Below are 60,207 nucleotides of genomic sequence, written 5' to 3'. Positions count from 1 at the left end.
ATATTTTGAAAACATATATATAATATATAGTTTTTGAAAATATATATAATATATAGTTTTTGAAAACATTTTGAAAAAATTTATATAATATATAGTTTTTTAAAAACATTTTGAAAACATATATATAATATATAGTTTTTGAAAACATTTTGAAAACATATATATAATATATAGTTTTTGAAAACATTTTGAAAATATATATAAGATATAGTTTTTGAAAACATTTTAAAATATATATAATATATAGTTTTTAAAAACATTTTGAAAACATATATAATATATAGTTTTTTGAAAACATTTTGAAAAGTATATATTTTATAGTTTTTTTACATATATTATATTGTAGTATTATATATATTATTTACTATATATTTATTTATTACTTATTTTTCTTTTTATTTATTTTCTTTTGTGATTAGGTCCAACAAGTCTAAAGTTAAAGTCTAGCAGGAAGCCCAATCGGGTAAGCCTAATTAGGTGGGCCTGACCCATCCCATAATCTTAAATTATGGTTTCACACTAAGCCAATGCCGTCGTAAGGGAGCACGCGTGGAGCCACGCGCCCGAAGGCATATCAATCACCGGTCGATTTTCTCGGCCCTTGAACAAGAAATCAGAATAGTAATTGGCCAAGAATAGGGACTAGACCATCCCTAAAACCCTAACCAACAAACTAACGTAAGGAAACTGAAACTGAAACCTCGAATAAATCGAGAAATAGGGTAAATGACCCCCGAAGCAAACGGTATTAACCCCGGAAAATCATTCCGAGCATGGCTATAAAAGCCCCTGTAAAACACGAAAGAAACACACGACACCAAGAAATCGAAGGAAACACTAAAAGCCGAAGGCCTTGTATCGTGAAAGCTCGTCGGAAAACAAAGTCACCACCGAACCAAGGTAAAAAACCGAACGATTTTCTTTAGATATACGTCGTTTGAGGTCTTAGTTGGGAAATCGAGGCTTGGGGTTAGCTTTAGGATAATGAGGGGACTGTTTTGGGTACCTTTAGGGTTTTCAGCCACCGTGCGGGGTAGAGCTACGGTGGTGAGGGACTGATTGTTCGGCCGGGGAAGAGAGATATCGAGAGGTTTTTAAGAGATGAGAGGGAAGAGTTTTGGTGGAAATGATGGAAATGTTTTTTTGTGTTTTGGGGGTATTTATAGGGGGACTAGGTTGTAATTAGGAGATAGTTAAATTATTTCTGCAATCCCTGGACTTTTGAAGTGTAATTTATTTCGATCACATGTTTCAATTTTGCATCCTAATATTCAGCTATTTCAATTTAATCCTTCATTATATTTATTTTATTTCACGATTTAATCCCCTGACTATTTTTGTTTTTCTTTGGAAGATCATTTTATAATTTGAACCATAAATATATTTGATTCAATTTGGTCCTTTTTTCATTTGTTTATTTTTCTTCATTTTTTAGCATTCTTTTTTCAAACATTTTACTCTTTTTAAATATTTCTTTTTTAAAAAAATTTAAATTTTTTATTTTTCCTAATTTTATTTAGTTTTATTCTATTTTATTTTTACTTTTAATAATGTTGTATTTAGCTCTTGTATTTATTTTAATCTTGTTGTGTTTTTCAATTATTTCACATGATTTGAAACAGAAGTTTATGTGGTTAGGACTTGATCAAAATCAACATGCATGATAAAGATCATGCCCGCATAGGAATAATAAACTTGTGGGATAGATATCATGTGGGATAGGACTTTTTATTTTCATTTTTTATTATCCTTATCTCACTAACTTTTTCCTTTCATTTTTGTTTTCTTTTATTTTATTTTTTATCATTTACATCATTCAAAAGAGGTGTTGATCCACAAAAACGTGTTCGTTAAACATAAATAGTTTGCATTAATAGACAAAGTGGTTGTAATGCAAGAGGTGAAAATCACAGAGGTCCGACTATTGTAAGAAAAGACCCAAAAAGGAAAAGAAAGATAGTTTGCAAGGCAACTATGTGTCAGATTGGGTTAGCTATGCTTTTATCAGCCTTAACCAAAACAATGTTCAAGAACTGCGGAGCATTTGGGACAGCTGGAAAAGCGACCAGAAATGGAAATCCTTCCAACGGTATGGCGATATCGCACTTCTACTCTACGTCAAGATAGATGAGTCCCTAATTTGAACCTTAATGCAATTCTAAAATCCAGGGTATGGTTGTTTCATATTTAATCAAGAAGACATGGTACCCACAATCGAAGAGCATACCACTTTTATGCATTATGAAGGAATCAGAATGGATTGGGTTTACACCAAGCACATCAAAAGTCAACTTTTCAAAAAGTGGTTGGCAAAGGTTACAAGGGTAGATGAGAAAAAGGTTACGAACCTGGAGAGGTACCTTCAAAGACAACAAGAACAGGATGGCAAAACCATAGCGAGTTAAAGGTCACTGTGAACGATTTTAAGCAAGTGAGCTTCAGATAGTTCCCTTCGATAGAGGTTTTCAATTGTGTTTTCGTTGGGAGCAGGCTCAGCAGAGAGTGAAAGCCAGAGATGTTGTTATTCGAGACTTCTTGGAACAAGTGCAAAAAGCAGCTCGTCACTTGCACGGTGTAGCAAGAGAAACTGGAGTGGTCTGATAGGATATTCAACCGGTGACATATGAAGGAAGAAGATTGGTTAATCTGTTAGAAGTTGTTCGAGGTCTAGAGGACTTAGTCAGAATGTACCTTTAAGATGTTATTGTCTCTTAAGACATAACACTTTGTCCCAATAAAGATTATTTATAATAATAGACGTGTTTTTGGATCAATGCCTTGAACATTTCATGCATCATACATTTATACATATTTTGTATTTGTTTTTTTTCTTCATTTCTTTATATTCACATTATATAACAGAAAATGTCATATCAAAAAAGGAACAAACACTGGACGTATCACCCCAAGCATTGAAACACCTCATCCACATAACACTTGTTCAAAAAAGAAGAAGATAAAACCAAAGATAGCCCAGCTCGAGGAGAAAATATTAAGGTTGCAAAAGGAGTTGGAAGAGAAAATAAGTTTGAATAATCAAAGCACTTTGGAATCAATCACTAATAGCCAATAATATTTGGTCGATCAAATCATTGTAAAGTTGTCTTGCCTAAAAATGAATATTCCTGGGGTAGGGGCATATGAGGGGATGGTTGTACCACTTACTCCACAGTTGGTTATTTCACTTGGAATCTTACCAGGATGTTAAGGGGATTCATCTACCGTGAAAGCACAAGTCGTTGTAATCAACCCTCAAAATAATCCAGAGTTTGATGAGGAAGTTAAAACAAAAATGGTAGAAATGACCATTTTGCAAGGAAAGACAAAAAGGGATGTACCGTCAGGTGCTTCTGGACAAGATTCGAGCGAATCAAGGAGATAAAAGGGAAAAGAGCATTTCGACCCCATTCTCATTACATATAAGGAGCTTTATCAATAGCTTTTTGACACACATGTGGTGTCACCATATCCATAGAAATCTCTAAATCCCTCATAACCCAAGTTGTATGACGAAAATACACACTGTGAATATCATGGCAGTGTTTCGAGGCATATTATTGAAAATTGCCCCGCCTTTAATAGAATTGTCCAAAGAATGCACAATAGGAATTTGATTTATTTCAACAATTCAGAGTCACCCAACGTTGCAGAGAACCCTCTGTCTAATCACCAAAAGAATATGGGAAATGCAATCAACAAGGAGAAGGGTAAGAAGGTCAAAAATAAAGTCTTCGAAGTGAAGTCACCTCTGGCTTGGGTATGGAGGCAAATGATAAATGCGGGTTTCTTGTGCCGCATCCTAACACATCAGATTGCAGAGGTGGCGGTCATTGCTGCTATCACAATGAGGATGGACATGATGTACAAGAATATGTCGAATTTAGAGTCTTGATCCAGTTAATGATGGACAGAAAAGAGCTAGAATTTTACGATGAAAGTGAGGACACTCCCGAAGCGGATGTTTGTGTAACTAGAAATGGGTCTAAAAAGTGAATGCCGTAATCAAGGAATGAGGTATCTTGGGATGAGACAAGAGGAGATCATTACTATTTCCACAGAGTTGTGTTACCTATGAAATGATGTCTTGTTTGAATTTATCTTGAACTTTTTTTAATGATGACATTTTTTTGAGTAATGGAGAATTATTTGAAATTCAATGAATATCAGGTATAATGAAATGCACATTTTGGGAATGAGTTTATAGCCTTTTGGCATATGCTGAGATCAAACCTGTTTTTTAAAAAACAAGATCCATATTTGTTACCCAAAAAAGAAAAATGCTATTTCATTCATACAAGTATGCAAGTAGACAAGATGGGGCATCTCCGATGCATGACATTGCAAGACCAGTTTAGTTTGCATGTCTGTTAAGGATGTTCCATGACGATATACAATTTTCACAAATGGAATGGTGGAATAAACAAATTTGGCTTAGATCATTTGAGCTCTAAAGGTGAAATTTTCTGATTTTCACTAACACTCAGACTATAACAGATTCTTCCTGACAAACTTAAGAAATCTAAATCGAAGAAGTTATGTGATATTAATGAATGATAATTTTAACAATGTTGGGGGTACTCCGCTGAAAGTAATAGGCTGTTAATCTTTGGAGGTAATGTCTAAAGCAGCTATGGTGGTAACATCTGAGCTTTATAAAGTGAGTTTCGGTTGAGTTTGTCAAGTCGAAGACTTTCTGACACTTGAATCCTTTAATTAAGGGTATTCCACTAAAGTAAGAGGCAATGTTAATTTCCCTAACTTTATGAATATGAGTACATTCATATCATTACACTAGTCTTTATGTGTCGAGATGAATCTCCCAGCAAAATCTAAAGCGAGGGCATCAAGGTCCTCAAGTTTAACAAAGTATAATTTCAAGAAAAATGATAAGGCCTGAAATAAATGTGGATTTGAAATTAAATTTTGATGAAAGATGGACTAAGAGAGTCAAGAAACATCTGTTATAGTTTACTACACAAAAGCACTCATGGGATTTGTTTTTAGATCAATATTTCAACTCTATCTCTGCTTAAGGAGTCTGTAAAACTTGAACAAATGGAAGATTCCTGAGAACTAAAATAGAAATGCTCTCTAAAGGGCCTTACAGTGGAATGCATCAGTTGCGCTATTTTGTTTACATCCTATTTGAGAATCATGAAAATAAAAACCAAATTGCATTGCCTTCTCATATCACCCATGGATCTTGACACTTGTCAAAGGGCTATAACTTTTAAAAACAACTTGTGTGATTCGTTTATTTGATATTCAGTGAACTAATACTTTGCTTCAATTTCTCTGACATTATTTTTGTACCAAACCTTTTAAAAAAAGGGATATATCTCAGACAAGACATAGTTTCTCGAAAATTAGTTGAATGACCTGAAATGATGCGAGGCATCTCCAGGTTTCCAATATATTCTTTTTCTACCACCTGTGCCTCTTAAGGTGGTTCCTATCAAAAAAGAGCTTGACATTTGGTTGCTTTATCCAACACAATCTCTCTTTACTACGAAAATGGTCGTTAAGTAAGGTGCAAGAGACATACAACAATGAGTTGGCCGGAAAGAGTTTAGCTCGTGATAAATTCATCCACTATCTCATATCTTCTGAAGCACAAGTTTACTATTGTATTTGAGGATGTCATATAAAAGAGAAACAATAGGAATGCAAGCCCTGATGATAATAACAACCCAAATGAGCGAGAGAGAAAGAAAATGAGATGCTTATAACTCAACGAAGTTTAGAATAAAGACAAGATTTGTTGCCAAGTTTCTTGTGCAAGAAATTAAAAGTACTCTGCAAGTACAAGAAGCATAGAACTCATAAGAAGAAATGAGGTTACTTGATCTAATTTCAAGGTAGCATACCTTCTTATTTTCCAGTCTTTTTCCATGAAAATCAGAATAATTTTACGGACACTGAAAGAGGTAGCCTTGGCTGAAGCAGTGGCCATTTGAGCTTCCACGCCACGTAAAGAAGCCTGTCACTGAATATTGATGTGTCAACTGCAAAGATGATTCAACAATTGCAGTAGTTGATCATCAACCAAAATGCAAAAGAGTCTTACTCCATTGGTAAACAAAGGCTAAAAGCAAATGTCAAAAATTTTCAATGAAGCCGTCAATTCTGAGGCATAATCGATTCCAAGGATAAGAACAACAGACAAAGAATGAGATTCTGTCCAAGAAATAAAACAATAACTAATTCATTTTGCATACATCTTAGACATACTTAAGAGCATCACATTTATAATTTTTCGAATACATAGTTTTTGCAGCTTTAGAGTCAAGTTTCAACTTCGTGACGAAAGATACTCAATTCAAAATCATCTTAAAAAAATCGATGGTGGTTGGTTAACTCAGTGGCAAGGAGCTACACCTCAACCAACTTGACCTATAGAAAGATCAGCAGATCTTAGAATCAACTTCAAATCGGGTCTTATAGCCAATTCAGACGTGTTCGAGAGTCAATTCAAAACGGATTCAATACAACTTAACTCAATGGCAAGTGGCTAGTTTCTAATTAAAGTTTTCAAGACAGATTTCAACTCCAAGATGGATGATATCCGGATCACAGACTACCTCACTTGGCTTTCCCGCAAAGAGGAGTCATCTAAGGAACTATGATTGGCTAAGACTCACGAAGGGGAGCCATCCTTCATTTAGAGAAACCATTTACAACATAGCTCAAGACGAGAAGGGCTATCTGTGAAAGAAAACTTTCGAGTTTGATTACATTCAGCTCGATCGTATATCAGTCGCATGGTGGCAATGAGGAACTACTTTTCGGTTGAAGTTTAAACTGAGGTCTTTAAGTCAAGAATAAGACCTGCGTTGGTTACGATTTAACAACAAAGAACTATATCCTAGTCAAATTTAGAGCATAACTCAAGGCAAGAAGGGTTATCTATCAACAAAAACTCTCGAGTTTGATTACATTCAGCTCGAAGGCATATCAACCGCTTAGTAGCAGCGAGGTACTACTTTCCGGTTGAATTTTCAAACCGAAGTCTTTAAGTCGAGAATAAGACCAAGGTTGACTACGATTTGGCAACAAGAAGTTGCTTTCCAACTCATATTTCGAATTATGATTTCAACTTCAAAATGAAGGATATCATGTTCAAAGACAGCTCCGGAGTCACCCACAGTACGACTTAATAACAGGGAGTCATCCTCTTCTATTTTTCGAATCTCAACTTCATAGCCGAGGGTAGTTGATAAGAATTCAAAGGCAACCTTAAGTTGGATTTCAAGCTCAGAAGTCAAAGGCACCAAATGAAAATTTGTGCCTTCTTGTCTTTTCCCTATTTTCGTTACATGATAATGGGCAAAGAGGAATAGTTGTAGTCACTCATTTTCACCATGGGTTTTATTTAATAATATACATAAATTTTTTCTTTTTTTGAAAAATATATAATATATAATTTTTAAAAACATTTTGAAAACATATATATAGTGCATAGTTCTTGAAAACATTTTGAAAGCATATATATAGTTTTTGAAAACATTTTGAAAGCATGTATATAGTTTTTGAAAACATTTTGAAAACATATATTTAGTATATAGTTTTAGAAAACATTTTGAAAACATATATATAATATATAGTTTTCGAAAACATTTTGAAAACATATATATAAATATATAGTTTTTGAAAACATTTTGAAAATATATATAATATATTGTTTTTGAAAACATTTTGAAAATATATATATGTTGAGTTAATCGATCGACGAATATGGCCAAGAGGGGGGTGAATTGGCAAGTAAAAATTTCAGTGGAAGCTATTGCAGAAAATTGAAAGTTATTGCGTAGCAATTTAGAGTGGTTCAACTTTCTCAACCAAAGTCTACCTCCACTACCTTAGTTATCCACACTAAGGATTTTCCACAAATTCACTAATTTGTCTTTCCTTTGAGGACAAAGAGTAACCTTACAAATCCCTCAAGAATTATACCCCAAATTCTTGAGAACACTCTCTCCCAAAGAGAACAATACAAATTTTGCAAACTTACAAGAAAATCCTCACAAGGCAAGATGTTTGTACAATTCTAGAACAAATAAAGAACACTCAAGAATAATACAATTGAGCACAATAAGTGTTCTTGAAAGAAAAAAAGGAATATTGAATGAAATAGGCTTGAAAATGCTCAAACTTGAGGTTTGATGTTTTCTCTTTGATTCTTGTTGATTGTTGTTTCTTGTTATTGATCAATGGCTTCTAAGCTTGTTTAAATACTCCTTCAATTGAGTCATAACGTTGGGGATAATTAGTGGAGTTAATAGAGTCGTTTAAGTGTGAAAACAATTAATAAAACAGTTGGGAGTGTCTGGTGCATCGATGCATAAGGCTAGTGCATCGATACACTATGTGTAAAATTCAAATATTTTTGATCGTTGGACCCTTGGTGCATCGGTAGACTGATAGTGCATCGATGCATAAATATGCTTCGATGTTTTTGGAAAAGCCTGGGTGCATCGATGCATGGTTTGTGCATCGGTGCATAAAATCAATTCAATGTTTTAATATACATGGAGTGCATCGGTACACAAAAGCCATTCGATGTTCAATTAAAACAAGGGTGCGTCGGTGCATTGATTCATGCATCGGTACACTTACTTGGAAAATTGATTTTAGGCTCGTTTTTGGTTCCAAATTCTTTGTGAAAATTGTTTCAAAAATATTTAAAGTATAAAACACAATTTTACACATTAGTAAGGATTGAAATTGAACTTTGAAAGACTTGGAGTAATATTTTGATATTCGAATAATTATACCGAATATACTTTAGAAAATCTTTTGTAAAATCTTAAAATTCATTTAACTTAATTTGTTATATCGAAACATCAAAATGTTTTCAACAATCTCCCCCTTTTTGATATAACAAACATTTTAGTAATTTTAAGATTTTCTAATTCAAAATAGATTTTGAAATCAAGTTTGAAAAATTACTCCCCCTTACTTTAACACTTCTCCCCCTTTTTGTTAAATCAAAAAGACTCTAAAAACGTTTTAAAAAAAAACAAGGTTTTGAAAAACATAGCCAATTGATTATAAATAAATATAGCTAATGCAACTAAGATCAAAGATCAAGAGAAAGGTTAGCCATTAGTTTCATAATTCAATATTCATAATCAAATGTGAAATGGCATAATTAGTCATAATGCAACTAATAAGATTAATAAACATTAAGATCAAAAAGAAAGTTAAAACCAAACCGAATGTATATATAATAAGGTAAAACATCCAATCATCCAAATCATATATCCAAACAAATTCAAACATTCAATAACCAAAGTAAAACAATCTAAAAACATCAAAATGTTTATCAATCCAAGTTTTAAAACCAAGAAAGCATGGAAAAATAAAGATCTACTCCACAAGAGGGTCGGGAGGAGGAGGATAATGAGCTCATACTTCAAGAGTGAGAGCATCCATACGTTCAAGCATCTCTCGTTGAAATTCAGTTATTTGAGACTCCATGGAAGCAAACCTCAGTTCAAATGACTCCATAAATGTTCGAAAATATGGAGGCATTTGTTCCACATGCCGTACTGGTTCCGGTGCCTGGAGGAACATCGTCGGGAACTTCCTCATTAATATCTTGCATGAGCTGCTGAAGTTCTGGATCATCGTCTGCAGTCCGTGCCGGAGGAGGAGGAGGAGCTCGAGAAGAGCTAGAAGCAGCTCGTGAAGAACTGGCTCCCGGAGTTTGCTTATTGGGTCGAAAGAGCCATAGACCAGTTTCCACGTCCTGTTTCTAATCAGCTTTCTTCAAAGAGGTGTGATTGATTTGGTTTCGCAGAGGGATGGGATTGTCTAGAGAGACTCTAAGGCCAAGTTTGATAAAAATATTACTAAGTAGACACCCATAAACTAAAGTTTCGACATGTTTAGAAGGGACAACATTTATAGTATCTACTAGTTCACTAAAAATAATATGTGGCAAATTTATCTTTCTATTATGCTGGATGCAATGCATCCACCATAAATCCCTGACACGATGAGTGGAGTACCTACCTCCGGATGGTTGAAACCACCAAGAGATCATTAAATGTAGAAAACAATCGTGATGTGTACGTAAGGTACTAACACTAGCATTAGGAATAAAGGGATATGCCACAGTCTCTTTCTCATTATATAAACCATTATCATCTAGCCCAAACTGCTTAGCTATAGTCTCGGGGTCAATATGAATATATTGTCCTAAAATATAGGATCTAATTCCTATAGTCCCACATTGACTTGCGTTTTGAATACATACCGCATTATAGTAGAAAATGCAGACCAACTGATGATAGACAATAGGTTTAAGGTGAAACAGTTTATCAAACTTCCAGGACTTGAGAGTTGGTAGGTATTGAAAGTTAATATCTACCATGGCTTGAACAGAGGGAATACATTCTTCTCGGATTTTGTAAGACTGGAAGGAATCCATGTACCTATGGTAGAGTTATTCTCTACGACGCTCAGGCATATTAAAACATGAGTTTAGAATTGTCATATTGGGATTGTTTGGATTTGGAGCTTGAGGAGGAATAGGATTATGAGCTCGATTAGAATGACTAGAAGAGGTCCTAGGGCGTTTAGGGTTTGACATGGTTTAGGAAATTGGAATTAGGAATGTAACCTGTAATTGAAACACATGTATGCAAAATAATCAATCCCAAAACTCAATTAAGTCTGCAATAATTCAAGGTTCTCTAAACCCAATCCTAATGGGCATGATTTTGAAAACTATTTGAAAACAACATTGGAATTATCATAATACATATAGTTTTCATGAAAATAATACAATTAAATCAAAAACATCAATAATTTTCGGAAATAACAATTTTTTTTTATTTCGAAAATTCATAGACAATGTTGAAATATTGTTTGTTTTTGACGAAATTGATTGTAAAATCTAGTTTAGAATCGTAATATAATCGATGCTCGATATAATGTTCATCTTATAACTAATCAAAACTAGTTCTAAGTTCAAAAATCAATAAAATAGAGGTTTTGAAATATTACCTTGAAAATTTCGGATTGAGAGGAATGAGATGTTGTTTTGCACGATTTAATGATATAAGTAAGATTTGGAGTTGAAGAACAATTGAAATCTGTCAAAAATACGTTGATTTGAAGCGAAAGGAGAGATTAAAGAGATAGAGAGAGGAACGAACGACACAATGGAGTTTTTTAAAGTGTTTTTAGAAATGAAGAAAATCAGGGTTTTTATCCAAAAACCCGATGGATGCATCAATGCATGGCCTTGTGCATCGATGCATATTCAAGGAGTGCATCAGTGCATCTTCATGATGTATCGATGCACATTCAAAAGGATGCATCGATGTACTATTCAGTGTATCGATGCATTAAGCACAAAAATGTCAAAAATCCGTTTTAAACACTCAAAATGCTAAATTAATTAGCTCTAGTGGTATTGGCAACTCATATATTGAAAATTAATCATGTTCAATCAATCAATTTAATCCTTAAACAATATATAAAATTAATTTTCATCAAAGAACATAAACTCCCCCTAACTAATAGCAAAGAATACAATAAAAAATTATTATTATAAGCATTTTTTTTATTGTATTCTTTGCTATTATTATAAGCTAATGCAAAGTAGAAAACACAATTTTACACATTAGTAAGGATTGAAATTGAACTTTGAAAGAATTGGAGTAATATTTTGATATTCGAATAATTATATCGAATATACTTTAGAAAATCTTTTGTAAAATCTTAAAATTCATTTAACTTAATTTGTTATATCGAAACATCAAAATGTTTTCAACAATATAATATATAGTTTTTTTGAAACCATATATATAATATATAGTTTTTGAAAACATATATAATATATATAGTTTTTTGAAAACATTTTGAAAAGTTTGTATTAGGGGTGTAAACGAGCCGAGTCGAGTTCGAGTATTGTTGACTCGACTAAAAAACTTTGAAATGAAGCTCGACTCGAAAACTCGCGAGTTTAAAATTTTCAAGCTCGACTCGAACTCGAAATCCTAAACTGAAGCTCGTGAGCAGCTCGAAAAGGCTCGAAATGAAAAAAATTCTTAAATTTAACTCGATTGAAGCCTCAAACTCAAACTCGAACATGAACCTTAAATACAAGAAATCTTACTGTATTTTTTTATAAAAAAAATCAATAAATAAATATTAATATTATTAATAATTTATTTCTAAAAAAATAAAATTTTAATATATTATATTTTCGAGCTGCTCACGAGCTTTTCGAGTTGAATATCGAGTAGCTCGTTAAGAACTCGAGTCGAGCTCGAGCTCGAGTCGAATCCATTCGATCCGAGTATTTATCGAGCCTTGATCGAGTCAATCTCGAGTAGCTCGCAATCTGTCTCGTCTCATTTACAACCCTAGTTTATATTATATAGTTTTTTGTACATATATTATATTGTAGTATTATATATATTATTTACTATATATTTATTTATTATTCATTTTTCTTTTTATTTATTTATTTTCTTTTGTGTTTAGGTTTAAAAAGTGCAAAGTTAAAGTCTTGCATGAAGCCCAATCGGGTAAGCCTGATCCAATAGACCCAGATTAGGTGGGCCTGACATAGCCTAAAATCCCAAATTAGGGTTTCACACTAAGCCAACAGTGTCGCAAGGGAGCGCACGTGAAGCCACGTGCCCGAAGGCATATCGAGCACCAGCCAATTTTCTCGGTCATTGAACAGGGAATCAGAACATTAATCGACCAAGAATAGGGACTGAACTATCCTTAAAACCCCAGCCAACAAACCAACATGAGGAAACCGAAACCCTCAACCCCGAATTAATCAAGCTCGAAGCAAACAGGATTAACCCAAAAAATCATTCTGATGATGGCTATAAAAGCCCCTGCAAAGCACGAAAGAAAACACGGTAACCAATACACAACAAAAAACAAGAAAAACATCATCAATCACAACCATAAACACCAAAATACCAAGAAACCGAATGCAACACTTAAAGCCAAAGGCCTCGTATCGTGAAAGCTCGTCAGAAAACAAAGAGTCACCGTCGAACCAAGGTAAAAAATTGAACCGTTTTATTTATATCTATATCGTTTGAGGTATGAGTTGGTAAATTGGGGCTCAGGGTTAGCTTTAAGATAACGAGGGGACCGTTTTTGGTAGCTTTAGTGTTTTCGACCATCGTAGGACGATGTTCGGCGGGGTGGAGCTACAGTGGTGAGGGGCCGATTGTTCGGCCGGGGAAGAGAGACATCGAGAGGTTTTTAAGAGAGGAAAGGGAGGAGTTTTGGTGGAAATAAGGGAAATGTTTTTTTTGTGTTTTGGGGGTATAGGGGGACTAGGTTATAATTAGCAAATAGTTAAATTATTTCTGCAGTCCCTGGACTTTTGAAGTGTAATTCATTTCGGTCACCTGTTTCAATTTTGCCTCCGAATTTTTAGTTATTTCAATGTAATCCTTCATTATATTTATTTTATTTCACGATTTAATCCCTTGACTTTTTTTTTGTTTTATTTGGAAGATCATTTTTATAATTTGAACCATAAATATATTTGATTCAATTTATCCCTTTTCTTCATTCGTTTATTTTTCTTCATTTTTAGCATTCTTTTTTCAAACATTTTACTCTTTTTAAATATTTCTTTTTTAAAAAATTTTATTTTTATTTTTTCCTAATTTTATTTAGTTTTATTCTATTTTATTTTTACTTTTAATATTGTTGTATTTAGCTCTTGTATTTATTTTAACCATGTTGTGTTTTTCAATTATTTCACAATTTAACATGTTTTCTGACCTTTTAGGGGCACTTTTGACCAATCAAAGTTAAGTGATTCGAATAGAGTATTTAAATTTTAATTTTAATTTTAATTTCAATTTTCGCAATTAAGACAACTGCCAAATTAAATGGTACCGAAAGGACAGTTCAAGGGTGCTAATCCTTCCTTGACTGTAACCGACTCTCGAATTCGACATATTTCTGGTAAAACGCAGATCAAGTAAGATGGTGTCCGATCAACCTAAATATTTTTTTAAATGATCAGTGGCAGCTCTAACATGTTTTCTTTAAGTCGAAGCCCAATTTCGGGCCCGTCCGAAAGACGGTTCTGACACTATGAAATGCAACAGATAACATAAAATCTTAATTAATTGCTGCAACGACAACTCTGAGTTGAAAGATAGATCCAATATCAGATCATATGAAGAAGTTAGCTTGAAGAAAGTAAGAGATTAAAGCTTGTCCATGTTTATAAAATCTGACTATATGGTGTAATGAAATCTTGTCTACCAATGCTCCCTTTTATATGTTTTTAATGGGTTAATTACATACTTAGTTCTTTAAAAATTAGTTTTCCCCATAAATTCCCCTTATCTTAGGCCTAAATTCTTCCAAATAAGATTTAACATGTGTTGAAGGTTGAATTATGCTATTAAGTCGACTCAAAATTATCACAGATCAACTCTCATATGTTGAATCAAAAATGTGTATCATTACAAAATATGTATTCATCATTACCCAAGTGGGTATGAAGTAGGGGCAAGTCCCCACGAAACTCTCCTTACTAACATTCTTAATAAATTTATTGTTGAAATAACGAAACTTGCCTGAAGCTATCTTTTTTGGTTATCTTGAGTTTAGACAATCATCATATACAATGCTCTCAACCTCGAGTAAGGATATGACTTCTAGAATTTTATGTTAGCACCTTTTTCTTTGTCCATAAAATTTCTATAATTCTATTTTGTTACTATAATTTTAATTTAATGTACAACAACAACAATAACAACAAAACCCTATTCCCATATATAATGGGGTTAGGGGGAGGTAGGGTAGTAGGATGTCCCTGATGCCAGGTTGAGAGCAGCTTCCATGGAAGACCTCTTGCAGTCAGAAAAATTTAAAAATAAAGATAAAATACAATGCATGTATAAATAAAGAAAGAAATAAATAAATACATAGTTGAACAATCTTCATATGCAGTCTTCATATGCGCGTCTGTAATGGGAAGTTATCCCTGCGTACAAATCTCTGCATATAGACAAAAAATGTAAGTCCCGAATAAATTTAAAAGATGAAACATGAGAAGGATATACAGAAGTTAGTGGTTGCAAGCTACGATAAAGGAATAATGTCAAATGGGTTAAAACCTAAACTAATGCAACACTACTCCGCTATCCTAGTTCTAATCCTTCAAAAATTCCCATGACAGAAACGTATTAAAAGTAGAAGTCAAGGAAATTACTATAAAGGCATTAAAAAGAAGGCAGAGATGCTACACCCTATGGTTGTGACCCACACTACTCTGCTACCCTGGTCTTAAGTCTCCATACTTTCCTATCAGAGGTCATGTCCTCGGTAAGGGTAAATCCTTCAAATCAGATCTCAAGCAGTCTACCCACTTCCTCCTTGGTCGTCCTCTCCTTCTGGCACCGTCGACTATAATCGACTCTACCCTCCTGACCGCATCCGACTTTTGTCTCCTAAGGACATGCCCAAACCACCGTAGCCTTCCCTCCCTCAATTTTTTAGATACATGCATCACCCCCAAGGACATCCTAATTGCAGAGTTTGGAGTCATTTCCCACAGAGTCTTACCACATGTCCATCGAAGCATTCTCATTTCTGCGACCTCCATCCTCCTTACGTAATCCTTCTTGATTGCCCAACATTTTGATCCATATATCAGCGCTGGTCTTATTGTAACTCTATAAAATTTTCCCTTAAGTTTTAGAGGCACCTTCTTGTCACACAAAACTCCTGTAGCTTCCCTCCACTTTAGTCATCCCACCTTTATACAGTGCGTTACATCATCATCTACACCCCCATCTTTATGTATCATAGACCCTAGATACTTGAAACAATCCTTAGAGGGGAGAACGTGTCCTTCGATGCATACGTCTACATCTTCATCGTTTTGGTTCCCACTAAAGTTTGAACATAAATACTCTGTCTTTTCAATATTGATCCTTAGACCTTTTTCTACCAAAGCTTTCTTCCAGTTATCCAGTCTACTATTCAGTTCAGTTTTTGTTTCAGCAACTAGGATAATGTCGTCAGCGAAAAGCATACACCATGGAACACCGTCTGGTGTCGCACAATAGATGTCGTCCATAATCAAGGCGAAGATGTAAGGGCTAAGAGCCGACCCCTGATGGTGTTCGATTTCTACTGGGAAAGCCTCTGTGTCCCCATATGTAGTAGATCGACAATACATATCACGAATCGCCCGGATATAAGTAGTTGGGATCCGTCTCGTTTCCAAGGTCTTCCAGATCGTATGGAGGGAACGCTATCATACGCCTTCTCAAGGTCAATGAACGCCATGTGAAGATCTCTATTTTTTCCCTATATTTCTCCATAAGCCATCGAAGTAGATGAATCACCTCCGTAGTAGATCTACCTGGCATAAAGCCAAATTGGTTTTCCGAAACCGTAGTAACCTATCTCAACCTAGCCTCTATCACCCTTTCCCATATCTTCATGGTATGATTGAGTAGTTTAATACCTCTATAATTACCATAACATTGGGGATCTCCTTTATTCTTATAGATTGGTATCACCGTAGACTCTCTCCACTCCTCTAGCATCTTGGCAGTCTCTAAAATAATATTAAAGATATTGGTCAACAACTTTACTCCCTCTTCTCCTAGGGCCAGTCACACAGTGATAGGAATTTGATCTGGACCAACAGATTTGTCCCTCCCCATCTTTCTAAGATACATTTTGACTTCCTCACTCCCAACCGTACAAGTAGGGCAGTCATTGGCCGTAGTATGATGATCGACTGACCCATCAACGGTACTATCTCTACAGGGAGAGGCACCGTCATTAAATAAGCCATAGAAGTAACTACTCTAAACCCTCTTTATATCATGATCTTTCACTAAAATAACACCATTGTTGTCCTTAAAAAACCTAATGCTACCTAGATCCTTTTTCTTATTCTCCCTGGATTTTGCAAGCCTTAAGATATCGTTTTGTCCTTCCATGGTATATACTCTCTTGTACATTTCCTCGTATGTCTTATCTTTTGCTTTAGCCACTGTTTTCTTGGCTTCCCGCTTTGCCTCCTTGTATCTTTGTTTAGCTCTCGATCTTTCTTCGTCGCCATTGCATTGTAGAAACTCCTTGAAGAATTTTTGCTTTGTCTTCATCTTAGTTTGGACTTTGTCGTTCCACCACCACAATTCTTTATATTCCTTGGCCTTCCCTGTCGATAACCCAAGGGTGTTTTTACCCACCTCTCTGATGGCATATGCCATATTTTTCCATAACATATCTGCATTTTTCGAGTATGTAGTTCCAAAACCTATGTGAGACAAAACCTTACTCCTAAAGTCATCAGCTTTCGCTCCATGCAAGTTCTTCCAAAGGATCCTAGGTTTACCTAGTTTAGCCCTCCTATGAGTGCTCTGCCCGTGGCGTACGCAGAACACCAAAACCAACAATCTGTGTTGTGATGTACATGCCTCATCAGGGAACACCTTACAGTCAATGTAAGCCCATTGATCCCGATTTTGAACTAGGATGTAGTCGATTTGGGTACAATGTCCCCCGCTATGGAACGTAATCAAGTTCACATCTCTATTGTAAAAGAAGGAGTTAGTGACCACCATATCGTGAGCAGTAGCAAATTCAAGCAACGTACGCCCCTCCTCGTTCCTACTACCAAAACTGAAACCCTCATGAACACCGCCATACCCTATCGATTGCACTACCTATATTGCCATTGAAGTCTCCCCCTATGAAAACTCTTTGGTCCTCCGGAATGCTCCTAAGTACATCATCTAACGAATCCCAGAAGCAACGTTTCTCCCCCTCACATAGGCCAACGTGTGGGGCGTACACCGAAAAGACATTCACCATTTCCTCTTCTATAATGACCTTAATCATCATGATCCTATCCTGGTATCTGCAAACTTCAACAACATTATCCTTGAGTCTAGAGGAAACCAAGATAGCCACCCCATTTCTAGCGTTATATACGCCTGAGTACCATAACTTGTACCCGTTACACTCTCTGGCGCGAGCCCCTTTCCACCTAGTCTCTTGAATACATGCAAAATCTATTTTCCTATTACTTAGTACGTCGGTCAGCTCAAACAGCCTAGCATTTAATATGCCTACATTCAACGTACAAACTCTAAGTCTAGTCTCATTGGCATCACTCTGTCGAGCCCGCCCCCTATACGCCCTATGGGATCTAAAAGAAGGACATGACCTCAAGTAATCATCTATATCCGAAGCTATGAGGAACTATGAAAAAGGAATCCAAAGAAGACAGAAGCTGACACCAAATAAAACGCTATAGAAATGAGGGTACTAAGAAGCTAGTTGGTTACTTAATAGGATTTTAATTTATAAAATACTATTGTAAAAGTAATTTGGTTAATAAAGATAATAAGTAAGTTTATTAACAATTATAAGGTAAATTACAAAGAACACTATAATACCCCTAAAAAGATTTTTAATTTAATATCAAGTAATATAATTATGATTATAGCATAACACGTTTAAATACCTGGCCGACCACTATATGTACCTGGCCGGCAAGTAGGAAGTAATTGCTATTTTTCGGAGGAATTATTTTCCGGCGAAGGTTCCGCTCCGGTAGGACACTTCACGCTTAACACCGATGGGGATTGCAACAAAAATTTTATGGGCCACCGCAGTAGGAGGGCTTTGCAAAAATATTGTGAATGAATGCAAAGAGCTTAATCTCAGATCTCAAATCTCTTCCGTCATTTGTGTACTTGAAATAGCTCAGAATTTGTTGTGCGGAATATATTGATGCTTTGTGAATCTGGGATTTTCCCCCCGAGATAACTACCCGAAAAAATCAAATGTTAAATAGGGGAAAAGAAATATAATCTAGAGAAAAGAAAATCTCTAGGGATAACTAAATAAAGAAAATAAGGAAAAATGAATTCCTGCTAAAATAGTTAATGCAAAACAAAACAAAACAACAGGGAAATGAAAACTGAAATTTAAAGAATCATATGAGAAAGAGATATAAATTGGCAGATCTTTGAAAGAAGCTATGGTACAGCTAAGAGCTACACAAAATGAACAGATCTTAGAACTCTCTAAAAGATGTGTAAAAGAAAAGATGAACCACCAAGACGAGGAACGGCCGTGAGAGATCAACACTACAGAGATCTGGTGTGAGTGAAGATACGTGCCGTTATGAACAGAAGATGTTCTTAAAGTTGCAACTTGCAACTGCTAGAGAAAGAAGAAGCAATAATGATGTATAAAATGGTTGTCCATTGTTCCCATATGTAATGGGGTAAGGGGGAGGTAAGATAGTAGGCTTCCCCCAACACCAGGTTGAGAGCAGCTTCCGTAGAAGACCTTTGAATTATGAAATACCCTCTGTGGGACTCGATCCCACGACCGTGTGACTTTACACACAACACAAACATATAAAAACCATTAAAAGAATTTAATTAAGAAATTAATATTTCAATTTAATTTGGTTTTATAAAAAATAAAAATCAATATATGTAAAATATATTGATAAAATACATTATATTTTAAAAACATTTAAATATTATTGTGATAAATAGTCAAAGTATTGTAAATTCCTAACATAAACATAAAAAGGTATAAAAAATATTTTGAGTAAACTATATGTTTAATACCCAAACTATTATTTTAATTTCATTTTGATACAGAAAATTTATTTTATTTTAAAATCATACTTAATGTTTAGTTTAAATTTAAATTTGGTACCCTATTGTTAAAAAATTAATAAAACTGTTGAGGTGTTGTTTTTTTAATTTTTTCAATGATGACATGACATTACCTTATGATGACACGTCAATATCACCGTTAAGTTTTTAACAACAGAGTATCAAAATAAAACTAAACTAAACATTAGGTATGATTTAAAAAAATAAAGTTTAGGTATCAAAACATAACAAAAAATAATAATTTAAATACTAAACATGTAATTTACCTAAATTTTGTTTTTAAAAAATAAAATTGATTGTGATGGCAAGCATTTAGAGGAGAATTTCCCTCCACTATATTTAGGGAAATCCATTTTCCAAAACAAATTGTCCGCACAATTCTCCCTCTCTTTTTTTCCTCACAAAGCTCAAAGGACAAAAAAGAAAAGAATCGAAACATTTTTGTTTGGTTTTGGGTTTCAATGGGTCCTCACCGTCTCTTCTTCTTCAATGGGGTTTGCGTTGTCCCTCCATTTTAGGACCCTTCAAATCTCTTCTTTATTGTCTCCGCCGTAGCATCTTCTTCGACGATTTCATCAGCAAAGATTTATTGTTGGAAGCGATGAATTGCTTTTCTTGTTTCTCGTCCCCAAAAAGCAAGAAGGAATCCAGCTTCAGAGGGGATCGCAGTCACAGATCTCCCGGCGAGTCCATCAAATCAAAACCACCTGGTACGTCTTTTTTTGTTTCATGATACGAAATTGTCCAATGATTAAAGAGAAACAAGGATAGGTTTAGACTTTAGAGTTGATATAATTCTACATGTTACATGCATTGCCATTGCCATTGCCCATTGGGTCATTTTTGCATGATTTATCTTTAGGGTCAACTGCATTTTAATACCTCAACTATTATTTTTATTTCGTTTTAGTCATTCAATTATATATATATATATTTTAAAATCATATTTAACATTACATTTCGGTTTCATTTTTATTATTCATCGTTAAAATATTAAAAAACTGCTTTTTTTAAAAAAAATGAATGGTGATGTGTCATTATCTTACAATAACACATTAACATCATCGTCAATATTTTAATATTGAGTAACAAAATGAAACTAAAACGTAATATTATGTATAATTTAGATGACTACTAAATTTTAATTATATTACTAAATTTTAATTTTAACTTCAAATATACCATTTTAGTAAATAATTTAGATGACTACTATGTCAATTTAGTAACTTATTATTATTTTAACTAATATATATATATATATATTAAATAGAAGTTAAATTAATTTAATTTATTAAAAATAATATATTTATAATATCGATATAAAATTAAGTGCAGAAGTTTTATATTTGCAAAACAAAACATAATCTGTAGGGCTGGAAACTGACATTTACTTATAAAAAAACCATAGAATTATGATTGAGACAATGCATATTTCATTTTCCAACGCCTTCTTACGGTCTTTCTTTTTAATACTCTAACTTTCAACTTTTTGACTGTTAATATTCATATTCATAGCATTCTTAGTTCTCGAATCAAGACCTCAAAGTATAATAACAACTCATTTACTATTAAGATCACTGGGTTCATGCACGGTCTTGATGTTGAGAAACATGCTATTTTAAGGATGAACACATGATTTTATGTTAAAAAATGATCTTATAAAATTTTAGGAGATGACGAATATATAAAATTTTAAGGGATAAAAATAAATTATTAATAAGAAAAAAGAAAAAAAATATAAAATATAAAAGAATTTGAAAATTTTAAAGAGGACCGCCCCCATCCGCTCCCCTCGATCCATCCCTCAACATGTTGACCCCGTTTCAAACCGGCTTGTCGTTCTTCTATGCTATTTCTATTTAGTTTATTTTGTGATAGGGTTTTTTGTTTGTGTTTTTACGTAATAAGATATAAATATTGTTTATGAATAATTGATTTTATTGAGTAAGAAAGATTTTTAAGAATAAATGTGTTGGTTTTTTTTTTGTGGACTAAGAACAAAAGAAAGAAGTGTTGGAGTCAAACAAAGGTGAAAATGAAAATGTAGAGGCTCAAGCATTTACATTCCGTGAGCTAGCTGCCGCCACCAAGAATTTCCGTCAAGAATCTGTGTTGGGTGAAGGTGGTTTCGGTAAAGTTTACAAGGGCACCCTTCAGTCTACTGCCCAGGTTACATCCTTTCTTTCTAAAATTTTTATTTTCCCTACCTAATAATCCTTCTTTTTATATATGATTTATTATTAACTTTATTGCCTTGATTGGCAAAATGGTTGAGATAATAGTTTTGAAAAAAATTATATAAAGGGTTGGAAAAATTATTTTTTCAATTAAGATGGAATGAATAATGTAGGGGAAGACAACTAGATTATTTGGTATCTTTGGAAAGATGTCTGAAATAGACAGTGTCTTTTGAGTTGCTATTCTATTGAGGTTGTCGTTCAGATTGCATGCAGTATGAGGAAGACATCGTGACTTCCAAGTGTCTTCCAAAAAACGTCAGGTTCATTTCACCTTAGTTGATAAAATAATTATTCTAGCATGAGCCATTCTTTTTTTTGGCTTAATTATAAAATAAGTGTCCAAACTATATCGTTTTTCACTAATAGGTGCTTACAATATTTTTTGAATGATTCTGGTGCTTAACGTTACTACTTTAGGTACCCGGGTCGTAACTGCCGTTAGTTTTTCCGTTAAATGATATATGTCACATTTTGGTAATTTTGAATTTTTTTAAATTAAAATTATTATATTATATTTATAAAAAAAACCCTTAGTTTCTCTTAAATTATAAAAAAACCCTCTCAAATTCAAAAAAATCCCAAATCCTAATCCTAACCCGTCGCCGTACTTTTCAGTCACGACCACCACCATCGACTTAGTTACTGCCATCCTCCTAGTTATACGCCACCTTAGTTGTTGCCGATTGACCTGTAGAATCATGTGGGATCGCGATTTTTATCATAGGGTATGTGGGTACAAAATGTCGATCAATCGCGATTTCACAGGAGTATTGATCGACGACGGTAGGTGAGCTCGGGTGGAACTTTGTCGACAGCAAAGGGCGGTGGCCGAAGTATGTTTTGAAGTTGAAATAAAGGTTTTTAAAGTTTTGGGCTATTCCGAAATTTTTGTGTGTGTTTTTTCTAAAAATATATTATTTTAATTTTTTATTTTACATAAAAATTTTAAAATTATCATAATGTGACATGTGTTTACGACTCGGACACCTAAAGTGGTAAAATTTGTAACGTTAGGTACCGAGATTGTTCAAAAAATACTGTAGGCACCTATTCGTAAAAAACGCTATAGTTTGATCACTTATTTTATAATTAAGCCTTCTCATTTCATACCATATTATAAAGAAAATTTGCCATTATTGATTATTTCATTGGTGAAAAGAATAAAATTCGTTTAACAAAACTATGTAGTTTATTTCTATTCATCCTTTGTTGGAATTTGGAGATAGGTGGTTGCTGTGAAACAACTTGACAGGAATTCAGTGCTAGGAAACAAAGAATTTCTTGCCGAGGTTGCCAGACTCAGTCGCTTACAGCATCCCAATCTGGTGAATCTCATTGGATACTGTGCTGATGGAGATCAAAGGCTTCTGGTTTATGAATTCATGCCCCAGGGCTCTTTAGAAGATCATCTCCTTGGTATAAACATCTCTCCATTTTCCTTAAAATATTTCTGCAAATCATTTGGCCATTTCATAGAATTTTCTCCTGAGCATGGTCTTGTTGAAGAGAACTGTAATGTTGCAGGCAAAATGGCTCAAGGAAAGCCATTAGAGTGGTTAACCAGAATGAAAATAGCATGTGGAGCAGCTCAAGGTCTAGAGTATTTGCATGATAAGACCAATCCTCCCATTATATACCGTGATCTCAAGTCCTCAAACGTCTTGTTGGATGAACAATTAAACCCGAAACTATCCGATATCGGGCTCGACAAGCTTGACCCTTCGACAGACAAGATGCCTATGCAATCAAGGGCAATGGGAACTTATGGTTATAGTGCACCAGAGTATTCGAGATCAGGTAGACTCACACCTATTGCAGATGTATACAGTTTTGGAGTTGTTCTATTGGAACTCATCACTGGAAGAAGAGTCATGGACACTACTAAACCTGTCGAAGAACAAAATTTAGTTGCTTGGGTAAGTGTATTTGGTTAGTCATGTTTTCCGATCTTTCTGTACAAAATTTAGATGCTAGTTCTATATTTTTGAAACAGGCACAACCGATCTTCCGGGAACCGAAACGGTTCACGGAAATGGCTGATCCTTTGCTTAAGAAGCAATTCCCCGAAAGGGACTTGAATCAAGCCGTTGGGATTGCAGCCATGTGTTTGCAGAACGAAGCTGCTGCCCGGCCTTTGATGAGTGATGTTGTTACAGCCTTGAGTTTTCTTTCCATGGCCAAAAGTGACAACTCTGATCCTGCCAATCTTCCTCCCACCATCTCATCTAAGCTGCCACTCCAGGAGCGTAGCGATGACGAACCGGACCATGACGACTGCGACAACGATGACGATGACGATCACAATAGTGGTAGCCGTAGCAGTAGCTGTAAAAGTAGAAGTATGAATAGCAACGGAGAAAGTTCTTGCTCAAGAGAAGAACAAAGCAACTATGAAGGAAATGCTTCTTCAAGACAAATGAACCAAAAGAAGTCACAGTCGTCGTTAAACCAGAACTACAACGAAGAATCCGAGGGTTCGAGTGTCTGTTCGAGAGATGAAGATAGAAGAAAATTGAGAAATTCGTCGGTCCAGAAAAGCAACAGACAAAAAGGAGGCAATGGAAGTATCGCAGGATGAAAGCCAACTACTCAATTATTAACCTCCACAACTAAATGTATACACAGATACATATATGAAGCAAACTATGGACTATCAACTAGTCCACAATCATTTATCCTACACAATAACTATATACATATATACATTTTGACTTGATGCATATATATATTTTACACACCATCAGGTTAAAAGTTTTTAAATTAAATATATGTAATGTTTAATTGTGACAGCGTCAAATACAAATATTTAATAATAATGTTTGAGTTTGCATAACAACATGGTTTGTCTAAATACATTATGACTTACATAGGAGTTTGTAAAATTTTATGGTCTATTAGTTTGCTAGTTCAATATGATAATGGAGTACGTTGGTAGTTATTTTTATATGGATGCAATGATTAATGCTAACGGTTTCATCTCTGTTAATTTGAGTTAAAAATTGTTGAATTGAATTATCAATAGCGGATTAGAAAGCTGAAAGACTTTCCGATTAGGGAACAACTTCCCTTTGGTTGGAGGAGCCAACCCTCTCTTATACCTGTCACAACGACTTTTTCGATAGGTGCGTGATTTTAGGAGTCGAAATTTAAAGAATTCATAAAGGTTTGAAAAAATGAAAATGTTAAGAATCCTCATCGACCTTTGAGATTAAGTAGGTCGAAAACTAGAAAAACGCATTTTTAAAGAATTTTAATAAAAAAACTTTAAAAAGATAGGATTTGCCTGCATTTTTAGAAATTCTGGATCTGGGAGTCGGTTACGCTTGAGGAATGATTAGTATCTCATAGCGCCTGGGGTCCGTACCTTTAATTACAAATGTCTCTAATAGTGAAAATCTAAGAATTTGAACTTAAATTTAATTAATAATTATTTTATTCTCAAAAATATTTTAACCTAAATTAATAAGAGTATATTTTAGGAGAAATCAACATTATTATTTATTTCTAATTCCTTAATTTGCATTAAGACAATTATTTCTTATTTTTAATTGAAATAATGAAATATTGTCAGCAAAATTAGGGAAATAATATAGTCGGGAAGAATTATGTTGGGATCTAGGCCATTTGCTACAGTGCACATGAAACTCGTCACGTGGGCTTGACGAGTTCCATAAAATATATATTAAAAAAATAAAAATCATCACACGGGTGTGACAAGTTCCGTACAATTTTGTTCCATGTCATATGACAAGTTGTATTTTTAATATAATTTATGAAACTCGTAACGTGGATGTGATGAGTTACATGAACAATGTAGCAAATGACCTAGATCCCAAAATAATTTTGAATGTACCTTATCTTGTGTCGGAACCGTCTTTCGGGTGGGCCCGAAATTGGGCTTCGACTTAGGAAAATGGATTAGGAGTCGCCACCGATCATTTATTTTAAACAAAATGGGTTGACCGTATACCTTATTTCTTACCTTACCTGCGTCATACCAAAGATGTGTCGGATTCGGGAGTTGGTTACCGTCAATGAAGGGTTAACACCCTTGAATCGCCCTTTCGGTACTACGTACTTTCCAGTTGTCTTAGGTTAAGAAAATTGAAAGTTAAATTAAAATGTAACATATGATCCAAATTATTTACCTCTGACGGATTTAAATCGTGCCCTTAAAAATTAAAAAATGTTAGAGGAAAAGTAAGGAATAAATGAATAAAATAAATAAACCCAAGTAAAAAGGAAGAAATAATTGATAAATAAATGTCTTAAAAATAGGAAGTAAAAAAATAAAAACAAAAAAAAAGATAATAAACGAATAAAACAAAATTAAACAAATAAACAATAAATAAAATAAATAAATAAATTAGAAAAACCAAGCAAAAATAAAAAATACAAAAATGAAAATACAAATACAAAAATTAAATAGAATAAAAAATAGTAATATAATAATAAAATATGAAAAACTAAAAATGATAATATATATATAACTATTAGGTAATAATAATAATAAATAGGAAAAGAAATAAAAATAAAAACATCACCCCATCGAAAATAAAAAAAAGGTTAAGGTTTGGTGAGCTAAAAAAGAAGGGGTGGGGCCTAAAGGGATGATAATTAAAAATGTTAGGTTAATAATATATATATATATAATATAATATGTATATAATAGTAATAATAATAAGGATAAAAGAGTAAAAAAATAGAAAATAAAAATAATATAATATAATATAATAATAATAAATTAAAAAAACCAAAAATAATAAGAAATATATACAATAAATAGAAAATATATACATATATACGTATGAACAAAGCAAATAAAAATAAAATAAAATAATAATAATAATAAAACTATTAAAAGGAAAAAAATAAGAAAATAAAATAATATATATATATATATATATAATATAGATAAAACAAAATAATAAGAAATATAATAAGAATAAAATAAATAAATAAATAAAAATAATATAAAAAGGATTAAATTAAAAGGGGAACAAAGGTAGGGGCGAATTTGAAAGGAATTGAGGGAATTAAAATTGATTTGGGAGGTAAAATGAAATTCCAGAAGAGATAGAGGGACCAGAACGTAGTTTACCCTATTTTAAAACCAAAACGCACGGGTCAGAGAATTATCGGGTCGGGTTGACGGGCCGGTCGGGTTGAAGTATATATATAACCCAAATTTTTTAACAAAGGCTCATTTCTCTCTTAAGCTCAAAACTGAGCCCCCCATCTCTCTTTTCCTCTCCAACCTCCTTCATTAACGAAGAACAAGGGTTCTGTTTCCCAGAAAAACTGTGGCTTTTTAAAAGAAAAATGGCCTCGGGAGGGTGGATCTAGAGAGATCTCTTCGAAAATCCCCTCCTCGGGTCCTCGGCCTTTTCTTTTTTTGGTTTTAAATCAAGAACAAAGGCAACCAAGGCAACATGCATGTATCAAGAACAACCGAAAAGGTAAAAATAATACCTTTCCTTTTATTTCCTCTCGAACTTGTTACAAATGCTTCAGAATTACTCTTTCTCTACTCGTATTTTTTGGTATTTTTTTGTGCGTAATACTTGTGTGATATTGTGTGTGTTTGTGTTCTATTTTACATGTGATTTATAGCCTCAGATTTGGCTATTTTTAGAGTCGAATTTGGACTCAACTTCTTCGGTTTTTGAGTGCTTGAGTGACTCTTGACTGTTTGTTGTTCATTGCCGAGGACCTTGGTTACGTGGGGCGAGGGAATCGACGGAAGTTTCGGGCAGTGTGGAGAGTCCTTGTTGAATGAGAGAACGGCGCCGTGGAGTAAAGGTTGAAACCCTAAAGTGGGGTCTACTATAGACCGTTGGATCTAGATGAGATCCAACGGTCATCGCTACTAGAGGCTGGGATGAGAGAAGGGAAAGCTAGGGTTTCAAACCCTAGCATGGTGGGTTACTGTATTGGGCTTGGCGTGCTCCTGGGCTTGGTCCACTGTTGGGCCGTTTTTTTATTTGTGTGTAACGGGTCTGTAAATAATAAAAAGAAAGGAGGATATGTAAATATATATATATATATATATATATATATATATATATATATATATAACATATAAATTATGTAATATATAGTTATTTATGTAGGGACGGAATATAGTGTCTACAACTTCCCCTCTTTGCTCATTGTCAACGATAATAAAGTGAAGATTAAAAGACACAAATTTCGTCCATATCGAATGTCCTCTGTCGTATAGTTGAAATCCGATATTGAAACTAGTTTGTCAAATTGAACTGAATATGAAATGACTCCCTCGTCGTGAGGTCAAGCTGGATTAGAAGCTTCTGAGCACGATATCCTTCATCGCGAAGTTGAAATCGAACTCAAAGCTCTTGGCGAGTGGCCTCTGAATCATCTTCTGGCTCAAGATACTTCGTCGTGAAGGTGAAACTTGACCGGAAGAATTTGGTGTTGTTGTGTTACAGATGACTCCTTCTTCGTGAAGTTAAGTCAATCTATTTGTAAAGTTGGAATTGTATAGGGCCCCTTCGTCGTGAAGTTGAGCCTGGGTATTGTATGTCCTTCGTCGTGAAGATAAAATCCAATGTAAGTTGTGTTGTTCCGAGGCCAATATCCTTCACTGTGAAGTTTAAATTGACTCTGAAACTGGAAAGTTTGTTGACAAATACTCATTCTTTGAGTTGGATATCCTTCGTCGTGAAGTTGAAATCCAATCTAGAGATGGATGATGCTTGTGTGCATGATTCCCTTCGTCATGAAGTTGAAACCGCGGGTGGCCCCTTCGTCATGAAGTTGAGCATGAAATCGGATATCCTTCGTCGTGAAGTTGAAATCTAAGTAAGTTGTATTGTTTCGAGTCAAATATCATCCGTTGTGAAGTTGAAATTCGCTCTGAAACTGGGAAGCCCCTTCGTCGTGAAGTTGAGCTTCAAATGGCACGATATCCTCTGTCGTGGAATTGAAATCATGGATGTATGGGTACGATATCCTCCGTCGTGGAGTTGAAATCGCGGATGGCCTCTTCATCGTGAAGTTGAGCCTTGACTTGAATATCCTTTGTCGTGAAGTTGAAATCCAAGTATTGTATGTTGTGGGTGGACACGATTCCCTTCACCGTGATGTTGAAACTGTCGATGACCGCTTTATTGTGAAGTTTGGCTTCGAGCTAGATATCCTTCATCGTGAAGTTAAAATCTACTCTTGAGTAAATTGTGTCATTTCGAGTCCAATCTCCTTCGCCGTGAAGTTGAAATTGGCTCTAGCTAAAACCTGTAAAGTGATGCATATATGCGATGGATGCAATGCTCTTAGGTATGCCTAAAATGCATATTCAACATATGTTATTTTGGGCTCTGAAGAGAAATTTCGATCTCCGGTTACATGTTTGGAATCTTGATTCTAGAATCTTGAAGTTCTGATCCCTGATCTTGAATTCTTCATGTTTAAATCTGACATGCACATTCTATTTTTTCTTGATTTGAGAAATGCTTCTCGACCATCTCAAGTATATACATGAGCCTTGATCGGCTTTCGGGTACATGTACTTTTCAATGAATCTTTGTACAGTAATATACGATTATCTTTTGCAGAAGCAAACAAATCATTAGGTTTAAGTTCAATTCAAGATGCTCAAAAGGAATTGATTTAGAGAAAATATTGTCTTTATGAATACATGATGAAGTGTGTATGAATGTTTTAGATCTCGATAATGTGGACACTTTCGAGCTGAGAAGCCGTTAGGTGACGTTGAATACAACCTTTGTTAAGGAATCTTCGAAAATGCGACAACATTCTGGAGAGTGCAACCTCTCCGACTTGTTGAGTTTGTAGAAGATTCAGATGCTTTCCACTGTTAATATCCAAATCGCCCTTTCAAGTTTTCAACTTGGACCCATCCTTGGTTGCAAGACGCCCTTTGTAGGTTTTCATCTTGAACCCACCTTATTTTTCTTTTTCCTTTTTCTTTTGTTCTCTTTTTCTCTTTTTCTTTTTCAATTTAGGGTGCCCTTTCAGGTTTTCACCCTAAACATTTTTTTCCTTTTTGTTTTTTTTCTCTATTTTTGACTTAGGATGCCCTCTCGGGTTTTAATCCTAAGCTAAGTATTTCTTAACTGCATCCGAGTTGATGGAATATGGCAGTTCATGTCCGTCCATTTCAGCCAGGACAAGGGCTCCTCCGGAGAAAACCTTTTTCACGACATAAGTTCCCTCCCAATTTGGCGTCCATTTTTCTCAGAAATCTTTTTAGACTGGCCAAATTCTCTTTAGCACTAGATCTCATTCGCGTAATATTCTCGGGCGCACCTTTTTGTCATATGCTCGGATCATTCATTTATGATAGATTTGACCATGATGAATGGCTTTCAGTCTCTTTTCATCTATCAGGTTTAGTTGATCATATCGAGATTGTACCCATTCTGCATCATCTAGTTTGACTTCTGTCAAGACCCGGAGTTTCGGAATCTCTACTTCAATGGGTAGAACTGCTTCCAATCCATAAGATAGTGAAAATGGAGTTGCCCTAGTCGAGGTTCAGTAATCGAACAAAGAAAAAGGCAACTTCTCATGCTAGTCTTTGTAAGTTTCAGTTGTTTTCTCCACTATCTTCTTAATGTTTTTGTTTCCTGCTTTGACTGCTCTGTTCATCTTTGGTCTATAAGCAGTAGAGTTGTGATGCTTTATGTTAAACTATTCACAAGCAACATTCATCATCTTGTTGTTCAAGTTTGTAGCATTATCGGTGATGATCATTTTAGGTAGACCATACCGATATATGATCTCTTTCTTCAGAAACTTGCAAATAGTGGATTGAGTGATGCTGACATATGATGAAGCCTCTACCCATTTGGTGAAATAATTGATTCCCACAAGAAATAATCGATGACCATTCGAAGCCTTTTGATGGATTTGCCTGATAACGTCCATGCCCCATACAGAGAAAGGCAATGGTGATGTCATTACATGAAGTGGATGAGGTGGAACATTGATTTTATCTTCGTAAATCTGACATTTAAGACATCTTCTAGCATAGTTGATGCAATCACTTTCCAGTGTTGACAAAAAATAACCGCATCTCATTATTTATCTTGACATCATGTGCCCATTTGTATGTGTTCCACAAACTCCGTCATGAACCTCTTCTATTATCATTTTTGCCTCTTCAGCATCGACGCACCTTAATAGAACTTGATCATGGCTTTTCTTGTACAAGACCTCCCCGTCAAGGACGTATCCATCTGCCATCCTTTAATGGTTCTTTTATCGGTTTCAGTGGCTTCCTCTGGATAACTTCGATGCTTGATGTACTGCAGAATGTCGTAGTACCAAGGCTTAGTGTCTCTCACTTCTTTATTTTGGTAATAATGAGTCGGGTACTCATACGACTATATGACAATTAGTATCATTTTAGACTCCCCGCCAGCCTTGAATGCAACTGCCAAGGTAGCCAAAGCGTCAACCATTTGATTTTCTTCTCTAGGCATATAGTGGAAGGTGACTTCATCGAATTCTTCGAGCAGATCCAGTATTAGCTTCTAGTATTCCATCAACTTTGTATCCTTGGTCTCCCATTCTCCACGGAGCTGATAGATTACTAATGTCGAATCTCTGTATATCCGCAAGGTCTTTATGTTTTGCTCTAGTGCAGCTCGAATTCCCAAGACACAGGCTTCATACTCAGCCATGTTATTGGTGCAATCGAAGTTCAATCTGCTGGTAAATGGGTAGTGATTCCCTTCTGGAGAGATCAAGATTGCCCCGATGCCATGTCCTAATGCATTTGATGCACCATCGAAATGCATTCTCCATGAATTGTCTGTTGAAGTACTTGATTCTTCTAAAGATATAACCATCAAGTCTTCGTCTGGGAAATCAAAATCCAATGGCTCGTAATTCTCATAGGTTCTACTTTCCAAGAACTCTAATATGGTACTTTCTTTTATGGCTTTCTGGCTCATATACTCGATGTCGAATTCAGACAATAGCATCTGTCATCGGGCTAACCTTCCAGATAGAGTAGGTACACCCATTATGTACTTTAAAGGGTCTAACATGGAAATCAGCCAAGTGGTGTGATATAGCATGTATTGTCTAAGTCTTTTTGTAGCCCAGACTAAAGCACAACAAACCTTCTCGACAGGAGGATATCTGACCTCGTAATCGGTGAACTTCTTGCTCAAATAATAGATGGCTCTTTCCTTTCTTCCAGATTCGTCATGTTGACCCAAGACACACCCCATTGAGTTCTCAAATATGGATAGATACAAGAACAGAGGTTTGCCTGGGATAGGGGACATCAAGATAAGAGTGCGAGACAAATACTCATTTACTTTTTCGAATGCAATCTGGCAGTTTTCATCCCATGCTCCTGGGTTGTTCTTTAGGAGAAGACGGAAGATTGGGTCACATTTTTCTGTTAACTGAGATATGAACCGTGCTATGTAGTTCAATCTGCCCAAAAAACTTCTGACCTCTTTTTGTGTTCATGGTGGAGGTAGACTCTGAATAGCCTTAACTTTATCGGGATCGACTTCGATACCTTTTCTACTGACCACAAAGCCTAATAGCTTCCCAGATATTACCCCGAAGGTACACTTGCTAGGGTTCAATCGTAGTTGGAACTTCCTCAACCTCTGGAAGAGCTATCTCTGGTTCCCGACATATTCATTCTCGGTTTGTTCTTTGACAATTATGTCGTCGATATAAACCTCGATTTCTTTATGCATCATGTCATGGAACAGATTCACCATAACTCTCTGATATGTTACCCTGGCATTCTTCAATCCGAAGGGCATCACCTTGTAGCAGAAAGTTCCCCCACATTGTGACGAACATGGTCTTCTCCATGTCTTCAGGATGCATCTTGATCTGGTTATATCCCAAGAATCCATCCATGAAAGAAAAGAAAGCATTCCCAGTTGTATTATCTACCAACGTGTCAATGTAAGGCAGAGGGAAGTTGTCTTTGGGACTTGCCTTGTTAAGGTCCTGGTAGTCATACACATACGTACTTTCCCGTCTTTCTTCGGAACAGGCACTATGTTTGTCACCCACTCCGGATACTTGGCCACTTGAAGAAAACCAGTATCAAATTGCTTCTTAACCTCTTCTTTGATCTTAAGGAGTATTTCTAGTCACATTCTTCTTAGCTTTTGCTGTACGGGTTTGAATTCTGGCTTGATTGGCAGTTTGTGAACTACCATATCTGTGTCTAGTCCCGACATGTCTTGATATGACCATGCGAACACATCTCTATACTCCTAAAGTAAGATTATCAGGTTTTGTCTTGCTTCAGTCGAGAGAGTTATACCAATTTTAACCTCCTTTCTGTCATCTTTAGTGCCCATATTCAAGATTTCGATCGCCTCCTCATGTGGTAGTATTTGTTTTTATTCTCTTTCTACCATTCTCAACAATTCGGTAGGCAAGTTGCACTCCCCTTTATTGTCGCACTCATCAAATTCCTTGAGACAAATGGCCGATTCAAAATCCACCTTCGGATCAGAATCATCAATGCCTACATTATCATTATATGGGGACCTGAAGGAAGAGAAAAATGTGTATGCATGAGATGAAAATATCCCACACGGATTAGTCAAGAATTAAATTCGAAAGAAAATGGGAATGAAGTACTGAAATGAAGAAAATAGATAATGAAATCAAAAATAAATAAAAGAGAATATGTTTGTCACAATGTGGGGAACTTTATGCTTTTCAAGTATGTTGTTCCCCTCATCGGTACACTCCTCGCCACCATTCGAATTAGCCATAGGAGGTCCCGAACACCGGTGAAAGGTCCATCCGAAAGGTAAACCTCTTCTTTTTTATTTTTTTAGTTTGTAATGTTATTTCCCAATATATATATATATATATATATATATATATATATATATAGCTTTTTGAAATGGAGGGAAAAGATCATTTTACATTGTTTTACCCAAGTTTTATATAACCCTTTACATTTCTGAAATAAAGTAAAAAATTCTATTGATTTGGTCTTTGCTTGCTGTTGAGATCTTCTGGCTGAGATGGGATATGGTGGCAGGGAGCTGATGGCACAATACCCAGGCGTGGGGCTGCTAGAGCTTGTTGATGGAGGCACAGTGACTGTGACAAGGGATGGGCTACTGGCTGGTGGTTGGTGCAGTTACAACCGGGGCATTGAATGCCCAGATACTAAGGAATTTTTATCCCTTCATTTTATTTTATTAGAAATAATAATAAATAATGTTAACGAGGTCTTTAGGAGAAAATGAGTGTCGACAGCTGCCCCTCTTTACCCATTCTTATGTTAACAAGAATATGGAGAAGACGAAAAGACAATGATTTATCGTCCGATCAAATTTGTTCTTGGAAATCTGATATTGTCTCAAGTGAGACAGGGAATGAACAATATCTCAAGAGATATTTTTGAAAATGAAATCTAAAAAGGGATATGCTTCGATGTTTCTTCAGGGTAAATTATATATGGAAATGTTGATTCATTTCACTGTTCTTTAGGGAATATTAAATCGAGACAGATTTGTTCTACTATTCCTTAGGAAAGATCAGATATGCAAAAATGGGATATGTTTTGCTGCTTCTTCAGGGTAGATAAGATCTAAAAACATTGATTTATTCCACTATTCTTCAGGGAATATTGAATCGAGACATATTCATTCCACTGTTCCTCAGGGATGATCAAATTTGGAATAAGGAGATCTGCTCCGCTGCTTCTTCAGGGTAAATCATATCGAGAAACGTTGATTCATTCCACTGTTCCTCAGGGAAGATTGAATCGAGGAAGATTTGTTCCATTATTCCTCAGGGAATATCAAATATAGAAAGAGGGGATCTGCTCCGCTGTTTCTTCAGGATAGATAATATATCGAAACATTGATTCTTTCCATTGTTCCTCAGGAAAGATTGAATCGAGGTAGATTTATTCCTCTTGTCTTCAAGAATATAAAATTTGAAAATTAAACATTACCACTTCTTAGTATATGTTTGGGAATTTGGAAATGTCACACATGAAGGTTTGGAATTCAAGAGAATCTTTGAAAATTGATTTTTCTTATGGAAACTTGTCTCGCAGCCAACAAATATAGGAACCTGCCTTGACTTGACTGTCAGTTGAACCTTTCCTTTTTTGGGATTTTGAATTGGTTAATGAATTATTCTTGTCATGAATCTTTAGTTTTCTTGAAAACCCTGTAAAATATTCATCTTGAAAGTGCAACATATTTGTTATCTGAATAATGAATGCAGTGATGCAATTCACTTATCATTACTCATTTGAGAAAGTGAAAAGGTCTTGAAGAAAGAAAAAATTAGAACTTTCACATAAACTACCCAAAATATACAAAGCTACTTTCTAGAGACACGTTCTCATGTAAGATAATGTTGTGATTTCTAGTGAAATAATCCTGAGAATGACTAAATTGAGGTTTCTAAAGAAACGAACCTAAAATTTTCAAGGAGAAGGTTTGTTGGGGAACAATCTTTAGGAAGAGTAAACTGAACTTTCTAGGACACAAGTCCTAAGAGAGTCAGGATTGAAGACAACATTACAGAAGATTGACTCCTCTATATGAGAAAATCAAGATTGACTCCTCTTCACGAGAGAGTAAAGTTGAAGTTTCAAGGAAAAATGATTTTTAGTACGACAAAATTGAGTTTTCTAGGAGACAAGTTGTAAGAGGGTCACGATTGAAGTTTCTAGGGAAATTGTCTTAAGAGAGAATTTTTTTCTTAAAACAAATTTTACAGACATCCTCATGAGAGAGATCAAAATTTATCATGTATGTATGAAATGATGTATGATGCAATGACACAAATTCATGTATCATGTATAAATGCATGTTTTCTTAATATATGGTGGGAATGACTTCAAGAGCGATCTTCATTTTTTTCCTAATTAAGTTGTCTTCACTTTGTTTGCAGCAATGTGCACTCTTGCAATTCTTGACTTGTGTCAATTTCTTCTTACCCCAACAATTTTTTTCCATAATAAGATTGGCTTTCTCGACCTGAACTTGTGTAGAAATCCAATAGAGCTTTCATCTTTGAAAAGAGGATCCACTATTTCAAGCTTTAAAGACTGTGTATGTGTTGTTGCCCTGTAGCGGGAAATCAAAGGCCACTGGCTGGACATGACCACCACAGTAATTGATGGAATATTATACTGCCCAGGAGAGCCATGAGACACATCCATACCAAGGATGATGGTTGGAACCTTTGGAACAACTAGAATTGAAGTTGTTTGATTAATTGCTAAAATCGAATTTAGTCCTCCAAGCTTTACATTAATTTTACAAGCAAATTCGTAAAGGTCAAAATTTTCTTATTAGGTAAAACACAAAGGAGGAACTGTAGAGCTCCAGGAAGTTTAGATTGGATGTCCTGAAACATTTTATCCACTATATCAACAGGAGAGTAACTTCTGTTCTGATTTGACTATTGAAACACATCAAATGGAGGGTCTATCCTAATTCCTTTCATATCTCTTGAACAAGGTTATTTGTATCATATCGTGCTGAGAAGTTTAACAACATTCCATTGTTTAATCTTATTTGGCTCCACTAGTTTCTTGCTGTTAAAATTCCATCGCCTAGTCTGTGGAAAGAAATCTTCACCATTCCACACTTTTAACATCAAGGGTTGTAAAATACAACCTTCATCTTGAGTAAACACCACATGATCGCAACATTAGTTCAGCGCCATAGTTATTGGTTCGTAAAATATTCGGTAACTTATTCATCCTTTTTTATGGCTTCTGCCTAGATTTTTCAACTAGGGAAGCTCTTTGCATGGTTTTTAAAGCTTTTTTATAGCGTTGAAATAGACACCAAAGAACAAAGCTCAGTGGGAATATAAGTGGGATGCTTTGGCTTGCCAACATTAATGTATGGCAAATCACCAAAATAATGCGATTGTATGTTATGATGATGGAAAAAACAATCATATATAGTAAGCTCCATTGTCCCTTTTTCACCATTTTCATTCTTCACACCTTTCTGTCTTATTGAAAATAAATGTATGCTCAATTCAATGATATTGTATTCTTGGATGATATGAGCCTTCGAAAATGCCCCAACATTTATCATTTTTGGATAATACGGGCCTTCAAAAATGCCCCAACATTTATCATTTCTGGATGACATGGGCCTTAAAAAATGCCCAACATTTATCATTTATTGCTCCAGCACTGATTATAAGCATCAACTATGTGTCTGAGAGACACATGTCAACTACGAAGATCTACTCCAAAGAGATTATCTTGTTAGAAAATGTTTTCTTCTTCATTTTATTTTCAAAATGTGAAAAATATTTGAAAAATGTTTAAGAAAACAATTTAAAAAAATATTGTCATTTTCTAGGTTTCACAATTGATACAAATTATAAAACAAGAGTTTATTGGATATCAAAGCATTAATTACTCTCTTCCTTGAAACTTATAGCTCTTTGAAAAGTTTCAGGATTATGGATTGGTTTTAGGATGACTTCGTATTTTCTAAGGTTTCAGCTATCAAGTCTTTCTTCTTGTCCCTACTCTTTGGAACATTATACATGGCCCTCATTTCTGGCTTGGCATTTAATTGGGTGCAAAAAAATGTCGCAACTAGCATAATCAATTGCTAAACCTTTTAGAACACTTCTATTTCAGTTCTCTGAAATCTTCCATTTGTTCAAGCTTCATATACTCCTCTAACAAAGGCAATGCAGAAATATCAGTCTAAAAATGAAATTCCTGAGTGCTCGTATGAAATTGACTATAATAGGTGTCCCTCGACTCCCTTAGTCCATCTTCACCGAAACTCTTTGTTTAGTAAATTCGATTTCATTTGCCATTGTTTGGCTAGTTCAATTCATCTTTATTGTACATATATATTTTATAATTGTCTTTATTTGGCTAGCTAAATTTATCCATAAAGTCGGGGCGTCTAACCAATTGCTTTAGAGGGATAGCTCAAGCTTTATTGCATACATATAATTATATTATGGGTATATGGATTCAATTTCTTAAGCTTGTCAAAAAGAACCTGTTATATTTTAGGTGTTGTTGAAAGTCATAAAATCTCATCCTTAGAGTTCAATTTCCAAGCAACTAACCTAAACTAGATTCACTTACTCGATTATTCCATATGAGAAGATTATAATCATCATTGAACGTCATTAATAGAAGTAGAAACCAATCAGCTTTACACTCTTATGTGCAAGATATCCCATTTTGTCCACATCCTTATATACCGAATGCTAAGCCCTTAATCATATCTTCGTGTAAGGATAAAGCTAGCTTGGTTCCTGCAAGAAAAGAGTATGTATTCTGGTGTATTTTTTGGAGTAAGGTTAAGAGTTTTTGTTTTACAAGGGTTTAAATATTGTCACTCACCCAATGGCCATAACCTTAATTCTCAAGATAGCTTTTAATTCAAATGATATTAAAACTTATTCAATTGTTCACAACCTTAAAAGGTAACATAAGTTCAATCATCAAATAACTTAACAAAATATTTAAGCAAAAGATAGAAGAAAAATGAGTTCAAAGAAAACAATGCTCTTAATGCAAGTGCAAGAAATATTCATCTTGGAAGAAATGATCTCTTCATAATTAGGATGCCCCATATTATTCATTTGGGTGCTCGACTGGATTTTTTAGGGTTATTACAATCTAATGTCCTATTTGCTCATTAAAAGACCATGCCCCCAAATGGATCAGATTCTATAACTTACTTTTCGGTACCCAACAATTCTTAGTGGCATGCCCCAAGCTTCATATTCATGGCTCTCACTCCTCTAGATATGAACAGGGTGGCTTCAATTTATATTAAATATTTTGTTATTGAGTCTTCCATAAATTACCCCATACTCTAGGATTGATGTATGTAAAAATGCTTAAATTAATACAATGCAAATGCAAATGTAGATACAAAATGAAAAAGGTGTTAATTCTCTAAGTAACCACCATAGAACAACCTTCATTTAGACAACAAAGTTTCAATACACCAGGTAGTCAAAATAAAATTGTGATTCTTTGTTTCTTCATTTCCTTTAGCCATACTCTTCATGTGATCTATCATTGCACCCAAAGTTGTCGGTGTACTTCATCACATTTAATGACGCCTGATTCCCTTAAATTATTTATGGTCGAATCTTAAGATCTCCATTTTTACTTCCAATGGGAAGTGGTCTTCATCCTTCGTGAAGGGTCTTCTCGTCCTTGATCTAAATGTATCTCTTGAGAAAGCATCTTGGCCTTGGTGCCTTTAAAGGAAGTCTTCAACCTGCTTCAAATTTCTTCATTCATCAAAATTTTTACTGCATGGATCGTTTGAACATCTTTGGATATCCTAGTTTTGACTAAATGGCTAATAATTTGTTGTCTCATTATGAACAATCTTCTTACTTAGTCAATCACTTGTGAATTAACACCTTTGAATGACATGAAGATGCAATGCAAGAAAATAAAATCAAAATAAAATAGACACATAACAAAAATGGGTTAGTACACATAGGATAAACAACAAGATAGTAAGTTCTATAAGCATTGAATAAAACTTACCCTCACATGTCGACTACCTATACATGGTATAATAAATTCTACCCACACATGCTTTCTACCCACATGCTTTGTTATTCACAAAAAATCCTAACCGCATGATATCTAATTCACATGCTTGTTAAAAAAAGGTAAACCTAACCACATGATATCTAGTTCTCAGGTATTTATTCAAAATATTAGATTATTCTACCAATGACTCATAGAGCATTTCCTTCTGTACACTCCTCACAGGATTTCTAATGGTAGGTCAAGTTCTATAGTCCTGGGCTCACTATATGTTGGGTTCGTATCTAGAGCAAGAGGTACTCGAATTGTCCTTGTCGATGCCCCTTGGGCTATCATACCCTCAATCCTCCATTATAGGCTTTCAAATCAAGTTCAATTTGAGGGGACACACCTCCTTATGTCCATACAGAGGTGAAAACTATCACGAGGACCATAAGGCGTGAGCCCCAGGAGTCCTCCACTATCCCACACAAAGGTGAAAACCATTCAAGGGAGTAGTTTCTCACTCCTACTTAAATTTGATGGAGCGGGGTTTTAGCTCATGTTATGCAAATGCAGTTGTGCAGTGTGTGATGAAAAGCGAAAACAAAACAAACAACACAAAACAAAATTCTCAAATTCTTGAACCTTCATTTAATCTGAAAACATCAACAAATAAATTAGTACAACTGTTTAGTGGTTAATCTAATTATAAACAAAAAAATTATTTAAACCTAACAAGGTATCAAAAACTAAATTAGAACGAACTTATAATTTTCATTGCAAAGATAATTAATTAATTGACTAACAACTCGACTCTCTAAGAAAAAGGTGTCCCCAACAGAGTCATCAAACTGTCGAAATGATTTTTCTTAAAAAAAATTAATTCTTAAAAGTGATTTTTAAAATATATTGTCTCGAATAATTGGGTGACCTTTTTAATCATAAAATATGATTCGAGGAGTCGCCACCAATCTTTGATTAGGGTGTGATTGAGCACCCAAAAACATATTTATCATTTTAATAAAAATATAAATTTTAATTGAAACAACAAATTTGTGGTATGTGTTACCAAAAATTTGAATTCGGGAGTCAATTACGCGTGGGGAAGGATTAGCACGCCCACAGCGCCCTAAATCGATACCTAGTCGATTAGTTAGTTGTCTTTGCAATAAAATTTAGAAATTCGATTTTAATTTAATTTAAGATCTCATACATATAATATTCTCTGAATTTTAGGACGAAACACAATAATATTTAATTATTTCCTATCGAGAAGAATCGACCTCTCATGCCTTAAAGTAGTCGATTCTTACTCCAATCGAAATAAAGAAATATTACAATTCCATCCTAGAGTTCATTATTAATTCCAAATTTAAAGTGTGGAAATAACAATAAAATAAAACAAATTAAATCTAAGATTTTATTTTTTAAAACATATTCTTTGAATTTTAAGAGTGAAATGGTAATACTTAATTATTTCAAATCAAGAAGAAATGACCTCTCACGCCTTAAAGCATTCATTTATTACTTCAATCGAAATAAAGAAATATTACTATTTATTCCCAAAATTCAATATCAATTCGAGTGTTATTTATTTTTGAAATCATATTAAAACATACACAAAAACAAAACGAAAGTTAAACACACATGTCAAACAAATGAAATTAATTAATTATCTTACCAATCTTAAACAAGAATAAGGATTTTCAATTATTTAAATACATCGACATGAGACCTTACATTCAATCTATCAGTCTTTTCTCAGTGAATTCAAATAAAAGAACATGGTCTTTTTATCAATCTCCAAATTTTAATGTAGCCAATTTATTCGTTTCTCTTGATAGGATAACCTTTTATTTTAAGATTAGTGAAAGCGACCTCTTATTCTTTAAGACAATTGCTTCCTCTAATCTCAAAATAAATGGATATTCCCTTAATCAAATTATTTCAATCGAATCAAGAAATGTTTATGAGGATATCATGCAATTTAATTTAAATTAGAACCTAAACTATGTATGTATATGCATCACAAAGATATAATAATGTATAATACTTAAGAATAAATCTATACATGAAATATCCAATAAAAATTAATTCATACATTACCTTAATATATCAAGTAAATAAAATAAAGATTTAAGAACAACATACACATAACTTTTATCATATACGTGTAATTTATGTAAATTTTAAAAATATTACACACACAATAAATCGGAAATACAAATATTATAATATAGTATATATCTTAGTATAAATGTAAATATATGCAAATATATAAATATATAAACATGTTAACCTAAAATCATATAATATAATAAATTCATGAAATAATATATAAATCAAATATATATTTTTATAAAAAAGCAGAAACTTTAAAAATAAAATAACAAACATGGAAATGGTAAGGATCAAATTATAAATAATCTAACATACAAGGACTAGGAATAAAAATAAACTATAAATATTTAGGACTAAAATAAAAGCATTTACAAAACTACATGCTAAAATTACAATAAACAAAAAAAAAAGCTACGGGAACCAAAATATAATAAAATAAAAAAACGTAGCCAAATCATAAATAGACAGTGATCAAAATACATAAGTTGAAAGTATCACATCAAATTCATAAATAAAAAAAGATAAAAAACTAATTAGTGACTAAAATGTAATAACATAAAATTTAGTGATCAATTTTAAATAAATGAAAAAAATCAAATAGTGACTAAATTAAAATAAAATATAACAAAATGATAAAAATGCAATAAATTAAAAAAGGGATATTCAGTGACCAAAATGCAAAAACACAACAAACATAGGGGGACCTGTAAGAAAATGGGCCAAAATGTCATATTAGAACATTAAAATGGTAAAATAACAAAATAAGGACAATTTAATTTAAGAAAATCACGTAATAAGCTGAAAATGGTGATTAAATTGAAACAAAGGAAAAATGAGATGGTTGCGGAGAGGGTTTGACCATCACAATCCAAAATGCATAGGTAAGGAGCCAAAATGGCACCGTTTTGTTCGCCTATAAAAGCCATTTTTTCCTCATTTTTTCTTTATTTTTCCTTTTCCTTTTTTTAGAGAGCGAAGCTCTCTATTCTCTCTAAGGTTCCCCAGAATCCGGCAGAAGTTCAGTCGCCTGTCGAAGTGTCTGTTGCCGCCGCGTCGCTATCGTCGCTGGTGGCCATTCATTCCCAAAAATTATCGGTGGACTCATTTTGACGTCGAGAATGCCGATCTGGACTCAGTTTTGCGAGAATCGACCCACAACTCTTTAAAACAAACCAAAAACTCCTCGACTTCTATTTTGGGGATCTCTTCCGTCCATTGTCGGATCGAGCTATTTTTCAAGTATGTTGTTCCCCTCGTCGGTACACTCCTCCCCACCATTTGGATTAGCCACATGAGGTCCCTAATGCCGGTGAAAGGGCCGATCAAAAGATAAACCTCTTCTTTTTTCTTATTTTTTAGTTTGTAATGTTATTTCCCAATATATATATATATATATATATATATATATAGAGAGAGAGAGAGAGTGTGTTTTTTTTATTACTTTTCGAAATGCAGGGAAAAGACCCCTTTACATTGTTTTGCTTGTGTTTTATAGAACCAATTACATTTCTGAAATAAAATAAAAAATGTTATTGATTTGGTCCTTGCTTGCTGTTGGGATCTGGTGGCAAGGAGCTGGTGGCACAGTACTTGGGTTTGGGGCTGTTGGAGCTTGTTGATGGAGGCGCAGTGACCGTGACAGGGGATGGGCTACTGGCTAGTGGTTGGTGTAGCTACGACTGGGCATTGAATGCCCCGGATACTAAGGGATTTTTGTCCCTTCATTTTATAGTTTTTTATTAGAAATAATAATAAAATAATGTTAACGAGTTCTTCGGACAAAAATGAGTGTCGACAACAGAAATGGACTATTTGGGTCTAATGTGGAAACCCTCACATGTCCAACATCATTACTATATCCAACATATTGCTACAAACTACCATGGAAAATATAAGAAGAATGATGAACGCCAATTACTCATACGCATGGGTATGTTAATTTTTTTCAATTTCATTTCTCAATCATTTCATTTTATTTTTTTATAGTTCACATTAACTAGTACATATGGTTTAAGTTACAAACTATTACCTCAAAGGTTTGAGTTTATGCTACAAGAATTTCTTCTAGGAAAAAAACAAGAAAGGCTACCAGCACATCAGTGACATCAACAAAGAAATGTGGACAGATTCATATGATAGGGGTATCGATATGGTCAACCAACTTGGCCGAGGCTATCAATTCAACCTTAAAGGGGGCGCGTCATTTACCAGTCACTGCTTTGTACAAAACGAAGTATTTTTCGTTTGGGTAAGCTTTTTACGAAGCTCGGGGGCATAAGCTCTTACTTGGATGCAAAACAACCATTTTTATCACCCAAGATTAATAGCATATCTACAGAAAAAAGTTGCAACATCAAATGGGATGTTGATAACGAATTTTTCTCGCACCCATGAATTATTTTGTGAGACATAAATGTCACGACCTCTTCAAGGTATTGAATCTAACTCTTTCAGAATTAATCTGCAAGAAAGGTGGTGTGATTGTGGATTTTTTAAAGCTCTAAAGTATCCATGCTCTCATGTCATAGCAACTTGCTCACATTCCCATTTGGACTATAAAAGTTATGTTGATATCGTATACCAACTTTCACAAGTATTCAAGGTATATGAATTTGATTTTCCCCGTATGTAATGAAAAAGACCCAAATGAGATTCATACTTGGCTTACAATTATACTAGATCACTTGTTATTAAGGGAGTCAAGTCGTCCAAAATCCACTCGAATTCATTGTGATATGGATATTCGGGAGACGTAAAAAGAACATAAAAGATGTGGGCATCACAGAAACCTAGGCCACAATAGGAAAAATTGTTCATCTCTTTTATTATCACTTAACTGTTGACTATTACTTATGTAATTGTAATTTCAAATATTTCAATGTATGTGATTTTATTTTATTTTACAAGATGTAGCTTTTTTCTATTTTTTTAGTTTAGGGTTTAGTTCATGCGATTAAGATTTTAATTTTAATCTAACCTTAAACCATTAAAACCCTAAATCACTTTAACCTAAAATACCTTAAACCATTATAACATAAAAAACCCTAAACCGATTAACCAACCCTAAAATGGTATCAAAAAGAGCGTGCCCTACCTTCAAAGGCGCCTCCACTGAAACACTCATTCCACCGTGGCACCACATCTGCAAAAACCCATGGAAAGTGCCCTTTGGAATGCACCTTTCCTCCACCTCAACAAGACGCGTTTCACACAACAGGCCTTCGCCCCAATCTGTCAGAAAGGATGCTACTTCGGGCAATATTCGAGAAAGGATATTAAATCAGAATTTTTTTATTTTTTGATGATTTTTAGGTAAAATTGCCGACTATCTTAAGCCCAAAAAATTTCTTAAAATCTTTCATAATAAATAAGCAACTTACGAGGACTTACTTTTATATAAAAACACACCCAACATGTATCAAATCCCAACATACAAGTCAAAAAAAAAGAGGTTATTCATCATACATATCGATTTTTCCTTAAAATTAACTTCAAGATTCATTTATCATTTTATCTTGAGCTATCTATCTATCTATCAATCAAAACGTGCAGCACAATGTGAAATAAGTCACTACATATGAAGGTTGAAGTTGACAGATTCACCGAATGAAGGGTGATCGAACTCGAATTTTAGTTGAAAGACTTTCATTCTTTTAAAAACTATAAAATCATTTACGAAATCTTTGACTCGGAATGTATTTAAGACATATTATCATTGAAAAAATGCCACCTCTTTACATATAAATAATGTCTCTAAATTTTCAGAGCAAATACAACCACCGCAAGCTTGAAGTCGATAGACTCATATCAATATTTAAATAGTCAGTCTAAATTCTATAATTTTCAAGAATTAAGTTTTATTGAATTGAAGTAATTTTTTTTTAAAAAATAGATATTTTAACTAATTTGAAAATTGGCTTAAAAATAATGATTATGAATTTTTGGGATATTACTTAAATATTGATGTTGGTGAAATACTAACCAATTCTTTAGCATAGTTTAATGGTTAAATTAATGACTATTTATACTCAAGGTTATGAGTTTGAATTTAAAATCATTTAAGATAATTTATTTTGTGGTGATAATGTAGTATAATGTAAATATAAATTTTAATAAAATAACATCAAATAATATACTTAGCCCAATTGCTAAGTGCTCATTTCTTACCTAAGACAGTATGGGTTTTTGAATCTCATTGAAAGCATTTACAAATTATTATTTTTATTTTCTTAAGGTGGTGACGTAGAAATTAAAAGAAATTAAAAAATGCTAAAGATGAAAGAAACGCTGACGTGGAAATTAAAAAAATACCACGTTAGTCTTGTTATTAATTTTCAATGACGAATAATGAAAATAAAACAAACAAGTATAATATTTTTAAAATATAATAATTAGATTACCAAAAATGAAATAAAATAATATGTTTTTTTTTATACTTTCTACCTAGGGGAAGGGGAAAGGGAAGTTTACTCCTAGTGGATATTAAACCCACAATCTATGAGAGGGAGGAAGTATCAATTGAGAGCTTTTAATAATTTATTTTATAAGTTGTTAATTAAAATAATATATAGTTGACTAAACAAATAAGTTATCCAAATAATTAATATAAGACCCAAAATGAATGATATCATGACCAAGTTTGATATTGAAAATTTAGGGACGTTAAAAAAAGCTGAAGAAGTGGACTCAATCATTCAAAACTCAAGTGGTTTTGGTTTTTAGGTTGAAATTATTCAATTTATATTTTAATAATCTTAGATGATTATAATATAATTTAAGTTTCAAATTTACACCTAATTTAACCCCTTTTAACACGACTTAATTTCAAAGAGCTCTTAACGACATGTCAAAACTCTTTATCACATCATACAACTAAGGATTACCTAAACTTTTATAACTAATGCAACGTTGGAGTTAATATTTAGAAAATCGATGCATTATAAGTTTGGACAATGCATGTTTATAAAATTGTTGTAAGACGAAACGTTAATATTGATTGAAATAATTTAAATAAATAATTAAGAAAGAAACAAATAACCACATCTTGGTAAATTACTGTCTTAGAAGTGAATTTATCCCGATATATGCAATAGTTACGATGGACGAACGCCCCCTTATATTTATACGGTCTCTCTAATAATTCGTACACCCTAAAACTAGAGCGAACTTTGATGATATTGCTTTTTTCGTAATATTCAGAATAATAACTCAGAAAAGATTATGAAAGCACTAAGAGGAAGAATAATGTTTTAAAGCAAATGTTTTTTATTGGAATAAGAAAACGAGAAAGTTCTCTTATAGTTGTAGAAAATGAAATGGGAAAATCAACCTCTATTTATAGGTTCAAAGTATGGATAAAATTGTAAAAGATAATAACAGATAAAAAATAATTAATTAGCATAAATAATATTTTAATGATCATAAATATTATTAAATATTTTGTAATAGCTAGAAATGATAAAATATAAACTCTGATAAATAATATTTTATCAAAAAGATCTTATTATGGACAAATAAAAACAAACAAAATTGAACTATGCCAACCGATTCCTACACAATATGAAATTCTTTGAATTACCACCAATGCCCTACAAATATAAGTTTAAAAGCAAACTCTGCAAACAATCTCTTAGTCCTCTCTGTTACTTTACATTGTTCTTGTCTATTTCAAATCATTTTTAAGGGAGAAGAGAAAGAAAGGTTGAACATCTATAGCTACTGTGATAACTCGATTGAGTATTCATTTTCGTAACGCAGTGTTGCAACATCATTTGCAATAGTCGAGCTAGAACAACTTAAAACCAAAAGTTCTCACTGAAATTAATAGTAATTAATTGAGATAAATATTAAAATTATGAATGAAATATAAACTTTAATTTTATATAGTTGTATATATGAAATTTTGGTTTTGATTTAAACTTTATAAACCATTAGTGTTAGGGACAGTCAAAATTTCAGTTAAGGGGGATAATTTTTTTTTTTTTTTTGAAAGTGAGGAGGATAATTTTTTTCTCTTCGCAGGATTGGAGGGGGCTACAGGCTACAACCCCTCCCGATTTTAATATTGATCCGTCCCTGATTAATATTGTTGTCTGCATGAAATAATTTTACATTTAATTATCACATATAAAATAATTATATTATTAAAAATGATAATAGTTAAATACGTTTAATTTTTTTTTGGTAAATAAAGGATTTCAAACAAAATTAAATAAACATTACTCTAATCCTACCCTATCGCATGGAATATTGCAGTAACAGAATTCGGAGGTGCCTATTAAAGTCAAATAAGGCTGCACCATTCGGTGCATGTTCAAAGGTTGGCACCGAATGGTGCATAATTTCAAAGGTTGGCTGGGTTGGCAGATTTTTTGCTGGAAATGATAATGGGGAAACTGCATTTTAGTCACTGCATACTTTAGGGTATTCACAAGATAATTCTCAAGCTTCAACTATAAATACCCTAACCCATTTAGCTTCAAAATTATCCAATCATCCCAAATCATTTCTTTCTCCCAATACTAGAGAGCTTTCTTGTGAGTTGTCAGTGTTTTATAAACACCTATAAATTTTTTCTCTTTAGTAAAAGATCTGCAGTAGTCCGGAGACGTAGGCAAAATTGGTCGAACTCCGTTATCAATTTCGGGTATTGTTTTTCTGCTGTTATTTCGCATTCTCACTAATCTGGTTATAGGGAAATTACTCGGTTTATTTCCCAACAACTGGTATAAGAGTTTTTGGTGGTGAATTATTTCAATTTTCTGTGAGGTTACTATTCACATGAATAGTGAAGTTTGTATAGTAAAATTTGGTCGGCAATACGAATTTGTCGACGGAGGTGTTCTAATAAACGGTGGTTTGCATAAATTGTCATAAACGATCCAAAAGAAGCCAGATTCGAGCGGGAGCGATGGCTTTGAGAAACGAAGTGGATGAGCTCAAGAGGGACCAACTCATATGCAAGGGAGCAATGAGTGAATGAGGTGTGCTCAAGACCTTCTTGGAAGGACTTAGACTAGGGGCGATGCTTGGGGGAGAGCAAGGAGATGCCCAGAGACTTTCGGAGGCCATAGTTGTAGTCGGAAAGCTGACTGAGCTTGCAATAGTCAAGCCAAGTAGCAATGTGTCGTCCATGCCCATACCCAGGGATAGTGGCAACAGTGGGGGAGACTGGGAAAAGGTGCAGCAGGGAGATGGTAGAGAAAGCTCTTCGAATGGCCAAGGTGAGCCAGCGAATGTTCGTAGCCAATGAAAGCCATCAGGAAAGAATGACAAAACTAAGTCCAGTGTAAAGAAGAAAGGGAATAATGACAAATTGAAGTTCTAATTCTGTGATGGTTCTCATTTGATTAGAGGATGTCCCGAGAAGCATCGCCTTACAACCATCATGAAGAGGATGTGAGAAGGAGAAGTAGCAGAAATTGGCACAAACACAAGTGTTAAAGTTGCCAAGCCAGGGAAAAGACTTGGTCTGATTGAGGGGATCAATACGGCCAAGCAAGGATCGAGACGAGGCAAGGCTATTGATGTTGAAGCAGTCAAACCCGGAAGAAAGCCTGAGATTGCGAGTATCCAAGCAATCAAGACAGGGGAAAGACTTGGTGAGGCTACATGTTCCAAAGTAGCTGAATTAGGGAGCAAGAGTAGTGCGACTACAAGTTCTCAAGTAGTCAACCCAGGATCGAAAAGTGATGAGACTGCGGGTGTCAAAGCAGTCGAGCACAAGAAGGGACCCGGTGCGATAGCAATAGATAAAGCCGTCAAGCCGAGGGTGCAAAGTGAACAACTCCGTTCGCAGTATTCCAGGATGGAGGCGTGGTCCAAGTTGAGGCGTCTCAGGCATAAAGGGACACTTAAGGAGTATATGAGTCGATTCAGAAAACTAATGCTCAAAGTCTCGAGTTTGACTAAAGAAGATGGATTCTTCACCTTCATGTTCGGATTGAAGCCATGGGCGAAGAAAGTGTTGGAGCGAAGGGAAGTCAAGGAGTTGTCTAAAGCCTTGAAAACCGCTGAGTTCATCAAAGAATTTTGAGTCAAGAAGAGTTGTATGTGTCCAAGGAGTTTGCCGAGCATATTCGTGTAGACAAAATGGCTTCAGAGACCATCTTAAGAGAAGGGTTGAAGCAGGGGCTTGCCGAGGATGTTCAAGTGAGGAACAATCCTTCAAAGACTAGTGGACAAGATTTGAAGGGAGCCAAGACGTTGAGGGACAAGGCAACCACGGAGAAACTGCCCAATAACAAGTGGGTTTACAGGACGATGACTACGAACAAACTGAAGTTGTGTTCAACTTCAGTTGGCATGCTACAGTAACAAGAGCAGAAATGTTGTTGCATTGATCGAGGTGTGAAGACAGATTAAAATCAATCTTCAAGTGGAAGATTGTTAAAGTCAAATAAGGTTGCACCATTCGGTGCATGTTCAAAGGTTGGCACCGAATGGTGCATAATTTCAAATGTTGGCTGGGTTGGCAGATTTTTTGTTGAAAATGGTAATGGGGAATTTGCATTTAGTCCCTGCACACTTTAGGGTATTTATAATATTAGTCCTCAAGCTTCAACTATAAATACCCTAACCCATTTAGCTTCAAAATCATCCCATCATCCCAAATCATTTATTTCTCCCAATACTAGAGAGTTTTCTTGTGAGTTGTGAGTTTCTTGTAAATACCTGTAAATTTTCTCTCTTTAGAAAAAGATATGCAGCAGTCCGGAGACGTAGGCAAAATTGGTCAAACTCCGTTATCAATTTCGGGTATTGTTTTTCCGCTGTTATTTCGCATTCTCACTAATCTGATTATAGGGAAATTACTCGGTTATTTCCCAACAGTGCCAACATGACTCTTCCTGGAAATTCATCTTTCCTCACCAGTTTTTCCAGACTATCAGCTAATCTATTAGTTCCTCGTTTTATGACTGAAGGTTTTACTGTCCAATTCCTCTTCATAATCTCCTATATGTGTTACAATATAGTCGGTGATGTCCGTCCTTGTGCATTCGAGTTAGCATGCGATGTACGTCTGCGTTTTCTGTTTCCAGAATGACTTTCCTTGCTCCTGTGTTCCATGCATGCGATAATCCTTCTAAAATTCCCCATAGTTCAGCTTCTAACGCAGTATATATTCCCACAGCTCTAGTGAGTCCTATCATCCATTCCACGTTGTTATTCCTTATTACTCCCCCGCATGCTGCGTAGCCATCTTCCGGATCCCTTCTCAATCCGTATTGGCTTTTACCCATTCAGTCGATGGAGTTTCCCAATGCTTTGTCTGCTGATGAGTACCCAGCCTATTTGTAATTATACCCAGTTCTTTTACCCGTATGCATTCCAATTGAAGTCATTTTGTTGCTAATATATTGTTCGTCGATCCATCTTCTCTGGTTCGAAGATACGAATTTTCCTATTCTTCCAAATTACCCATAATAGCGAACTAAAAAGAAAATCCCAACTTTTGGGTCAATCGCAAAGTGGCTTGGGTTACATAGGTTGATTAGTATCCATTCTTTCATGCTCATTCCTGTAAACACTAATTTTTTCATATTATTTTTATTATTATTATTATTATTATTATTAAAATTAGTATTATATATATATATATATATTATTTAATAAAAAATACGAGGCCCATTTTACAATAAACCCGATCCATTTACAAACCAGGCCCAAAAAGCCCAAAGCCATTCGGAGTTTCAGCTATGGTTTTCAAACCCTAGCTCCCAGCCGCCGCTGCTTCAAAGAGATCCCAGCCACGCCGCCTCAGCTTGCTGCCGTTGGATCTAGTCTTGATCCAACGGTCCAGATGGTTCCAGCTTGAAACCCTAGGGTATCATAACCCTAGGGACCACGCGGCGCCGCCGCCGCTCATTGCCGACACACTAGTGCCACGATGCTGCCAACCGAAGCCTCCAGAAGGTCTGCTGCCACGATAACAGTCGCCCACGTCGAGCTCTATGGTGAGTCACCACCATAGCTATGGTGACTCATCGAACTCCATTTCTTTAACCAGTCTGACGGCAGCCTTGTGGTAGCCTATAAATAAGGCCACCAAACCTGCAAAAAAAGAGAACAACGAAGAAAAAAAATGAACACAAGAGCAATGGAGAACACAGCAACAGCAAGCCAAACAACACCCACAACAGTAAATCGAAAGCAAAGAGAGAAGAGAGAAAAAGACTTAACCTCTAGAAGCCCAAACATCACCGGAAATTGTGTAAAAACAAAGGTAAAATAGTCAGTTTTTTCCTAGATCTACTCCTATTAGGAGAATTTTAAGGGAAACTAAGGCTAGGTTCAGCTTTAGGGGGTTTAGGGTAAAACTATCAATGGTGGTCGGCGGTGGTTACCGACGCCTGAGCGTGGCTGCTGGCCGGAACTCTTTTCCCTCCGGTGAGGGAATTAAAGAGAGAGTGGAGAAAAAACTTAAACTTCTCTCTCCTAGATAGAGAAGTGAAATGAGAAAAATGAGAGATGTTGTCTCTCCTGGGCCGGTTAAAGGGTTTATATACCCCTCTCCAAACGATGTCGTTTTAGGGAAGAGTATCTGTGTAATTTCATAACGGTAAAACCCTTTCCGCATCCCCTCTGATTTTGTAATCTTTACAAAGTAGTCATTACAAGTTATTTTAATTTATTTTAATTTATTTTAATTTGGTATTCGAATTTTAATATATTATGTTTTAGTCCTTTCCAGTATAATTACATACTTTAGGGTAAATATCTATTTAGTCCCTTTAATTTAATTAACTTTTATTTTAATCCCGAATAAATTAATATTTGTTAAATCACTATTAATACTTAGATTTTTGTGATAATTCGAAATCAGGCTCTTAATTTTTAATATTTAACATTTTATTCCTGTTATTTTAATTTTATTTATTTCAGTCATTATTTAATTGCAATTTATTATCTTTTAAATTACAATATGTTTAAATTAGTAATTTAATTATTATTTTAGTTATATAAATATATTTAATTACATATTGTATTTATAAAAACAAATAAAATATATATATATATATGGTTTTATTCATATTATTATATTTTTCTTTATTTTATATTTCTTTAATTTTAGTCATATTAATATATATTATTTGATTAATTTTGTAAATTAATAATATTTATTTATTTTTAAATATTAAGAAAGGGCAATCTTAAAGCAACTGGATGTCCATTTTCTGATATTTTTAAATAAATAAATATTTTACTTTTATAAATTATATATATTTTAATTGTAATTAGATAAATATTTTATTAATATTTATTTATTTTTAATATTAAGAAAAGAGCTGTCTTAAAGCACCTAGAAGTCATTTTTGATATTTCTAAATAAATATCTTATATATATATATAAAAATTAATAGATTTTCTTAAAATTATAGTAATAGATTTGAAATAAATAGGATTATAAATTAAATATATCTTTGAATTTCGAAATTTCTAATAATAGAGACAATTTATAATTAATGAGTATCTATTTTGGGCGTTGTGGGGGTGCTAATCCTTTTCCAAACGTAACTGACCACGAATCCCTTTTTATTTCTAAAAATAATGATTTTTTTGTTAAAACGCATACCATTTTATCTTTTAACTGATGTTTTCTTAAAAACTCTTTTAAAAGATAATTTTTAGGTATTCGAATTACCTGACCCAAAAGGCCGATGGCGACTCCCTAAATATTTTAAAAACCATTTATTTATATCATTTTTCATACCAAGTAAAAAAAACTTGTGTCCGGACGAAAACCGGTTACGACAATTCCCGTGAATTCGGTTAACTTATCTGGTTTGATCAGCTTCTTCCAAACTTCCACAGTTGTCGGGCATTCACGAAACAAATGTTCAATTGTTTCCTCGCTCAACTTGCAGATTCCTCATTTATTATCCGTGTCCATATGTCGTCGCGTTCTTTCGCTGTTCATTAGTATCTTACCACATGCTACCAGCCATAAAAAGATTTTAATTCTTTGGAGTCCTTGCAATTGTGCGATGGTTTTCCATAATTTCTCAGGAGCTCCGGGGCTGTGTTCCTTTCTCACCTCATATGCTGATCTGACAGTAAACACTCTATCTGGGTTCCATTTCCATTCGGGTGTATCCACTGCTTGTTCTTGCTTTGGTGTCATCGTTGCCATTAGCCTGTGGATAATATGTTGAGGTAGCATCGGGTTGATCATGTTCCACTTCCATTTTCCTTGGTCAACCATTTCCTCTATCGACACCTCTGGTATATTCAGTGTTGCCGCCTGGTTTATGATTTGGGTTTTTAAGGGTCCAAACTCTCCGAGCCACAGGTCCCTCTAAAAATCTACCGAGCAGTCATTACCGATCGACCAAACTAAACTGTCACGAACATCCCCCACACTACGCTAATCCCATTCCATAGCCTTGAGCAGTTCTTCCTGGTTATGTTTTCTGGTACCGATTCATTCCATTTGTATTTACTCCTTAGTACTTGCGCCCATAGCTGAGTTGGTCGAGTTATTAGATTGAAAGCAACCTTCCTCAAAAATGCATCATTCTGATCCTCTAAGGATTTAAATCCTAATCCTCCATGTGTGATAGGGGTGCACACTGAGTCCCATTTTACCAAGCTTATCCCTTGTTTTTCCTCTGATTTATCCCATATGAAGTTCCGTATTACCTTCTCAATTTCGTTACAGGTGCTTTTTGGCAGCGGAGTTGATTGCATAGTGTAAAAAGAAATAGTTGCTAAAACTGATTTAGCTAATGAAATTCTCCCTGCTAAAGATAAACTCCTTGCTACCCATCCAGCCAACTTATCCCTCACCCTCTGAATGATGTGTTGGTATGTTGCGGTTGTGACTCGGTTGTGCAGTAGGGGAACCCCGAGATAACGCCCAAAATCCATGACTACGGAAAATCCAGTTAGTTCATTTAATGTTATCCTACTTTGGGCATTCACATTTTTGGAGTATAGGATGTTTATCTTAGCTATACTCACCTTTTGTCCGGATGCGAGGCAGAATTTGTCCAGAATTTCTCGAATAATGCCTGCTTGTCTAACTGTTGCTTCCACAAAGAGCATCATATCATCCGCGAAGAAAAGGTGCGAGATTTCCGGTCCATTGCGTCTTAATCGTATTGGTTTCCATTCCAGATCCTCCGTGCTTTTTTTGATTGCTTATGCTAGTCTTTCCATGCATAGCACATAAATACGGGGATAGTGGGTCGCCTTGTCTGATTCCCTGGTTGGTTTGAACGATTCCGATGTTGCCCCATTCCATAATATTTGGGTTGAAACTGATGTCACACACCTCAGATTAGATATCGTAGGTGTCCGGTAGCCCAATGTCTTGTAGAGTATCATTTATAAAGGACCACTCAAGATGGTCGTAGGCCATGAAGCCTTTTGTCCCTTTTTTCAGACGCATGGAGTGCATTACCTCTTGTGCTATAATGATATTCTCTATGATCGATCTTCGGGGGACGAAACTTTTTTGGTTTCGAGATACCCAATTTTCCATGAATGGTTTTAATCGGTTGACTATAAGTTTCGTTATGATATTGTATAAAACTGTGCAGAGACTGATTGGTCTGAATTAGGTGATTACCTCTTGTACTTTAATCTTCGGGATGAGTACGATTAATGTTCAGTTTATTGCTTCATCGAATGATCCGCTTTCAAATACCTCTGTCACAAAATGGCAGACACTATCATCGACCATTTCCCAGTTGCGTTGATAAAACATCGCATGGAAACCATCAACTCCCGGGGCTTTGAGCGGTGCCATGTCAAGCATAACTTGTTTAATCTCTTCCTTAGTGATTAGACGAGTTGTCTTGTCTTGAAGGTTTCCTGGGTTATCGGGGAAGGATCCTCTAACAGCATACCTTCGGTGAGTTGCTGCGGGTTTTGAGAATAACTCCTTGCAGAATTCTACAATCATTGTTCTGAATTGATTCTGGTCTGAGCACCAGCTTCCGTCTTGGGTTTTGAGGGAGTTAATATAATTTGTTCTTCTGCATTGCATAGTGCTTGCATGGAAGAATTTTGTATTTTTATCCCCATGAGTCACCCATTGTTGTCTTGATTTCTGAATCCATAAGCTCTCTTCTTGTGCAAGGACTTCGTCTAGTTGTGTTCGTAGCTCAGTGTCTAGTTGGATTAATCGTTCTGAGTAGTTTCGCCTTAGTGTTTTATCTATTCCTCTAATTCTTGCAAGTAATTATTTTTTCCGCTGCCCAATATGACCAAACACTATTTTGTTCCAGTTGCTAACTCTATCTATGAACGTCTCAATGTTGGTTAGTACGTTCTGTGTGGTGTCCCTGGAGTTTTTCACAAAATCTGCAAATTCAGGGTGCTCTTGCCACCCGCGATGAACCTGAATGGTCTGTCTGATGTGCGGTCATTCCTCTTTGGTTGATGAAATAGTAGCGGGCAGTGGTCGGATCCTACTCGGTCTATATGTGTCACTATGGATATCGGAAACAGCGCAGCCCATTCTTCATTGAAGAGGCACCGATCGAACCGTTTCCATAAGGATCCCCGTTTCCATGTAAAGTTTGCTCCACTGTATTCAACTTCCATTAAACCAGTGTTGAAGATGAATTCCTGGAATCCTCTGCTTACCCCATTATCTCGGTTTGATCCACCTTGCTTCTCCTCTCATCTAGTGTTGTGTTAAAATCTCCCCCAGTAGCCAGGCTTCGCCTCTTCCAAGGTTTAGGTTTGCGAGGAGGTCCCATAAATCCTTCCGCTCCATCGCGTTTGGGCTGGCATATACGCTTGTGAAGAATAGCCACCTTAAGCTCCCTTCTTCCCGTACTCTGCAATGCACAAATTGTGGGGAGACTTTTAAAATCTCTACTTGTACCGACTCTTCCCACATGATCCAGATACCTCCACTAAACCCATTTGCTTCCAATGCGAAATGAATTTTTATATCCCAATTTTGAGATTACTCTGTCTGCTTTGTCGCCACTTATTCTTGTTTCAAAGATGGCTGTCACTTTGAGCTTATGGTGCTTCCCAAGGTCTTTAAAATGTCGTCTGAAAGTCGGGTTTGCTTTCCCTTGGCAGTTCCAGAATAAGAACTCAATCATTAGAATATTTTGGTTGCTGTCACAAGGTTCTTACTGGCTCAAGGTGATGGATGATACTTCTTGAACCTGAACGTCTACCAATCCACTGAGTTAATCCATTATGTTAGGGCAGCTTGAGTGGTATTATATATTTCTTTTGGTTTCTTCGTTTTCCATTCTTTCCGATTGACCGATGGTTTAATCTTTGTATTGTGTGGTCGTCCCCTTTTTAATTTTATCATTATTATTATTTAATAATAATAATAATATTATTATTATTATTATTACATATTATATTTTGTAGGCCTAATCCTGAAGCCCAGTACAACAAGTTAACCCAACAGCCCACTACAAGCCCAATCAGTGACCCAGCAGCCTAACACCAATACAAGATCCGATCCAACAGCTCAACAGGATCCGACCCAGCCCAAACCCGGATTCTGCCAACCCATACCCTGTTGTTCCAACACATCTACCAAATGCTGCAACAATCATACCCCAGCTGCCAACGCCACACCCACTACAAGCAGACCCATGCCTTGATCCACAATGCTAGCACCATTCCCCTGCATCACCCATTCCCTGCCATTATCCACAACATCAACTTCAAAAATTTTTCTTGTTTTTATGCTTCATGGATAGATATGTAACAGAAAGAGGAAGAAAAAAAGAAAGGCATTATAAACGGGTGGAACAAAAAGAAAAAAACAGTAAGTATAGCGAGGAGTGAATCGAATAGAAAAAAGGGGAAAGGGGCAACAATTGTAACCTACAAATCAAGAATAAATAAAAGAGTTTTTTATTTCAAAAATTTTCCGTCATTTTTTATCTGTGTTTGCCTTAGTGTCGAACGAAATTCTAGTGAGGCCTTACACCAAACCTACAAAATAAGAGAGAAAGACGAGTAAAAAAAAAACCGAAACGAAAAGAGAGAAAATGCACTAACCTATTGATCGGAGCCCTTTATTGGCGTTCGGAGGGTCATCTCGTAAATCTGAACGGTGAGGATGGTGAGGATATGATGGAGAATAACATATCTGAAAATGGCGGCGATCCAACAGCGGGCGACGACGGATCGACGAAAGGAAGGTCGAACGGTTTTGACTAGATTCGTGGAGCTTGGGGCTGATTCTCGCGAAACCGACCCCAGATCAGAGACGGGGAGGCCAAGACAATCCTCCAGGTGTAATTTTATGACCATCGACCTCCGACGGTGATGACGCGACGGCATACAGTGGCGATCGACGAAGGCAACCAACCGATTTTTCTAGAGATAGGGGGACCTTCTCTCTCTAAAACCTATTTTAAATTAAAAATAAAAAAGCATAAAAAGTTTGATATTTATAGAAAATGAAAGGTGAAAATTGCACCTTAAGTCCCCCAACCTTTGGCTTGTTTTGCAAAATAGTCACATGTAGGGACCCGTTTCATAATTTCACCATTTTTATTTGTACTTTATAATTTTTAGTTTAATTGTTGTTTACTCCCCCGTATTTAGCCTTTTTTGCATGTTAGTCTCTGTAGGGATTGTTTTTATGATTTTACCATTTTATGCTTGTTATAAATTTTTAGGGTTATTTTCAGTTTAGTCCCTGAACCTTAGTAGTGTTTTACATTATAGTCTCTAGGAGCCTTGTTTTATTTATTTTTTTGATTATGGCATTTGATTTGATTTTATTTTATTTTAGTCATTAAACTGCCATGTATTTATTTGAATTTAGTTATTGTTTTTTACATTTATTCATTTTCAGTCACTGCTTGTGTTCTGTTATTATTTTATTATGATTTTGATGTGGTATTTGTATTTTTTATGTTTTAGTCACTATTTTATTTATGATTTGTTCACATTTTTATATTTATTATGTTTTAATCCTTTAATTTCCATCTTTATTTATTGTTGTTTTGGACTATAAATTTTGTTTTTATTTTATTAGGTCACTATAATTATTATTTGATTTTAACTATGCATTTTATAATTAGTTTTAATTTTGTTATATTATGTCTATTAATTGCCTTTAATTTATTTGATTTGCCTTTTAATTTAGTTTAATTTCAATCCTTTAATTTTATTACTTTAATTTTATTTTTTTATTCATGTCCTTCAATTTTAATACTTTCATTTTAGTCTTTTGATTATTGTATTTTATTCTCTGTTTATTGTATTTTAATCCCATGAGTATATATATATATATATATGCATGTTTCATGTTTTTATCATATTGAATGCCTTATTTTTCTATCTTGCTTTGTGGTCCTATGTTTATGATTTTATTTTATTAAAGCACTTATATTTGTGTGGTAATTATTTTTGGGCCTTTGATTTTTATTTTGTTTATATTTTTACCATTTTAGTTTAAACTATCATTATCTAGCATGATTAATATAATTTGGATTAATTGGCTTAAATTTTTATTTGGTCGAATCAAATTATTTTAATCTCGAATTCTTGGGGGAAATTATTATATTCTTTTTATTTCAATTTGAAAAAGAAATATTCGTCCTAAAGTATTTTAGGGATTATTTTCTTTTCGATTGGAAATATTAGAATATTTTCTATTTCTCCTTAGAATTTCTCGTTGAATAAAATTTTATGATTGAATTTGGAATAAAGGAATCGTAACTTAAATTTCTATTCGAATTCTTAGATTTTCACTATTAGAGATAATTTATAATCGATGGGATACCAATTTTGGGAGTTGTGGGGGTGTTTATCATTCCCCACATGTAATCGATCCCCGAACCCCTTTTTCATTACAAAAAATAATGAATCTCTGGTTACACGTAGACTGTGTTATCTTTTAAAATGATTTTTTGTTAAAATATCTTTTGAAAGAAATTTTTTAGGTATTCGACCTACCTAACCTAAATAGTTGATGGCGACTCCAAAACATTTAAAACATTTTCAAAGAAAACCCCCAAGTCGTACTATATTTTTCCCCGTCCAAGCGAAAAACGGTGTCTACATATTGTATCCTTGTTTTCCTTTTCCATGCATGATATTGTTTCTAACTTTTGCAAGTCCATTGTCAATGATGGCCATTAGTGTTGGCCATTACCAGCTTTTGTCCTTTGGAATGTAATGACTGTAGCTTTTGCTCCACTTGGTATCACTATTTCAGGGGTAGCTGGGTTATTCGTTGCATCTTTAAGATCCTTGGTGTGTCCTTGCTCCTTTTCTTTGGAGCTCGAGATATCCTTTTGCATTTTCTTTTGGATGTTCTCTCCTTGTTTCTTGTAGTGTCTATTTACTTCACTGGTTTGTTGTTTTTGACTCTCAGCTTCTAAGGGTTTCTCCTGTTCTGTGACAGTGCTTCCTTCTTCCCTTCTATCTTCCTCCATTGATTCTAGTGCTTGGAATCTTGATCTATTGTGGTTATCCTTCCTGTAAGTTCCTTTAACGGTTGTTTCTTTTGTTCTTCGTGTTACCCTTCTCCTAGTATGTGCGACCATCCATGGGCCATAAATGGATCCCTCTCCAGATTCTTCCCCTCTAGCTTTTTGTCTTTCGTGATGACTTTGCCTTTCAATGTTGGTAGGGATACTGGGTACTCCACATTTTCCCGTTGAATATCTATATTTGCAACAAATTTGTTGTAGAACTAAAT

The 60,207-nt window shown here is 34.7% G+C and overlaps 1 protein-coding gene and 1 long non-coding RNA gene across 2 annotated transcripts; one reads left to right on the top strand and one right to left on the bottom strand.

The window, feature by feature from the left end:
- The first annotated feature begins 20,280 nt into the window (after window positions 1–20,280).
- Window positions 20,281–24,497, top strand: LOC120170198 (probable serine/threonine-protein kinase PBL24). The gene is made up of 5 exons (XM_039178180.1): window positions 20,281–20,389; window positions 21,688–21,848; window positions 23,146–23,335; window positions 23,444–23,835; window positions 23,913–24,497. The coding sequence occupies exons 1-5, from the start codon at window positions 20,281–20,283 to the stop codon at window positions 24,495–24,497; spliced, it is 1,437 nt and encodes a 478-aa protein (XP_039034111.1).
- An 11,782-nt stretch (window positions 24,498–36,279) lies between these two features.
- Window positions 36,280–45,543, bottom strand: LOC120170236. Its single transcript, XR_005520749.1, has 3 exons — window positions 45,534–45,543; window positions 39,506–39,512; window positions 36,280–36,389 (listed from the first exon to the last, which is right to left on the bottom strand). It is a non-coding gene; the product is annotated as an uncharacterized LOC120170236 (long non-coding RNA).
- Between the last annotated feature and the right edge of the window lie 14,664 nt (window positions 45,544–60,207).

This window comes from Hibiscus syriacus, unplaced genomic scaffold (assembly GCF_006381635.1).
Source record: "Hibiscus syriacus cultivar Baekdansim isolate YM2019G1 unplaced genomic scaffold, ASM638163v2 tig00111774_pilon, whole genome shotgun sequence".
NCBI classification, from domain to species: domain Eukaryota; kingdom Viridiplantae; phylum Streptophyta; class Magnoliopsida; order Malvales; family Malvaceae; genus Hibiscus; species Hibiscus syriacus.
The sequence above is the reverse complement of the archived record's forward strand: the minus strand, read 5'-3'. Positions and strand labels throughout refer to the sequence as shown.

Bases quoted from the DNA above. Each gene is read 5' to 3' on its own strand.
- LOC120170198 (XM_039178180.1), top strand. From the start codon at position 20,281: ATGAATTGCTTTTCTTGTTTCTCGTCCCCAAAAAGCAAGAAGGAATCC. The intron at 20,390-21,687 runs GTACGTCTTTTT...AACAAAAGAAAG, and splicing joins CATCAAATCAAAACCACCTG to AAGTGTTGGAGTCAAACAAA. The intron at 21,849-23,145 runs GTTACATCCTTT...ATTTGGAGATAG, and splicing joins CCCTTCAGTCTACTGCCCAG to GTGGTTGCTGTGAAACAACT.